The sequence below is a fragment of the Corythoichthys intestinalis genome, chromosome 9 (assembly GCF_030265065.1).
Source record: "Corythoichthys intestinalis isolate RoL2023-P3 chromosome 9, ASM3026506v1, whole genome shotgun sequence".
NCBI classification, from domain to species: Eukaryota; Metazoa; Chordata; class Actinopteri; order Syngnathiformes; family Syngnathidae; genus Corythoichthys; species Corythoichthys intestinalis.
The window spans coordinates 55,611,121-55,683,209 of record NC_080403.1 but is presented as its reverse complement, the minus strand read 5'-3'; the positions used below and the strand labels follow the sequence as shown (position 1 = coordinate 55,683,209).

The window sequence follows — 72,089 nt, the reverse complement described above, 5'->3', positions numbered from 1 at the left end:
ACACCAGCCAAAGAGCTAAGAGGCATTTTAACAGTCGAAAATGTTTACATTTTAAGTGTTTATTTCATTTTTTAAAAAGCAAAATAAAGGCAGTTAAAAAAAAAAGGCAAAACCGAACCGAAAATGTAATCCCAAAACCGAACCGTGAGCTAACTGAACCGTTGCACCCCTAGTGCGGTCATCTCTTCTGGTTTTCCTTCCCACTGAGGTACCTTGATACAGCACTCTGGGAACAGCCTATTAAATTTCTTTCTGTGTCTTAGCCTCTTGTTTGAGGGTGTCAACGATGGCCTTCTGGACAGCAGTCAGGGTGGCAGTCTTGCCCATGATTCGCGGTTTTGAGTCATGGACCAGGCTGGGAGTTTTTAAAAGCCTCAGGAATCTTTCGCAGGGGTTTTGAGTTAATTCGTTGATTCAGATGATTAGGTTAGTAGCTTCTTTAGAGTACCTTTTCATGATATGCTAATTCTTTGAGATGGGGATTTTAGTTTTTTTTACTTTTTTGCCAAAATCATCAATATTAAAACAATGAAAGGTTTGAACTACTTCAGTTGTGTGAAATGAATCTAAAATATATCAAAGTCTAATGTTTATCAGTACAGTACAGAAAATAATTAACTTTATCACAATATGCTAATATTTTGAGAAGGACCAGTATATATCATGTATTTTAATAAATGGTTTTAAAGCACTACAAATGTAATAATTATGATCCGTTTTAAACAATTCTGTCCCACCGAATCATTTTCAAACAAGAATAGAGTACTTTAGTAAAATAAAGGCTTGGCTTTATTAAATGCTTCTGTTTACCTACCTATGACTCCTGGAGTGACATGGAGAAATCGCCACAAACATTTCTGGCTGCCTCAAACGTCTCGACACACACACATTCATTCCAGCGCACGCTTCCTTGCGCAGCAACTATTTAACAATTTAAACCAGGGGTCAGCAACCTTTTTGGTGTGGCTTGCCACTTTCAAATTTTCTTATCAATCAGTGTGCCACACCAAGATTAATGACGCACATCCGAATTTTTATATCCAACAGAGCTGTAATTTTACTCCAAAGAAAACAACATGAACATACGTTGAAATCTTACAACTACCATTCTTCTTTATCAAATAACTAAAAAATAAAAGTATATTGTAGAAAATATCAAAACTTGAGCATCATCTTATGTAAACATATCACACACACACACAACCCAGCAAGAAAAGGGGAACAAGCGTGATTCTCAGTGCAGGTCTCTCACAGTACAGAGCGGGCCGTTTTAACCTTCAAAGTCAGAACAGGCGACTACTTTGTCTTTTTCACTAACAGTGAATTCTATGCACAATTTTAGATTTTATTTAACAAATACAAAAGATGCCTACCTTAATGTGATCCCTGGCCCTGTTTTCCATGAATTTCATGTTTTGTCTCGTAGTGGCGTTTGACACTTGTTGTGCGACACACACACAACGCTCTCGAGGCATAATGCACAGAGCAAGCGGAAGTAACCAGCCAACCAGTTGTTACCGGCACCCCCAAAGGGCCGCTGTCCCTAGTATGACCAGCTTACCAGTTAAGCGTAAGAAAAAGAGAGGCAGGGAGCAAGGTGTTGAGAGAGAGTTGTGTGAAGAGCGCCATGAAAAGTGGCTGTGTCCCATGCTGGTTTTAGTTTTGTTAATAAAAGTCTCCAGCAAAATACCATCCAACGTATCACTGTGTTTTTATACACATCACCACCTCTCTGAAGTAAGCATCGGGCGAATCGACGACAACAAGCCACGTTAATCGCCTGTCCACTACACACTACGGTGCATAGTTGCAATTACCAAAAAGTGCAATTGGAAACACAGTGTACTTCCGCCAGCTCTCTGATTGGTCGGCTTCGTGACATTTTAGTAGCGTGGGCTGAATTAAACGCGCAGAGAAAAAAAATCCGACAAGCGCAGGAGTCGAGAAATTGGGGAAGAGCTGGAGGTGTGCTCAAAATCCATTCTTGCTCGCAAATAACGCCACAGGCAGAGTGGGTGAGAGGGGCGGTCCCGTAAAGCCCCTAAATAACAGGGCGCGCAACTGAAAATGCCTTAATTTCCGGTAAAAAGGCACATTGTAAATGGGCTCGCTTCCGCTATCCAAACAGCTAAACATGAAAAGGTTCACACTCCAGATGTTTTCAGTAATCCTTTATGTGTCTCTTCTCTTTTTTTATGAAACTAAACCAATGAAAAAATACATGCAATCAGCAACAATGCTGCAAATAACAAAAATGCCATCCATATATGCAAACACAATTAGCCTGTATTCAGTAGTTCTTAATTAGATATATCAAACACATTTCCCCTCAAACATGCAACCTAAAGACAATATAAAGAGTGTAATTCTCAATTTGACAACAAAATACTCACAGACGTTGCTCTAAAGAACACAAATGCCACTCAAGTTGTGAGAGTGGAGCTGCCATGTAACACACTGAATCCCATTTGAAGAACTTCCTATTTGCATTTTTCTTCTACTGTTTTAGAACCCATAAATAAAACGGCCACAAGATGGGGCGCTTCAGCAAGTGATAAAGATACAACCGACAATAAACATAACACGCATTTTTTTTTTTTTGCCATGCCCTCGCGTGTCACTGGTTAACCCTTCGCGTGCCAGTGCTGACACGCGTGTCATAGGTTGCCGACCCCTGATTTAAACGATGATTGACATATGAGGCGCATGTGAAGTCCGCTTCTCTGGCAAGATCAAAGACATCCATCTGTCAACATCGTTAACTTTAACTCATTCACACCCAGCCATTTTCACCGGAGCAACCCCCTTTGCTCCCGGCCGTTTTACAGGATTTTGTCTGATTTTGCAAGGCCCACAGAAAATTCTGTTCTATTGCTATATAACATGAAACCCACCAAAAGAAAGATTACTCTCTTCTTTCAGCAGGAAAAAAAAAGTTAGTTCATTTCTTTTTCCAATCTTTAGAAATCAGCATTAGAAAATAGCTTAGTTTGAGCAATTTTGCAATTTCTGGTGAAAAAACAGAAATTGAGCTTTTTGTAAAAGCGTATATTTCAAACATAACTCTGACTTTAAAACACAGCTATTTTTGCTTTTGTGACATCCCAGACATCTCAATAATGTTTTCTTTCTACAAAATAACTTTTCCGATTCCGGGTTCGCAGTGAGTCAGCAACAGGCACACTTTTGCGAAATATACGATGTTTATTGATTAGAAAATGCAGGATAAGTGAGATTTATTGATTACAATCTCACAAGACCAAGCAAACACACATCAAAACAAGAACAAGTGGTAACAATGACGCGTTAATCCCCGCGTTACCGTTACAGCACAACAAGATGTTCCTTAGCAATTAGCAATGAAAATCGCTTACCGTGACAAATGAGCGGGGAACCATTGCTCCAGTAAAACGGCAAAGGAACAAAGCCGAGCGATCCCTACGTGATCCTCCAGCGGACTTCACGGGTCGCCCGGAAATGTCCACTGGCCATGCACCTTGCCCAATGACAAATATTAAAGCTACTTTTGGTTCAGCCCCTTGAAAAAGGGCTTCTCACATGGTCCTGGTAACAGATGTTCTTTCCCCACGGTGAATATTATGGGTGCAAAACAAGTTATGTCGTGAGATTCCCTCCTAACTATGGAACCCAAGGTGAAAAACAATAAGTTGTTACAATCTAGGTCACAGAGGCAATCATAAATCACAAAGGCATAATGTGCATCACATAATATTTTCCCCCATCAATAACATAAACAACAAGACAAATAGAGCTTTTAATAGCAAAGTAAAAAGTTATTTACGCATAACTAAACTATTGAACTGAGAGATGACGTTGTTGTGGCTGCGGCTGTCTCGGCAGACGGGGTAAACTTTTCCCTCATCACCGTCTGTCTCATCGAGATACATTTTTTTAATCTTTGTTTGACAATTGTGTCGTTTTCTTTCCAAAAATCTGCTTCAGTGTCGTTTGCCTTTTGTTTTCCATCATTCTCCACATTTTTCTCAACAGTTCTTACTTCTTCCAACTTCCGTTTCCTGAATATTTTTCCTCACTTAACTTCCTTTCATGGTCCTATATGAGTTCTTACCAAATGCGCTACTGCCCTCCAGTGGCCAGTTTTATTGCTTTAAAATGGATTTTGAGCATTGTGCTTTGTAGCGAAGTGCATCAGAGCGTAGAGATGTCTCTTGTGGGGAAAAAAAACGTAAAAGATGTATAAATACGCTTTTGGGAAACTGAAACAATTAAAAATAGAACGTATTCTAATGTTTTTGGGAACAACAGCCATGTAATTTGCTATGATCCAAGGTTTTCAACAGGCATTATTGTGTGTGGCCACCGTGTGCACATGTGATGTTGCTCACCGTGGTCCACAGTGTGCTCAGGGAGCTTGTGTGTCTGCTCAGACACATGCAAAATTAGAGGGAACATTGGAAGTGACCTAAAATCAACAGGGAATGACGTAAAATGCCACCACATGAAAAATGCCACCACATGAACTCATTTTCTGGCATTGGTTGCTCCCACTTCAAACGGATTGAACATCTACTAGGGATAAATTCATTCAGACGTATGAAAAGAGCTTGTTTTTCTGTTTAGTAGTTGTTTTTCTCGCGCCATATCGTAACAGCATTATCATGAGCCTTGTATCGCAAATCATACCAGAGGTTCCCACTCCTAGTTTGTATTCTGTTCAGTCGCGGTCACTCTTCACTGAAACAGGAAGTTGTTTCCTGTTTCTTCTCTCTAAACAAATGCCTCAGATAACACCAGTTTTCAGCAACATCGGCCCAGGCATCCTCAGTCATGCTCCTCTGGAGGCCACTAAAATTGAAACCCAACATTATTTTGTCACACTATGAAACATTGCCACAATTTACACTAAGCTCTTGGGAGGATTATAAAAACCTTGGCCTTCCCATTTACCCTAATAACTCAATAAATCGTAAAGCTAAACGACTGACGATCGAGCGAGGAGGGTTTAAAAAGGCAACTTGTAGATTTGTCTCGAAATGTGCTGAGCCGGTCTCCCGCTGTACTTTCAAACTGTAAACAAAAACAAACAGACTTTGCCCCGAGGCCACAAGGTCTGAGTAGATCAAAATCTCCATTGCGGTCGATCCCTCCCATTTCAAACGGATCGGACATCCATGGCTGTCAGTGGCAGCCAATGAGTTAATTTTGGGGGTATTTCACATCATTCCCTGTTGATTTTGATTTGGCGGGGGAAAAAAACTGGTCCAGAAATAAATGAAAGCTTGACTATTTCGGTGAGTGTCTTTGATAACCATCCATCAAAGCAGTGCAAATGCAAAAGAAACGGCCCGTTTGGAGACTGGCGTTTGTTTCCATTGTGACGTTCAAACAAGATTCCAGATGTCAGTGAGACCAAGGAGTCCCGTCACATGCTTCTCCCTGCATGGAAATGACCCAGGCGGCCTCCCCCTCCAGCCCCAAAAATAACAGAGATAATGTGACTCCGTTCAGTCAAGGAACAGACACGAAGTAGAAATGTCCTGAAACTAGAGAGATAAGCTAGCAGCCTAGAACTGCCAGTTACGGCTACATCCTCTATTTCAGGCCTCATTGATGACACAATAAGTGTCAGATTGTCAAACTTCTGTCTGTCTTTCAAGGAAATGTCGCAGTTTTGTATCGTGAGAGATTTCTAATGAAGGCATTCGTTCAACCCTCGTCCAAGTCTGTAACTTCCAGGAATTGTCTTGAAAATTCAGCCCCGGAAAGTCGTTTGGCATAGCAATGTGAAACTTCCTAGAGGTGCCTATCACGAGTTGACTAACAAAAATGTCTTTTGAAGCAATACCCAAAATGACACAGAAAGTCTGCCATTTTGGTTCAAAGTGGCCATTTTGGTTCAAACGCGGGGTCTGAAAGGCAAATTGTTGTTGGATTATTATCTTTAAATACCCGCTACTTTTTGAGCAGAATTCTAGCTCTGTATAGGCTACTGTTCCTATTGTTGAAAGCACAAAATTGTGTAAAAAAACAACTAGCACATTTATATTTTGCATTTTGTTTTTTTACTGTACCGAAAATGAACCGAACCGTGACCTCAAAACCGAGGTACGTACCGAACCGAGATTTTTGTGTACCGTTACACCCCTAGTCACCACGTTATGTGCCACAGGTTCTGTTGATTACACAAATTAGACAAGCATCACATGATTTTTCAAAGGGTGCCGATACTTTTATCCGGCCCATTTTTGGAGTTTTGTGTAAAATGTAGGGCTGTCAAAAGATTAAATTTTTTAATCGAGTTAATTACAGCTTAAAAATTAATTAATCGCAATTCAAACCATCTATAAAAAATGCCATATTTTTCTGTAAATTATTGTTGGAATGGAAAGATAAGACACAAGACGGATATATACACTCAACATACGGTACATAAGTACTGTATTTGTTTATTACAACAATAAATCAACAAGATGGCATTAACATTATTAACATTCTCTTGAAGCGATCCATGAATAGAAAGACTTGTAGTTCTTAAAAGATAAATGTTAGTACAAGCTATAGAAATTTTATATTAAAACCCCCTTAATGTTTTCGTTTTATTAAAATTTGTAAAATTTTCAATCAAAAAATAAACTAGTAGCTCGCCATTGTTGATGTCAAAAATTACACCATGATCACTCCCCAAACCCATAAAATCATTTGGACCCAAGCGCCAGCAGAGGGCGCCAAACACCAAAAAACAAGTAACAAGGGGACATTACACTGCTGTCATTTTAATCTGTTTGAGCGGGGCATGTGCGTTAATTGCATCAAATATTTTAACGTGATTAATTTAAAAAATTAATTACCGCCCGTTAACGCGATAATTTTGACAGCCCTCGTAAAATGATTGTTTTTTATTTATTTATTTTTTTAATTCTCTTTTGTGTTCCTCATTGCATTTGTAGAGACACTCTGGATCCGATTTTGCTTTGTAATGTGAAATTTTGTTGTCGTGTCTATCATGAGTCGACCTTATCCCGGTGTTTTTTTTTTTTGTTCCCCCCCCCCCCCCCCCAATCAATCCTGATCACTTTGTCCCCCTTGCTGTTTTAACCTTTTGTGCAAATTTGTACAGTGGAGCCACGCGCTAATACACTTGGCTAATCCAAGAGCTTAACTTCTATTTTTTTTCCCCCCTCGTTTTTGAGTTTTCAAAGAGGCCCACCTGGCAATGATTAGCAGCCATTTTCCCATTGGAACAAAATTGCCATAATGCTCTACAACGTGAATGGTGAGTCATTTAGCCTAACCTGAAATATTTCCATATTTGTACATAAACAGGAACTAATCAAGAACTGTAGGACGGGAAGTCAACGACCTCACTAGGCCTCCGCGAAGATGGCGGCGAGGAGAGCTCGGCAAAGGCGCCGGTGAGGTCAGCCCTCACGCCGCAAGGGCCGCGCCTCTTCTTGCGCTTCCAGCCATGTTGTTGAAGAGGAAGCTGTGCGTAGTGGCGGTGACCACCGCCGTCCTCCTCCTCATGCTCGCCAGCCAGAGCATCCAGCGTTCCAGCATGCAGCACTTCCTGTCGCTGTCTTTAGCCACGCCCGCCGGCAACAACGCCAGTCAGGAAGCGGGTGAGGGCGACTAGTCAAAATCACGCGGGCGATTAGCCGCAACTCTTAATTGTTATTAGCCACGTTTACATGCTGACTTTTATTCATACCGATTCAAATCATTCCGAATGGAAATGTCACATCAGCTGTTTACATGTCACTTCATCTATTCCGATCCAGTGTTTACATGTGACTGCCTTTATTCTGAAAGGACGTTTGACAACTGCCGTCTGACATGCGCAGATTAATCAAAACAAAGCGTCACTTTGCAAAACATGGCGATCGATCGTCAGATCAGCTGCTGTTTTAACTTTTCGAGTGGAAACAAAACTTCAGAATGATACGCCGTTCATTTAAAAAGTTGTGTGGGTGCGCTGTGCGTGTGCTTGGAAGCCATGTTGCCAGTGACATTACTTACGTCACCAAGTGACGTCACCACTTCAGCACGGAGCATGCGCAGAAAGAACGCAACCAGACACCATTCCGCTTCCCTGTTTACATGATATAATTTTACTTCTAATCGGTTTGGGAAAAGGAATATTCCACCCCTGTGAATCGGAATGAAATTTCATTCGGTTTGGGCCTGTTCATTCCGAATGAGGTGTTTATATGGAACACATTTATTCGGTTTGAACAAATACTCCGATTGTAATTGGAATATTTGACTCTATGTAAATGTGGCAATTGAATTGAACCCTTTACACCACTTACAGTGAAATGAAATGACTTTTTTCCTTGATCAGAATGTCAGATCAGATGTTTGGGTCTTAAATTTGATTTTTAAGGTTTTTAAAATGTCTTAAAAAGCATGGAATATGTTCTATTGAGTTCATTTTGCCTACACTTATAAATTAGTGAAAACGTTTCTTTTATCCCGAAACATGTAAGGTAAATAAACCACCTACGATTGCCTGGGATAAAAGAATAGTTTTGACAAAAGCATTGAATATGACTTTTAAAGTGCGTACAACAGGATAAAAAAAGTCTTAAATAGCATTATTATGTGAATTAGGATCATATTTTGAGACGATTCGACGGTATACAACAATTTGGCAAATGACGAGAAATTAGTCTTTTAATCCGCCGTTTAGCCACGCCTACCATTATAGGGCTCTAGCGTCCCCAAGGTCATGGTTTCATCTGATTTAGAATTCAACCCATTGAGGGGCAATTATTCAGAACGAGGAAAAGGCGACGAAGTGAGACACAAAATGTCATTGTTTCAGTCTCGCCAATATTTTTACAGGATATTGTTTTTTTTATCCAAGTATTTTATCCCCAATCACTAAATAAATGGTATGGTCATGACAAATAACGGTCTTGTACTAAATGTAATATGAAATAATAAAAATGCATTTATTCAGTACGACATGGCAAAATTACTCCATAATGGTTAAAACTATCGACTTCACCTTTATTGTCGCACCTCCCAAACGATATTTTATGACACCGCAGTTAGTCAGGCTTTTGTAATTTCCCTGCCCTGGCTTCGGAGAATGTAAATAAACCAACAGGCTTGACAGCTAGCCGACATGCTAACCCAAACTGAATGACGTCTCAGTCTTATTTTCGCTTTTTGAAGCAAAAAAATCGCACAAAACTAGCCCTGTTTAGAGCCTAGATCGGACCTAAAAAAATCCAGCCCGACCCGGCCCGCGTGTATAAGCCCGACCCGGCCCGAGCCTGAGCAATTAACTTGCAGGCCCGAGCCCGAAAACCCCCGAAATTTTACGTTTTATTTGTAGGCCCGAGCATTCGTCCTAAACCCGAGACTGAAGCCGGAAGTCACTCATTTTCATGGCGCGGGATTCAAAATTTGAATATATAAAACGATAGCTTCCACGCACATCCAAGCGGTCCATTTCATTAAGGAGGATAAAACACTGCGTGAAATATGAAATAAACATGCTTTTTGGTGTCTTACGCACTTTGAAAGGGTGTAAGAACACTGTAGCCTTCGCTGGTTCTTCTGTAATGGCACTAATCGTGACTGTAAAATCCCTAACGAACCTGGCTAACAGCATGCTAGCATAGCAGCTTTGTGATAGCAAATTGGGTCCCCTTTTTTTGTTTAAGAAAAAAAAAAAATCAGTACACCCATGATTAATCTCAAAAGGTCCTTCTGTAGTGGCACAAAGGAACTACCCTTCTAACAATCGTAGCCTCGGGAATGCTATCGCTAGGAAACAAAGCTAAAGTGCGTTTGACAAGGGACTCACTTGCGGAGATTCCATCCACTGAAATTCTGCTGACGCTAAGCAAATTAAATGAAGCAAAGACCCGTGATGCTAGTTAACCCATAAAAATCTGAATTATCCACTTAGTTGTTAATCTATGTTGTGTTCATGTGTGTTTTCTCTGCGCTCTACCTACAGCGCTACCTACTGACATCAGCAGCACACACGCACTTGTCGACGTGGCCAAGAAAGCAAGGTAACAACATGGCGTTATGTTAGCCTAATCATATTTCTGAGTGAAATTTTCAACGGTTCTCTCTCAGGCCCTGCGGTTGCGCCGAGTCCTGCATTTCGGACGTGAGCACGTCCGACTGGTTCCGTCGTCGCTACGACACCAAACAGCGACCCGTCCTCCGTGACGCCAACGAACGCTTTGACGCCGACGCGCTCAATTGGTGGCTGGTGAGAAGAAAATGATTGGTTGCCATTGATTGTGATAAATGAGTTAATTTATTTGGGATCTCACAATACTGAACACTAGGGGTCGCTGTTTTATTTTTTATTTTTTTACACTAAGCTATGTAAATACAATACTTATAACTCATTGGTTGCCATTGATGGCGATAGATGTCCAATCGATATGAACTTGTAGGGCTGGCAGTAAATAATAATTTATTAAAATCTTAATATTAAAAAAATGAAAGAAAAAATCTGTTAAAATAAAAACGATAAAAGATCATTACAAGAAAAAATAATTTAAAAATACATAAAAATTGCAAAGGAAAAAAAATCAATATTTAAAAATGTTTCAAAAATATAATAGTAAATTACATGAATAAAAAAAGTCTCAAAACAAGTGTTAAAGAACGAATAACAAATCACATTACAAAAATGGCAATAATAAGTCTTATAGAGGGTTTCTCACTGTCACGTGAACCATGTTTCCGCCCAGATTTAAACATTCCTCCATCTTGGACCTGCTGGTGGTGTCGTTTGTATATTATATACTTTATATAAATTACCTGACTAACATGAGGAGTACTAACACCCACTAAACTTTAAAAGCCTACAGATGCCTTGAGGGCTAGAAATACTTCATAGCAGGATTCGTCAAGGAGCTTTTAATTGGCGAATAACACATCAGATATCGTCGTCAGGTGAGTGGATTTTTTATGTACAGTGCTGGCCAAAAGTATTGGCACCCCTGCAATTCTCCCAGAAAATGATTGCAATTACAAATGCTTTGGTAGTAATAACTTCATTTATTTTGCTTGCAATGAAAAAAAGACAAAAGAGAATGGGAAAAAAAAATATTATCATTTGTTGGAATTCACAAAGCACATATAGCAATATACAAAGTGATGTCTTTTTTTATGATTTTTTTTTTTTTTTAACTTCTGGGTCATCGTCTTTGCAATTGTCTTGCGAGCCTTTTTCGGTCGTGCTGCGAGCCATTTGCTGTCGTGTTGTGGCAATTGGCGTTCGTGCTTTTTTTCTTTTGCAAAGCGTTTGCAATTGGGGTTCGTGCTTTTTCTATTTGCAAAGTGTTTGGACTTTGCATTTCGCCTGACACCTCTCGGCCACCGTATAGATGAATTTGTTAGACTAATGCAAACAATTATATGGTGTGTGGGGGAACGGTACCTATTCCCTTCACATTTCACACAAAACTCCAAAAATGGGCCAGACAAAAGTATTGCCACCCTCAGCCTAATAATTGGTAGCTCAACCTTCAGACAAAATAACTGGGAACAACTACTTCCAGTATCCAACAAATAGATTCTTACAAAGCTCTGCTGGAATTTTAGACCAGTCGTCTTTGGCCAACTGCTCCAGGTCTCTGAGATTTGAAGGGTGCCATTTTCAGATCCCTCTACAGGTGTTCAATGGGATTCAGGTCTGGACTCATTGCTGGCCACTTTAGAAGTCTCCACTGCTTTCTGTCAAACCACTTTCTAGTGCTTTATGAAGTGTGTTTTGGGTCATTGTCCTGCTGGAAGACCCATAACCTCTGAGGGAGACCCAGCTTTCTCACACTGGGCCCTACATTATGCTGCACAATTTGTTGGTAGTCTACAGACTTCATAATGCCACGCACACGCTCAAGCAGTCCAGTGCCAGAGGTAGCAAAGCAACCCCAAAACATCAGGGAACCTCTGGCGTGTTTGACTGTGGGGACCGTGTTCTTTTCTATGAAGGCCTTGTTTTTTTTCCTGTACTCTATGTTGATACCTTTTCCCAAAAAGCTCTACTTTTGTCTCATCTGACCAGAGAACATTCTTCCAAAATGTTTGTGGCTTTCTCAGGCAAGTTTTGGCAAACTCCAGCCTGGCTTTTTTATGTCTCTTGGTCAGAAGTGGGGTCTTCCTGGATATCCTACCATAGAGTTCCTTTCCATTCAGACGTGGACGGGTAGTACGGGTTGACACTGTTGTACCCTCCGACTGCAGGACAGTATGAACTTGTTTGGATGTTAGTCAAGGTTCTCTAGCCACCATCCGCAGTCTTTCGTTAAAATCTCTCATCAATTTTTCTTTTTCATCTAGGGAGGTTAGCCACAGTGCCGTGGGCTTTACACTCATACGCACGGTAGACACAGGAACATTCAGGTCTTTGGAGACCTGCTTCCATGCATCCTCAGGTTTTGCTTCTCAAGTCCTCAGACAGTTCTTTGGTCTTCTTTCTTTTCTCCATGTACACACAGGACAGAGGTTGTGTCTACTTTAATCCATTTTAACTGGCTGCAAGTGTGATTTAGTTATTGCCAGCACCTGTTATGTGCCACAGGTAAGTAACAGGTGCTGTTTGTTACACAAATTAGAGAAACATCACATGATTTTTCAAAGGGTGCCAATAGTTTTGTCCGGCCCGTTTTTAGTTTTGTGTAAAATGATAATGATTTAATTTGTTTTTTCATTCTTTTTTGTGTTTTTTCATTGCAAGCAAAATAAATGACGATATTACTACCAAATAGAGGTGCCAATAGTTTTGGCCTGCAGTGTGTGTATATATATATATATATATATATATATATATATATATATATATATATATATATATATATGTAACATTTTTTAAAAATGGGGAGAAAGTTTTAATTTTACATCAAAGATTTTTGAAAAGTTGTTAAATAAATTTAAAAACCATGATGTGTTAGTCCCACTGACATTATTTTCTCACCGCCAAGCCCCCTTCAAGTTGAATTAGATCGGACGTCTACTGCCGTGTACGGCAGCCCGTGAGCTATAAAGCTCGGCGTCTCCAACGCGAGACGGACATCTGAGCACATTTCCCGCTGTACCTTATTAGCCCGCTCGAAGAGGCCATTAGGAGATTAAAATGGGAGGGGGCGGTCGATGACTTCATCTTGCTGAATCACGCTGTTGTCACCGTACCAAGCAACTACAGTCATGCCTTGAGATAGGAGTGGAATTTCTTCTTTCACCATTCTCGGAAAATCAAATTAGCGTTCCCTTGTTGATCAATAGAAATCCATTCCATCCTCCCCCCAAAAATGTACAACAAAGTTGAAGAAATTGTACTTTCATGTACCGTAATTTTTGGACTATAAACCGCTACTTTTTTCCCTCGATTTGAATACTGTGGCTTATAGTCCAGTATGGATTATTTGTTGATTTATTTGGGTTAATAGGTAAGACTTTATTTTTGACAGTGGCGTCATAAGACCGTCATAATTATGACATTATCATGGGCATTAATGAATGCTAAGGACAGATGTCATTAAGTTTCATCCAGCAAATTATGTCACTAACTCCATTTATGTCTGGCTCAGAGCTTTTACATCCATTCAAAAGTGAGATAATTTGCCGGATGACTCATAATGACATCTGTCATAAGCATTTATTAATGCTCATGGCAGTATCATGTCATAATTATGACTGTCTTATGGCAGTTTTATGGCACTACTGTCACAAAAAAGTGTTACCAAATTTTATAACTACCAATTAATGAAACGACTAGAACAGTAACTGAAGAAAACACTAGAACAGAACATGAATTTTGATTGTTATTACATCTGTAGCGCTGCAATGCATGCTAGGAGGCATGTTGATCGACAACATTGTTGACAGCAGGTGGCAGCAGAGGTTGACTGTAGGGCTGCAGCTATCAATTATTTAGGCAATCGATTAATCTATCAATTCGTTAGTTCAAATAATCGAGTAATCGCATTATGAACATTTAATGCGCTTAAATTCAGGCTTTGTAAAACTAATAAACCAGTGTTAATGCTTGCAATATTTATTTTGGTTTGCTAAGATACACTTGTAATATAAAGTGGGGCAAATAAGTATTTAGTCAACCACCAATTGTGCAAGTTCTCCTACTTGAAAAGATTAGAGAGGCCTGTAATTGTCAACATGGGTAAACCTCAACCATGAAAGACATAATGTGTGTGTGGGGGGAATCACATTTTTTGATTTTTGAAGAATTTATTTGCAAATCATGGTGGAAAATAAGTACTGTATTTGGTCAATACCAAATGTTCATCTCAATACTTTATGTGCCCTTTGTTGGCAATAACAGAGGCCAAACGTTTTCTGTAACTCTTCACAAGCTTTTCACACACTGTTGCTGGTATTTTGGCCCATTCCTCCATGCAGATCACCTCTAGAGCAGTGATGTTTTGGGGCTGTCGTTGGGCAACGCGGACTTTCAACTCCCTCCACAGATTTTCTATGGGGTTGAGATCTGGAGATTGGCTAGGCCACTCCAGGACATTGAAATGCTTCTTACGAAGCCACTCCTTTGTTGCCCCGGCTGTGTGTTTGGGATCATTGTCATGGTGAAAGACCCAGCCACGTCTCATCTTCAATGCCTTTGCTGATGGAAGGAGATTTTCACTCAAAATCTCTCGATACATGGCCCCATTCATCCTTTCCTTTACACAGATCAGTCGTCCTGGTCCCTTTGCAGAAAAACAGCCCTGAAGCATGATGTTTCCACCCCTATGCTTCACAGTGGGTATGGTATTCTTCGGATGCAATTCAGTATTCTTTCTCCTCCAAAAACGAGAACCTGTGTTTCTACCAAAAAGTTCTATTTTGGTTTCATCTGACCTCATTTTGATGCCACGGGGTGAGATCTTGCATGGAGCCCCAGATCGAGGGAGATTATCAGTGGTCTTGTATGTCTTCAATTTTCTAATAAATGCTCCCACAGTTGATTTCTTTACACCAAGCATTTTACCTATTGCAGATTCAGTCTTCCCAGCCTGGTGCAGGTCTACAATTTTGTCTCTGGTGTCCTTCGACAGGTCTTTGGTCTTGGCCATAGTGGAGTTTGGAGTGTGACTGACTGAGTTTGTGGACAGGTGTCTTTTATACTGATAATGAGTCAAAGCAGGTGCCATTAATACAGGAGTGGAGCCTCGTTAGACCTCGTTAGAAGAAGTTGGACCTCTTTGACAGTCAGAAATGTTGCTTGTTTGTAGGTGACCAAATACTTATTTTCCACTCTAAATTGGAAATAAATTCTTCAAAAATCAAACAATGTGATTTTGTTTTTTTTCCACATTCTGTCTCTCATGATTGAGGTTTACCCATGTTGACAATTACAGGCCTCTCGAATCTTTTCAAGTCGGAGAAATTGCACAATTGGTGGTTGACTTAATACTTATTTGCCCCACTGTATACTGTATTCTCACTGTTATTGTAAATTGTTTTTTTAAAAAAACTTTTTTTGGGGGGGTGCAATAATATCGCACATCGCTATAATTTATGAAATAAATTATCGCACACTAAAATTTGTTATCGCGACAGGCCTAGTATAAACAAACAAATTAACTCAAACACAACATACCTTATGTTGGTTTTAACAGGGATCAGCTAGATTCAGCCATGTTAGAAGAGTTATGGCATATTCAGTGTTGCCACTAGAGGGCAGTGTATCCACGCAAATAGATAAAACTAAATGCAACACTTTTAAAACTATCCTTTACAACAGGGTTCACCAAATCCGGACCTCGGTGCCACTTTTCCTGTCGTGTTTTCCATGTACCCGTCCTTCAACACACCTGAATCAAAATAATTAGGATCATTATCAGGCTTCTGGAGAGGTTGCTGATGACATAATCATTTGATTCAGGTGTGTTCGGGGAGAGAGACGTGGAAAACACGACAGGAAAAGTGGCACCGAGGTCCGGATTTAGTGAACCCTGCTTTACAACATCACTCTAATTAAAGGAAAATTCGAAGCAGCAAAATTGAATTCGAAGCTTTTTTTTCTACTTGAATTACTGGAGTTAATCGATTAATCGTGGCAACACTAGTTGGCAGTCTCCCCCAGGAGAAAGATCAAGTGATGGCCATATGAAGCTTCTTGAAGCAATAAGGCTCTGCAGCCAATTGGTTCAAAGCTTCATGGTGGTTCATTTGATCATATGACAGTCTTATGATGTCGCTGTCAAATAAAGAGTTACCGGTTGATATCTTTTGGTTTATGTATCTCATAATACAGTGAGGACAGCTGCGGCTTATAGTCTAGTGCAGCTTATCTATGAACAAATGCCATTATCGTGCCAAATTTGGTGGGTGGCGCCGTAGTCAGGTGTGCCTTTTGCGCAAAAAGTACGGTAAATAACTTTCTAAAAATAAACAATAAGGACCTTATTTAATTGAACGAATGTTTATTCGGCCCTCCCGGTCAAAATAAATCGGATGTCTAGCGCTGTTGATGGCATCTTCTGAGTTAAATAAGTGACTGGTTTTGTTGCAGAGTCTCCAGCAATCGGGCACCAGTCAGACACTCCAGGAAGTGTTGTCACGCATGTTCCAGGTGATCTCCCCGCCTTCCGTGGACTTTACGCCGTGGCCATCGCGTTGTCGCCGATGCGCCGTGGTGGGCAACTCGGGCAACCTGCTAAAGTCAGGACACGGGAAACTCATCGACTCCCACGCCTCCATCATACGGTACGCCGTTTCCCAAATGCGTTTTTGGCGTCCAGCTAAAAAGACTGACTGGTGTCCTTCAGGATGAACAAGGCGGTGACGCACGGCTTCGAAAAAGATGTTGGAAACCGCACCACGCATCGCTTCATTTACCCGGAGAGCGCGGTGGACCTGGACCATGGCGTCCGGCTAGTTCTGCTGCCTTTCAAGACTCGAGACCTGGAGTGGCTGACCAGCGCACTGTCCACCGGGGAGGTCCAAATGTACGCTGTAAACATGTTTATTTCAGCTAGTGTTGTGTCTCTACTAGGCATGTGCCGGTTACCGGTTTCACGGTTTACCGTGGTGTGAAAACGTCGCGGTTTCAAAACCACTAAAATTTTCCGTCAGACCGTAGTACGGTATTTGCTATTTTTCTTGTGTCAAAAATGCAGCCAGAAGCGGCTTGGTGCAGCAGCGCTCACCCCCTCCCGTTTGTTGCTGTGTGTGAAAGTGACGCTATCGGCTAGCCTGCCAGCTAACTCAAAACCAAATACTCCAAATATAAGGCGTACTGTTCTTCAATTTATTGAGCTCTCAAATCGTGGTAAGTGTAATATACAAAATGAATACATTTAAAATGTTGTACAATTAGATTTTTCCATGCGAGTAGATTCAACAGATTAGCACCATGGAAAAAGTTCGCCAAAAACAAAACACACATTTTCCTTTCAAATTCAATATAAAAACTAACTAAAAGCTTACAAAGATGATTGTTAGCCTAGGCTTACCTGGGAGAGCAACTTCGTTGAGTGTGACAGCCGCAGAGTGAGAAAACAAGCTTGAGTCGCTTAAGAATGAAGGGCAAAAAGTGATAGCATCAAAGATCGCTAATTGCGAAAGATGATCTTGCCCTAAGCACAAATCAAAGGCATGACATCATGTAGACTAGAGTTGACACAGTGGCTGAAAATGGCGAAACTTCACTTAAGCTTTTCCACCCTCAAAAAAAAAAAGTCATGCAGTATAAATTTCAAAAAAATTGTATTCAGAAGTCTTTTTACTTTTTTATAGAAATTATTTTGTTCTTGCTCTAATCTTGAGCAACTTGAGCTGTGGCTGTGAGTATAGTCTATAAGTTATATTTAGTTTAATTTTATTTAAAATATTTTTTTATTGATTATTTATTTTAACAATATATTAATGTTCCAATTTGCAACTATGGTCTGAAAAAAAAAATCCTGTTCAATATAAAAAAGTTTTTTTTTTAACCCATACATCTCAAAATTTTTTGGAGCTATAATTGCAATACCGTGATACCGTGGTATTTTTGCTCACGGTTATCGTACCGTCAAAATATCATACCGGCACATGCCTAGTCTCTACCAGTACAGTGCTGGCCAAAAGTATTGGCACCTCTGCGATCCTGTCAGATAATGCTCAGTTTCTCCCAGAACATGATTGCAATTACAAATGGTTTGGTAGTAATAGCTTAATTCATTTTGATTGCAATGAAAAATCATAAAAGACAATGGAAAAAAAAAAATCATGGCAATTTTAAACAAAACTTCAAAAGTATTGGCACTCTCAGCTTAATACTTGGTAGCACAACCTTTAGATGAAATAACTGCGAACAACCGGTTCTGGTATCCATCCATGAGTTTCTTACAATTCTCTGCTGGAATTTTAGCCCATTCTTCTTTGGCCAAGTGCTCCAGGTCTCTGAGATTTGAAGGGTGCCATTTTCAAATCTCTTCACAATTGTTCTATGGGATTCAGGTCTGAACTAATTGCTGGCCACTTTAGAAGTCTCCAGTGCGTTCTCTCAAACCATTTTCTAGTTTGTTTTGGGTCATTGTCCTGCTGGAAGACCCATGACCTCTGAGGGAGACTCAGCTTTCTCACACTGGGCCCTACATCATGCTGCAAAATTTGTTGGTAGTCTTCAGAATGTATAATGCCATGCACACAGTCGAGCAGTCCAGTGCCAGAGGTAGCAAAGCAACCCCAAAACATAAGGGAACCTCCGCCATGTTTGAATGTGGGGACCGAGTGCTTTTCTTTGAAGGCATCAATTTTCTTACTGTAAACTCTTACGTTGATGCCTTTTCCCTGTAAGCTCTACTTTTGTCGCATCTGACCAGAGAACATTCTTCCAAAACATTTTTGGCTTTCTCAGGTAAAGTTTTGGCAAACTCCAGCCTGGCTTTTTTATGTCTCTGGGTCAGAAGCGGGGTCTTCCTGGGTATCCTATCATAGAGTCTGTTTTCATTCAGACGCCGACAGATACAGTTGTACCCTCTGACTGCAGGACAGCTTGAACTTGTTTGGATGTTAGTCGTGGTTCTTTAGCCACCATTCGCACAATCATTCGTTGAAATCTAGATTTGCACAATAATTATCGGTCCGATAATAGGAATAATGACGCCATCCCAATAAATCCGATAACATTATATATTATCGGGCCTATTAATAATACTTTTGGCACGGTGTCGGATTGGGATGTATGCGTTCGTTTCCACTCCTGTTTTGCCAGTATGCAAAGTTTGTTCTAGAGGCCGTATTTTTCCCTCAGAGTTATAAACCTTACTATGGCAAATAGCTAATGTTTGGATTTTACAGTGTTATGTTTACAGGTTCTTGAGAGGCATTTTGGTTATTGACAGTCTTGCTGTTGTATAATTGCCAGGTTAAGAAAGTTGTTTCATTGACCAAGACGACAAAAGTCTCTCCTGTTGCACCATATGTCTTGTCTGATGACAAAGCACAATACTTGTTGGGTTTATGTTTGTTTTCGATCAGTGTTCATTGTTCAGAGGAACACATCGTTAATGATATTGACTGATTGATTGTGATTGACTCAGATTATATTTATTTAAAAATAATATGGGCACTTTATTTGAAGTCAAAACTGTTCTTGTGTGTTTTGTTTATTGTAATAATGTTCATGTCATCATGAAAATTCTGGTTTGGTCAAAGGCAAATCTATGCTGAATCAACCACTAGTATTTTTGACCTACAAGTGTTCAAAAACTCAGGTGAATACACATTGAAAAATTATATATATTATCGGTTATCATATCGTATCGGCCTTGAGGTGCAAGAAGTTATCGATATCGGTTTCAAGAAATGGTTATCGTGCACCCCTAAATCTCCATTAATTTTTTTCTGTCCACATCTAGGGAGGTTGGCAACAATGCCATAGGCTTTACACTTATTGCTGACACTGTGCACAGTAGACACAGGAACATTCAGATCTTTGGAGATGGACTTGTAGCCTTGAGATTGCCCATGCTTCCTCACAACTTTGCTTCTGAAGTCCTCAGACAGTTCTTTGGTCTTTTTTCTTTTCTCCATGCTCAATGTGGTACACACAAGGACACAGCCCAGAGGTTGTGTCAACTTTAATTCATTTTAACTGGCTGCACGTGTGATTTAGTTATTGCCAGCACCTGTTATGTGCCACAGGTAAGTAACAGGTGCTGTTTATTACACAAATTAGAGAAGCATCACGATTTTTCAAAGGGTGCCAATGCTTTTGTCTGGCCCATTTTTTGTTTTGTGTAAAATAATAATGATTTTTTTTTTTTTCTTTGCAAGCAAAATAAATAAGAATATTACTACCAAAGCATTTGTAATTGCAATCATTTTCTGGGAGAAATTGAGCATTATCTGAATTGCAGAGGTAGCAATACTTTGGCCAGCACTGTATCTGTACTGAGGGACTATAGTAGGAACCTCTGGGTAACTCATGAAAAGGAAAAAAGTAGATCGGAATGTTCGAGGTCTCAGGGCTCCAGACTAACATTTTTTATAGGAGCACAGTGGCCCGGGCCCTAACTTAAAATTTTAGGGGCGCAAGCGGAAGATTCAGGGGCGCACAAGTTGCCAATGACAGCACCAGATGTCCAAGTCAAAATGAATTGGTTGTCTAGCGCCATCAATGGCAGCAAGTGACTATAGCTGCTGCTATTGAATATTTTAGTAATTGAGTATTCTACTGAAAATTCCATCGATTGATCGAGTAATCGGATAAACCTTTTTTTTTTTTAAATTTATAAATACACATGAGAAAACAAGACATTTCACTTCAAAGTCAGGTGTTTTTCCCCCATGTGTTTCAGTTGAATTTTCATTTTTGTCAAGCTAATTGTAAATTTCTACCTAATTTGGTCTAAAATGTTAGTCCTGATAGGATTTTGAGTTTTTGCAGTGTTCAAAATAAATGTATGATACCTGCTTTATTGGAGCAAATTAGACACCAGTGCTACTTGGTGTTTTATCCATCAATAGCACTTTTCACACACCTATCCAGGGAAATTCCCATGTAAGGTGACGCAGGATTTACTTGCGTCATTGCTTTCACACATGAAAATATGTCCCGAGTATGAAGCCGGTTGGACGCTTTCACAGACTCGTCCCGTGTTGCCCACTGGCGCAAGTGACACAGGTGTCGGAATTGGTATTGGGAATCAAAAAATGGTATCGGTGGTATTGCTGCAACGTTTAATCGATTAGAAAAAAAGGATTGGAATTCAATTTTGCTCCTTCGAGTATTCGTAGAAATGAAGTGGCTTTGTAATGGTTTGTTTTGAAAGTGTTTGCATTTAGTTTTATCGATTTGGGTGGATACACTGCCCTCTAGTGGCGACAGTGAATATGACAACTCATTTCACGTGGCTTAATCCAGCTGCTCCTTGCTAAAACCAACATAAGCTAAGTTTTTGTTTGAGGTAATGTGTTTTTTTTTTTTTTTCCCCCTGAATGGGATTTCCTCAGCGCGCCGCACAGCCCAAACCGTTTGAGCGATCAGCACCGTTCGGATATCGAAACGACCGGAATTTTCATGCGACGCAGGGAATTTTTCAAACGACCCGGAAAAATTTTCCGTTCGTCCGTAAACACCGAGTTTTTTTTAAAAACATTTTAAAAATTTATATCTAGTCCTACAAATGTTTGACCAAATCACTTCAAAAATTCCGGGACGGTAAAGGGCATAAAAGTTACATTCAGAATTTGGAAAAAATTTATGATAGCCCGCAAATTTGCCAAAAACTTTCCCATTCATTTTAAATGGGATGCAACGTTCAAATTTCCCCATTCACTTTCAATTGAATTTCCAATGAAATTTACATTGCATTGATGCCTTTGACGGCCATGTATGTTGGATCTATTGATGCCAATGTACTCGGATTTCATTGAGGCATATGTAAGTCGATGCCAATGACAGCCATGGACGTCCTAATTTCTCATTCATTTCCAATGGCATTAACTTTGCATTGAGGCCAATTTAGACAGATGCCATTGACGGCCATTTATGTCATTTCTATTGATGCCAATGTACTTAGATTCCATTGACACATATGGATGTCGATGCCATTGACGGACATGGATGTCCAAATTTTTTCCCCATTCATTTTCAATGGCAAAAAATCGAATGTCCCCGATTCCATTGACGATATGGAGGGCGCTGCCATTGATGGCCATGGACGTCCAAATTTCCTATTCATTTCCAATGACATTTACTTTGTTTAATGCTATCGACGAGCATGTTTGTCCATTCTATTGAATGAGTGAATGAATTCATTGTCATTGTCATCATCATCATAATCATTGACAGTTTCGGAATGTGGAATTTGCCCGAGAAAGACGATGACAGACAAAGGAAAGACGGGAAAAAGCAAACGCTCATCGATACCCGTCCCCCAACAGCCCGGGACACACAGTCAAAATTTAGTTTTAGTGTTTGATATTCTTTCGCCTTGCAATGTTAAATAAAAAGCTTTCAAGTAAAATACATTAGAATTACATTCTACTTCATCATAGAAGTGTTCAACTTTAACATACACTAACGCTTAATAAAACTACTTATCTATTTTTACAAGACACTACATTGTACATTCCATAAAACACATCATGTCCATCTATCACGTTACTTCAGTAGTGCATCTCCAGTGATAGGTATAATTCATTGTGTGGTAAATGATAGCTGTTTTAGCACTGGCGTCAACAAATAAACTACAAACAAGATTGGCAGAATATAACAAATGAAAAAACAAAAACAAAGATATAAAGAGCTGTTTTCTTTTGCAAGCGTTGATAAGCGTCTTGGTCATCCAAGGTTTGTTTTGCATTCTTTGTCCCGTGGGAGTCAGCAGTGCTTATCGTGCTGAAGTGTATACATAAGCACCCATAAGCTGCATTCACATTGTTTGCATTGTAAACATCATTTCAGTCTTGAGTTTAGAGATCTTTTTTCATGTTTTCAATGTTTTGATCAGTTCTGATTCTTTTGTACACTGTCTTTGTCGGATTTACGCAGTGGTTGCGTGGAGTGTAGTTTGTGAAGATAGGCAGATGGTCGGTGATATGTTGTATCTGTGCAAATTAAAGTCAGTTTCTTTGTTTTCCTTAAGCCGGGTTTCTGAGACGGCAATAACAACAAACTTGTTATTGAAGCTCTGTGTAATACTGTTCCGCTGTGTCGTACTTACAGTTGTTTGACATGTTATTGTAAAAGTTGAGGTCAGGATCAAGATTATCAGTTGGGTCATCATGGTACTCATCAATCTGGTCATCCAGACAGGTGGTAACAGCTGTCATCACTAATTTTCGAATGAGGTCAGCTCTTGCAGGCTTCTCACGACTCTTATCTTCATGTCTTGCGACTTAACAAGGATTTTGCAATCAGAGACCCAGGTGCTGGCAATTTTCCCCTTTTTTTTGACCTGACGCGCTTTTCTCGCTATTTGGGCATTTCGGCGAGTCAAGTTGTCATTCAGAAAAATCTTCGTTCCTTTCAGGCGGTGGCGCTGGTCAAGCTCTTGCTCTTGCTCTTGTGGTCTGCCAACTTCACGACCACCGTCGCCTGTCCCCCCCAGTTGGGAGCAGAAAGCAGTGGCGGATGTCCTGCGGGTCGACCTTTATTCCAAATTCTTGCAGCTTGGCAATTGCCTGTTCAACCACTGGTGGGCTAGCGATCTCGGCATATGATCTGGGCGTCAGTTGCAATCCAGAGATAAGATCATTTGCGCGTCTTCCTTGGTCGAGATCATCAGCCAGAATTTCCAGTCTTTTGATGCGAGCCTCCTTCTCCTCAACCAATTGCTTGAGCTTCTCGTTTTCAGCGCGCATCAGCTGTAATTCTTTCTTGACTTCCCGATTCTGGCTTTGTATCAGGTTAGTCAGAGAAGCCTCCAGGTTCGTCAGAGGGGCCAGATAGGCCACTATTTTCTGGATGGAGGATTTAACTTCATCCAGATCCTCAGGTTTCAGAGTTTTCCGAGCCATATTGGAGTCATATTTTTCTATTGATGCCAATGTACTTGGATTTCATTGACTTCTACGTAAGTCGATGCCATTGACGTCCAAATTTTTTCCCATTCATTTTCAATTGCAAAATAACCAATGTCCCCATATCAATAGGAGCAGATATCAATCGGACACGCCGCCCATATGTCCCCAAATGACCTGATATGACCAGGACACGCCCCCAAATGTCCCCAAATTACCTGATATGACCAGGCGACGGCCCCCCCGAATGTCCCCAAATGACCTCATACGACCAGGCCACGCCCCCAAATAATCTGATATGACCAGGACACGCCCCCCAAATGTTCCCAGATCAACAGGAAGTGACCTGATATTGTCCCCGAAATGTCCCCAATCAAACCTGGGCGGGGTTAAGATCTGTATCTCCACACAGCAAAGAAGAGGAATTTCTCCAGAAATTGCAGTTTTTACTTCATAGGTATATTTAGCCGTTTTTGTGAGAATGTCTTTGAACCATTTGTTAAGAGCATTGTGGGGGAAAAAAAAAAAAAAAAGCATTTTATAGCATTTAAGCTAGCGAACTTTTACTACTAATTTTTCGTTTGTTGTACTTAGATCATTAATTTTTTAATGCCGTTTGAGGCTCAGCTCAGGTCTTTTAATTTTTTATGTTCCTTTTCCGATTACTCGATTATTCGAACTAACTAGTTTGATTAATCAACTGCTAAAATAATCGATAGATAGATGCACTCTGTCAACATTTGGAATGTGAAACAAAGTCTGTTTATTTAGGACCTACATGAGGGTGAAAGCGCGAGTGACGGCAGATAAAGACAAGGTAAGAGGCTTGGCCCAGCACTGGTGTGCACGGCGGTGCTGACGAATGTGTTTTTTGGAGGTTCTGGTGGTGAGTCCCGCCTTCTTCAAGTACGTCCACGAGCACTGGACTGAGCGTCATGGCCGTTACCCGTCCACCGGCATGTTGGCAGTCATCTACGCGCTGCACTCCTGCGACCAGGTGGGTAAAAGCCACAAGTATTATTGGGACCGCCTCCGTTTCTGCCTCTTTTACCCCGTTTTTAGTCAATTCCTATTCATTTGGGGGCATTTTCAAATTCTATTACCGAAAGATGCAGAATTGGCTTTCGTGTCATGATTTTTTCGTATCATGAGCAGGTGTCTGTGTTCGGCTACGGGGCGGACCGTCAGGGCAACTGGCACCACTACTGGGAGGAGCACCGTCACGCCGGCGCCTTCCGCAAGACTGGCGTGCACAGCGCCGACTTCGAGTCGCAGGTCATCCGCCAACTGGCCGAGGAAGGAAAGATCCGGCTGTACGCGTGAAATTGTCGGACCCTAGTCCGATGTCGTCCATTTTGTGCCTTTCCGCAAGCCTGTTGAGCGTCCCGCAACCACAAATGGCTTTTTTTGCTCTGAGGTGGGGAATAACCACATACATGATGTATTATTTTTCCAAAAGACTTGAGGGATAACCTTGTTTTCTGTATTATTTTTCTCCTGAGCACTTTGCCTTAAGGAAATGGCAGCCATTTTGTGGCTTCACTGATAACGCAGCCTTTTCATTCAAACTTAAGTTGCCGTCCCATCATAGTTTTGGTGCCATTTTTTTCCTTAGATGCTGGTTTTTCATCCCTAAATGTTTTCAACAAATTTTCAAACAGTATCACATGATGACAACATGGGAAAAAAATAGTCAAATATATTTCGTGCTATTTGTTTTTGTCCTTAAAATTATGGACAGGACAACTTCAAGACAAGTTTTGATACATTTTTTGGTCCCATTTTCTAAGCCTAACATTTACAAATCAGAAAACAAATTCTGTGTCACAGCAAACAAATGACAAGTCACAAAAATACAAATTCCAACTCGCGAGTCACAACAAAAACTAACCATAAGTCATGTAAAATGTTTTTGATTTCGTGACTTGATTTTCTTTTTGGGGCCATTTCAGACATTAAATTCAATTTCAGAAAACAAACAAAAGATTAAACGAATCCTGAGTCACAGAAAACATAAGTTGCAGGAAACTAAAATCTCGTGCCACTCAAACCTAATCATGAGTCACACAAAACAAATTATTATGATTAGTTTTTTTGTGACTTGTGATTAGCTTTCCACTTAGAAACAAACCCGGAGTCACAAAAAGCAAACATGTTTTGATTTAGTTTTGTGACTTGGGATTTGTTTTAAATTTTAGAACACGAACAGAAAAACGGAGTAAATCCTGAGTGACAGAAAACGAACCACGGAAAGGCAGAAAACGAATACCAAGGCACAGAAAACAATTTTTTAAAATTGGTTTTGTGACCTGGGATTTGTTTTCCATTTCAGAACACAAACTAAATAAATCGTGAGTAGCAGAAAATGAATTTCAGTTGTAAGAAAATGAATCTAAAGTCACTGATTGTTTTCTGTGACTTTGGATAAATCCTGAGTGCCAGAAAACGAAACCGGAGTAGCAGAAAAGAACTCCGTAATGGCAGAAAAGAATCATTTGTTCAGATTTGATTTTGTAACTTGAGATTTGTTTTTCATTTCAGAACACAAACTGAATACATCGTGAGGGTCAGAAAACGACTCCCGAGTGGCAGAAACTAAATAAATCTCGAGTGGCAGAAAACGAATCACAGGTGTCAGAAAACCAATCCGAAGTCACGTAAAACAGTCAATTGTTTTGATTTGATTTTGTGACTTGGGATTTGTTTTCCATTTCAGAACACAATAAGCTAAATAAATCCTGAGTAGCATAAAACAAACCTGGAGTCGGAGAAAACAAATCCTGAGTCGCAAAAAAAAACAATAATTTGTTTGAATTGATTTTGTGACTTGGGATTTGTTTTCCATTTCAAACAATAAAATAAATCCTGAGTTTCAGAAAACAAACCCCGGAGTAACAGAAAACTAACTCCGTAGTGGCAGAAAACATTTGTTTTGATTGGATTTTGTGACTTAGGATTTGTTCTCCATTTCAGAACACAACTAAATAAATCCCGAGTGGCAGAAAACGAATCCTGAATCGCAGAAAACAATCATTTGTTTTAATCGATTTAGTGACTTGGAATTTTTTTTTTTGTCCATTTCAGAACACAAACAATAAATAAATCTTGAGTGGCAGAAAACGAATCCGGAGTCACAAAAAAAAAAAAAAAAAGATTTGCTTTGATTTAGTTTTGTGACTTGGGATTTGTTTTAACTTTCAGAACACGTACAACAAACTAAATAAATCCTAAACGGCAGAAAACGAACACCCGAGTGGCAGAAAACGAACTCCGAAGTGGCAGAAAACAATCATTTTAATTGATTTTGTGACTTGGGATTTGTTTTCCATATCAGAACACAAACAATAAATAAACCCAGAGTGGCAGGAAACAAATCCCGAGAGAAAACAAATACCGAGTCACAGAAAACAAATCACTTGTTTTGATTCGATTTTTTTTGTCTTACGATTTGTCCAGCGACTTCTTCCGTTGTTTATTTGTTTTCTGAAATTTTGTTTCTGCTTTTGTTAGTTGTTTTCTGATTTGTGTTTTGCATTTCTCACCCACGGTAATTTTGCCATCATGTGGTATAAAACAATTCTGCAATATCATGTTATAAAGTGTCCGAATAATGTCATTTTGCAGCAATTCCTTCCGATTCAGTTGACTAGCGATGTTCCATTGTGTAATCATTGTCATTCTATCACTCCCAGCCCAGGTAGTGTATATGTACACTTTTCACTGAGTATGTGCAGTGATAGTTAGCCAAACATAAATTAAAAACAGCAATTTACTGCCATAGCAGCCAAAGAGTAAATGCGATTTTTCAGTATTATACAAACAAAAAAATCCAATACATTTTCAGAATAATCCGTCATTTGCTTTAACAGTAATTTTTTTTTGCGCCACTACACTTGTAAACATTATCGAGATATTTTGTCGTACCAAAAGTCAGCGCCACCTGGTGGCGTCAAAGCGTACTGTGAATGTAAAAGTCCTCCGCGTGTTAGTTTGTGGGTGTGCTGCTTTTTGTTTGCAAACGACAATGAAGGAAAACGAGGACCACACAGTATTTTTTTTTTTTTTTTTTTGTATTTTACAGCATGTTGCATTTGAGGTTTTTTTTTTTGTAACATTATTTTGTTTTCAGTTTTGGAGCTACAAGGAATGCAAAAAAAAAAAAAAAATGTATTTATGAGTGAGGTTACATTAACGTGGGTTTGTTACAGTAAACATTTTAAGTTGTTGACCACTAACGTCCGAAGCGTTATGATTCCTGTGAAACGGTATTTTCGTACTATTATGACTTAAAGAAGTAGAGAAAAGTTTTTTTCTTTCCAAAAACAATAAGAAAATTGATCATGACGGGACACATGTCCCAATACTTTTGTGAATCAGTGAAGGCACTGCTGCCACTTGGACTGAACTATAAAGATTGATTAAACCCTTAAAAGAGAGAGAGTTTTCATGTTTTATTTTCTGAAAAGAAGAGGTAAACATACACTGGGGCAAATAGTATTTAGTCAACCACCAATTGTGCAAGTTCTCCTACTTGAAAAGATTAGAGAGGCCTGTATTAGTCAACATGGGTAAACCTCAACTATGAGAGACAGAATGTGGGAAAAAAAAAACAGAAAATCATATTGTTTGATTTTTAAAGAATTTATTTCCAAATTAGAGTGGAAAAGAAGTATTTGGTCACCTACAAACAAGATTTCTGGCTGTCAAAGAGGTCTAACTTCTAACGAGGTCTAACAAGGCGCCACTCGTTACCTGTATTAATGGCACCTGTTTTAACTCATCAGTATAAAAGACACCTGTCCACAACCTCAGTCAGAAACACTCCAAACTCCACTACGGCCAAGACCAAAGAGCTGTCGAAGGACACCAGAGACAAAATTGCGGACCTGCACCAGGCTAGGAAGACTGAATCTGCAATAGCTAAAACGCTTGGTGTAAAGAAATAAACTGTGGGAACAATTATTAGAAAATGGAAGACATACAAGACCATTATTATATTATTATTATAATCTCCCTCGATCTGGGGCTCCACGCAAGATCTCACCCCGTGGCGTCAAAATGATAACAAGAACGGTGAGCAAAAATCCCAGAACCACACAGGGGTCCTAGTAAATGACCGACAGAGAGCTGGGACCACAGTAACAAAGGCTACTACCAGTAAAAAAATGCGCCGCCAGGGTCTCAAATCCTGCACTGCCAGACGTGTCCCCATGCTGAAGCCAGTACACGTCCAGGCCCGACTGCGGTTCGCTAAAGAGCATTTGGATGATCCAGAAGAGGACTGGGAGAATGTGTTATGGTCAGATGGAACCAAAATATAACTTTTTGGTAGAAACACAGGTTCTCGTGTTTGGAGGAGAAAGAAATCCGGAATTGCATCCGAAGAACACCATACCCACTGTGAAACATGGGGGTGGAAACATCATGCTTTGGGGCTGTTTTTCTCCAAAGGGACCAGGACGACTGATCTATGTAAAGCAGGGGTGTCCAAACATTTTGTGAAGGGGGCCAAATTTGCTGTGGTAAAAATGTGGGGGGCCAACCTTGGCTGACGTCCTTTACGTAGAACAATATATTCAAGCAAATTTTAGCAAGCCATTCTGTGTGTCACATTTGCTTTATATTTTTTTTAAATTAATCATTTCAACAATCTCGCAACTAGCCTTTGTAGCGTTCTCTTTCGACTCTCGGGCTCATGCGAAATACTGCTGCTGTGAAATTAAACTAGCTTCAAGTTGCTTCAATTTCTCGCTATGTATCTTCCCGGTAATCTTGTCGTACACATCAGTGGTCTTTTTGGTAATATCGCCTCACATTGAGATCTTTAAAAACAGTGACTGTCTCTTTGCAAATGAGGCAGACACAGTTGTTGGGTATTTTAGTGAAGAAATAGTCCAATTTCCACTCATCTTTGACGCGTCAGCCATTGCAGTCAACTTTTTTTTGTTAATTGTCGCCATTTTAGAAAATTACCCCATGTGACACTCTACTCCTAATGTTGCTTAGAGTGCTGCTGCCTTTTAGTGGATAAATGAGGAGCAGCATTTAGTGTGTAAGCTACTTCATATGCTGGTAGCAGTACTGCTGACCAATTTATGAAGTCTATGTTCGGGCCAGACGTTATTAATTTCATGACAGAGGCCGGGGGCCTGATGAAATTTGACCACGGGCTGCATTTGGCTCCCGGGCCGGACTTTGGACACGTCTGGTGGAAAGAATGAATGGGGCCATGTATCGAGAGATTTTGAGTGAAAATCTCCTTCCGTCAGCAAGGGCATCGAAGATGAGACGTGGCTGGGTCTTTCAGCATGACAATGATCCCAAACACACAGCCAGGGCAACAAAGGAGTGGCTTCGTAAGAAGCATTTCAAGGTCCTGGAGTGGAATAGCCAGTCTCCAGATGTCAACCCCATAGAAAATCTGTGGAGGAAGTTGAAAGTCCGCGTTGCCCAACGACAGCCCCAAAACATCACTGCTGTAGAGGAGATCCGCATGGAGGAATGGGCCAAAATACCAGCAACAGTGTGTGAAAAGCTCGTGAAGAGTTACAGAAAACGTTTGGCCTCCGTTATTGTCAACAAAGGGGACATAACAAAGTCCTGAGATGAACTTTTAGTATTGACCAAATACTTATTTTCCACTCAAATTTAGAAATAAATTCTTTTAAAATCAAACAATGTGATTTTCAGTTTTTTTTTTTTTCCACATTCTGTCTCTCATGGTTGAGGTTTACCCATGTTGACAATTACAGGCCTCTAATCTTTTCAAGTAGGAGAACCTGCACAATTAGTGGTTGACTAAATGCTTATTTGCCCCACTGTAACTCATTGGCGCCAATGAACGTTAAGCGCCGTCATTGGCAGTGAAACATGAACGTCTTTTTTCCCTTGGTATGCATTTTATTGGTTGTTTTCGAACGCTCACCATGTTTTTGTGTTTCTGTTTGTGAGGCAAAAGGCAGGAAGTGACGTGCTACTTGCCGCTGAGGCGTCTTTGAAGGCAGCTGGAAGCTTTCATTCGAGTGTGCTTCTCCTGTGTGGGTGTGTGTATGTGTTGTGGGAGTGTGCAATGTTGTACAATCAGTTTGACATGGGCTGCACGAAGGAAGAGGGGAACAAGCCTCGCTGCTCTGGCTTCTCTTCAATGTAGCCGTGCTGCCAAGTAGACACACACACACACATTTTAAATAGTCATTATTTGTGGTCAAAATGCACACATTTCATATTCCATAACTGCATTTTCTTGGCTTTTCACATACAAAATGACATATTGCTTTAGTTTTCCTTTCCTGTACACGTCCAAATACTTATGGCTAAATGCACTACAAGTATGTAGGAGCGCATGTACTTGCGTGTACTTGCACTATGAGTACGTGTGTGTGCATGCATCTTGGGTGTACGTGCACTACGAGATTAGAGTGAAGTTGGCCCCCCTATGTTGTAAAATTCAAATAAAAACGGTGTTTGTGTGCCACTATAATTATGGAGATATTAATGATTAATTTATGGGTCAATCTGAAGTCACCAGCCCCCCACATTGTCCGATTCGCTTCAAACTGGTTGCAAACGTTTGTGCCTCAAAAAAATGTCATTTGTGATATTATGGGTTTTTAAATAGTGTATTAACTTGTGCTGTCAAACGATTAAAATTTTTAATCGAGTTAATCACAGCTTAAAAATTAATTAATCGTAATTAATCGCAGTTCAAACCATATATAAAATATACCATGTTTTTCTGTAAATTATTGTTGGAATGGAAAGATAAGACACAAGACGGATATATACATTCAACATACTGTACATAAGTACTGTCTTTGTTTATTATAACAAATCAAGATGATATTAACATTATTAACATTCTGTTAAAGCGATCCATCGATAGAAAGACTTGTAGTTCTTAAAAGATAAATGTTAGTACATGTTATAGAAATTTTATATTAAAACCCCTCAATGTTTTCGTTTTAATAAAATTTGTAAAATTTTCAAATAAAAAATAAACTAGTAGCTTGCCATTGTTGATGTCAATAATTACACAATGCTCATGGTGCTGAAACATATCAAATCAGTCGCACCCAAGCGCCAGCAGAGGGCGACAAAACAAAAAACACAAGTAACAAATGGACATGACACTGTGCTGTCATTTTAATCTGTTTCGCAGGGCATGTGCGTTAACTGCGTCAAATATTTTAACGTGATTAACTAAAAAATAATTACCGCCCGTTAACGCGATAATTTTGACAGCCCTAGTAAATATATTAAAAAAAAATCTCGACCACTCCTTGTCTGCGATTTCTGCACCGCGATCCTTGTTATATTATGCTACATAGAGTTTTTGGATCAAACAGTGGTAAGTACACGATAATATCTCGTTAAAATCATGGCGTCTTTATCTCTTAAATAATATATAATAATATAATAAAAATAAAAATTTAATTAAAAAAAAAATATATATATATATATATATATATATATATACAGTGCCTTGCAAAAGTATTCGGCCCCCTTGAACCTTGCAACCTTTCGCCACATTTCAGGCTTCAAACAAAGATATAAAATTTTAATTTTTTGTCAAGAATCAACAACAAGTGGGACACAATCGTGAAGTGGAACAAAATTTATTGGATAATTTAAACTTTTTTAACAAATAAAAAACTGAAAAGTGGGGCGTGCAATATTATTCGGCCCCCTTGCGTTAATACTTTGTAGCGCCACCTTTTGCTCCAATTACAGCTGCAAGTCGCTTGGGGTATGTTTCTATCAGTTTTGCACATCGAGAGACTGACATTCTTGCCCATTCTTCCTTGCAAAACAGCTCGAGCTCAGTGAGGTTGGATGGAGAGTGTTTGTGAACAGCAGTCTTCAGCTCTTTCCACAGATTCTCGATTGGATTAAGGTCTGGACTGACTTGGCCATTCTAACACCTGGATACGTTTATTTTTGAACCATTCCATTGTAGATTTGGCTTTGTTTTGGATCATTGTCCTGTTGGAAGATAAATCTCCGTCCCAGTCTCAGGTCTTGTGCAGATACCAACAGGTTTTCTTCCAGAATGTTCCTGTATTTAGCTGCATCCATCTTCCCGTCAATTTGAACCATCTTCCCTGTCCCTGCTGAAGAAAAGCAGGCCCAAACCATGATGCTGCCACCACCATGTTTGACAGTGGGGATGGTGTGTTCAGGGTGATGAGCTGTGTTGCTTTTACGCCAAACATATCGTTTTGCATTGTGGCCAAAAGTTCAATTTTGGTTTCATCTGACCAGAGCACCTTCTTCCACATGTTTGGTGTGTCTCCCAGGTGGCTTGTGGCAAACTTTAAACGAGACTTTTTATGTATATCTTTGAGAAATGACTTTCTTCTTGCCACTCTTCCATAAAGGCCAGATTTGTGCAGTGTACGACTGATTGTTTTCCTATGGACAGACTCTCCCACCTCAGCTGTAGATCTCTGCAGTTCATCCAGAGTGATCATGGGCCTCTTGGCTGCATCTCTGATCAGTTTTCTCCTTGTTTGAGAAGAAAGTTTGGAAGGACGGCCGGGTCCTGGTAGATTTGCAGTGGTCTGATGCTCCTTCCATTTCAATATGATGGCTTGCACAGTGCTCCTTGAGATGTTTAAAGCTTGGGAAATCTTTTTGTATCCAAATCCGGCTTTAAACTTCTCCACAACAGTATCTCGGACCTGCCTGGTGTGTTCCTTGGTTTTCATAATGCTCTCTTCACTTTAAACAGAACCCTGAGACTATCACAGAGCAGGTGCATTTATACGGAGACTTGATTACACACAGGTGGATTCTATTTATCATCATCGGTCATTTAGGACAACATTGGATCATTCAGAGATCCTCACTGAACTTCTGGAGTGAGTTTGCTGCACTGAAAGTAAAGGGGCCGAATAATATTGCACCCCCCACTTTTCAGTTTTTTATTTGTTCAAAAAGTTTAAATTATCCAATAAATGTTGTTCCACTTCACGATTGTGTCCCACTTGTTGTTGATTCTTGACAAAAAAATTAAATTTCAAATCTTTATGTTTGAAGCCTGAAATGTGGCGAAAGGTTGCAAGATTCAAGGGGGCCGAATACTTTTGCAAGGCACTGTAAGTACTGTCTTTGTTTATTATGACAAATCAAGATGATATTAACATTATTAACATTCTGTTAAAGCGATCCATCGATAGAAAGACTTGTAGTTCTTAAAAGATAAATGTTAGTACAAGTTACAGAAATTTTATATTAAAACCCCTCTTAATGTTTTCGTTTTAATAAAATTTGTAAATTTCTCAAACAAAAAAAAAAACTAGTCGCTCGCCATTGTTGATGTCAATAATTACACAATGCTCATGGTACTGAAACTTATAAAATCAGTCGCACCCATGCGCCAGCAGAGGGCGACAAAACACAAAAAAACACAACAAGTGGACATTACACTGTGCAGTCATTTTAATCTGTTTAGGGCTGCAGCTATCGATTATTTTAGTAGTTGATAATCGATGAACTAGTTAGTTTGAATAATCGAGTAATCGGATAAGGAACACAAAAAAATCAAAATACCTGAGGTGAGCCACAAACGGTATAAAAATAAATAAGGATCTATGTACAATAAAAGAACAATTGGCTGACTTACATAGCAAAAGTCCGCTAGCTCAAAATCTATTAAAACGCTAACGTTTTTTTTTTTTTTCCCACAATGATCTTACTAAATGGTTCAGACACATATTCCTACAAAAACGGGTGACTATACATAATACCTAATTTAAAAAAAAAAAAACATTAGCTCAAACAAAATTTAGCTTATGTTGGTCTTAACATGGAGCAGCTGGATTCTGGATGTGAAATGAGGCAGACTAGAGGGCAGTGTATCCACCCAAATCTGTAAAACTAAATGCAACCACTACAACGCCACTTCAATTAAACGAATACTCGAAGCAGAAAAAATTCATTCGAATCTTTTTTTCCTAATCGAATACTCGAGTTCATCGATTAATCGTTGCAGCACTAAATCTGTTTGAGCGGGACGTGTGTTAAATGTGTGAAATATTTTAACTAGGGCTGTCAAAATTATGGCGTTAACGGGCCGTAATTAATTTTTAAAAAATTAATCACGTTAAAATATTTGACACAATTAACGCACAAACATTAAAATGACAGCACAGTGAAATGTGTACTTGTTGTGTTTTTCAGAGTTTCTCGCCCTCTGCTGGCGCTTGGGTGCGACTGATTTTATAGGCTTCAGCACCCATGAGCATTGTGTAAGTAATTGGCATCAACAATGGCGGGCTACTAGTTTATTTTTTTGATTGAAAATTTTACAAATTTTATTGAAACGAAAACATTAAGAGGGGTTTTAATATAAAATTTCTATAACTTGTACTAACATTTATCTTTTAAGAACTACAAGTCTTTCTATCCATGGATCGCTTTAACAGAATATTAATAATGGTAATGCCATCTTGTTGATTTATTGTTTTATAAACAAATACAGTACTTATGTATGTTGAATGTTTATATCCGTCTTGTCTCATCTTTCCATTCCAACAATAATTTACAGAAAAATATGGCATATTTTATAGATGGTTTGAATTGCGATGAATTACATTTTAATCGTTTGACACCCCTAATTTTAACGTGATTAATTTAAAAAATTAATTACCGCCCGTTAACGTGATAATTTTGACGTTTAATTTTTAAAAAATCACATGACATCACAGCTCTCCAACATTGTCCAATCCGCTCCACACACAAATGTAGCACAAACATTTGTGACCAGTTTGGAGTGAATTGGACAACGTGGAGGGGCTGGTGTCCTCATATTGACCTATAGCGGAAAACACTCAGGTGACTTGAAGTTCTGCTCTTAGACCCCAATTTGGCCAAATTTCAAAATTGTCCTATATGCATGTGTGATACATCATTGGAACGCTTAAAATCTCAATTTTCTGGGGGAAGTAAACTTTTTAAACTGGAGGGCATTTTAAAAAAAAAAAGAGCAAAATCCAAACTGGAGGTGAGAGCACGAGAGAGCATAAATACCTCTGTTCGATCCAAAAACTCCATGTAGCATATATCACCGAGTGTCAAGACACAGCTATGAATGGCCACAGCCGGATTTTGGGGGGATTTTATGGGTGAAACATGGTAATATAACGAGGGTCGCGGTGCATAAATCGCAGGCATCAAGGAGTGGTCGAGATTTTCTTTTTCATATATTTATCCTTTTAAACACTTTTGTTTTTTCCAATGTTTCTTTGTTTGGATCGATTATTTATCATCTAAAATATTGTAGAAGATGCCATAGTAACAAAAAAAATTTTTTTAAAAACAATTAAGTGATAGTTATGAGGCAGATATCCGTGACTTATTTCCAGACCCCATTTTTTTCATTGTGACGTAATTTGTTTAAAATACACGAGTGAATAATAAGTTTAAAGTAGGGCTGTCAAACGATTGACATTTTTAATCGAGTTAATTACAGCTTAAAAATTAATTAATCGCAATTCAAACCATCTATAAAATACGCCATATTTTTCTGTAAATTATTGTTGGAATGGAAAGATAAGACACAAGACGGATATATACATTCAACATACGGTACATAAGTACTGTATTAGTTTATGATAACAATAAATCAACATTATTAACATTCTGTTAAAGCGATCCATGGATAGAAAGACTTGTAATTCTTAAAAGATAAATGTTAGTACAAGTTATAGAAATTTTATATTAAAACCCCTCTTAATGTTTTCGTTTTATTAAAATTTGTAAAATTTTCAATCAAAAAATAAATAGCTCGCCATTGTTGATGTCAATAATTACACCATGCTCACTCGTGCTGAAAGATAAAATCAGTTGGACCCAAGCGCCAGGGCGGCAAACACCAAAAAACAAATAACAAGCGGACATTACACTCTGCTGTCATTTTGAGCGGGGCATGTGCGTTAATTGCGTCAAATATTTTAACGTGATTAATTTAAAAAATTAATTACCGTCCATTAACGAGATAATTTTGACAGCCCTAGTTTAGTCGTTTTTTTTTTTTAAACTAAATATTAGACATCAATTTATGATTCTAAGCTAAAAATGACAGATATTTCGAACAATAAATGTAAATACTTTTAATGGCTGGACTGAAACAAGTGGTTGCGCGACGTTTGTAAACGGGGGTCTCCAGGGTAAAACGGACAAATTAAAAATAGTTCAGGGGCTTAACGCGCCATGAATTTGCAAGAGCAGAAAGTGCTTTTTCAGCCTTGTCTGTTTTCCGCCCTATAAAAGATTCATTAATATAAAAACAAAAACAAAAAAAAAAGCTATAATGGCACAAACGATCATTTTTGATCGCAACAATCCGTTTTTTTTTTTCTTCCTTTTTTAACTTGAACAAAAGTTCCAAATATTTTGCAGTACTGTGCTGTCTACAGTTTTTCTTCGGCTTTTTCCGGGAGTGTTACGGAGTATAAAACGTGTATATTTTCTTTTGGCAAAGTAATTGTATTTCTGGATTCTTTTTTATTTTTTTTCATATTTTTAAGGGCTAATCTTTTTAGATTAAAACCCCGATTCTTTTCACCTGATTCCCGATCCTCTGAAAAATGGCCTGATTTCCGATCACGGGATCTGATCAGGGACATCCCTATTGCTCCTGTAATTTGAAAATTACGCCGTTTTCGTTTGAGTAGATGTCCCGATATTTACGTGTAAAAATACTCACCCACCAGTCGGGATCCTCCTGCCCCAGGACCACCAAGACTTGCCCCTCGCTGAAGCTCAGCTCATCATGGTGGTCGGCCTCGCAGTCGTAAAGCGCCCGGACCCGACGGGCGGCCCCTCGACTTCCCCGAGGCTGCCGGACACGAAATCCCCGACGTGAGCGTCTGTTTCTCCACACTGGCGAAATACTACCACTCACCAGCGACCTGCGTGGGAGCGGCTGAGGGGCAGGGCCTCGGCCAGTGCTCTCGAAGCTCTGCGAGCGGCGATTGACCGATGAGCCGTTGGGAGAGGCTCTCCTAGGGTGCTGACGGCGGGCACCGCTCGTGTCGCTGTCTGCTCTGCGATAGGCTGGAAGACGCGAAGACGTCACGGTGTTGACTTTTCCTTATTTGGGCACGAGTGCGAATGGACAGGAAGTACCTCTATCTGGACGTTCGGTCAGCGAGCTGAGAGACAACGGACTGGACGAACGGGCACAAACAGATGGGTCGTCAACACAAGTGAGTTTTACCTGTATTTTTGTTCATTTTCATACTCTCATACTTCTGAAAAGATGAATCCGCATCACTGGAGATCCTCCCGTGATTGGCCGGCATCCCATAATCTACACACAAGATAGTGACAGACTGTTGTCAATGGAAATCCTTAAAAGGGCAGTCATTTAACTCATTAGCTGACACTGAAGGCCGTAAATGGCGATGAAAGCAAAAAATACTGTAAGAATGACTAAATATGGTGGAAAACACAGGCAAGACTGAAAAAGCAGTTTCTGCTCCTGCACCCCTCTTTAAAATAAACTATATTTTAAGCCAAAAGAACTGTTGTGTTTGATAGAACAATATGTCTATTTGCTGCCATAGCAGATTCATGGCACACTAAGCCTCCAAACTATTTTTAATTTGTCCGTTTTACCCTGGAAACCCCGTTTTTACAGACGTCGCGCAACCGCTTTTGTTTTAAACCAGCCATAAAACTAAGGTAATTAATTATATTTATTATTCAAAATGTCTGTCATTTTTAGCTTAGAATCATTCATTGATGTCTAATATTTGGTTTAAAAAAAAAAAAAAAAAATTACGTCACAATGAAAAATTTGGCGTCTGTAAACAAGTCACGGATATCTACCTCATAGCGATCGCTTAATTGTGTTTTTTTGGTTACTGTCGCATTTTCCCCGATATGTTAGATGATAAATAATTGATCCAAACAAAGAAAAGTTTAGAACGTTTAAAAGGGTAAATATTAGGGCTGTTCAACGATTGAAATTTTTAATTGAGTTAATCACAGTTTAAAAATTAATTAATCGTAATTAATCGCAATTCAAACTATATAATATGCCATATTTTTCTGTAAATTATTGATGGAATGGAAAGATAAGACACAAGACGGATATATACATTCAACATACTGTACATAAGTTCTGTATTTATTATAACAATAAATCAACAAGATGGCATTAACATTGTTAACATTCTGTTAAAGCGATCCATGGATAGAAAGACTTAAAATGAATAAATGTTAGTACAAGTTATAGAAATTTTATATTAAAACTCCTCAATGTTTTTCGTTTTAATAACATTTGTAAAATTTTCAAACAAAAAATAAACTAATAGCTCGCCATTGTTGATGTCAATAATTACACAATGCTCATGGTGCTGAAACCCATAAAATCAGTCGAACCCAAGCGCCAGCAGAGGGCGACAAAACACCAAAAAACACATGTAACAAATGGAAATGACACTGTGCTGTCATTTTAATCTGTTTGAGCGGGGCATGTGCGTTAAATGTCAAATATTTTAACGTGATTAATTTTTAAAAATTAATTACCGCCCGTTAACGCGATAATTTTGACAGCCCTAGTAAATATATATATTTTAAAATCTCGACCACTCCTTGTCTGCGATTTTTGCACCGCAACCCTTGTTATATTACCATGTTTTACCCATAAAATCCCCCAAAAATCCGGCTCTGGACATTCACAGTCTTGACACTCAGTGATACGTGCTACATAGAGTTTTTGGATCGAACAGAGGTAAGTACGCGATAATATCTCGTTAAAGTCATGGCGTCTTTAAATATGCTCTCACCTCCAGTTAGGATTTTGTAGTTTAATTTATTATTATTATTTTTTAAATGCCCTCCTGTTCAAAATTTTTCTTCCCCCAGAAAATTGAGATTTTAACCTTTCCAATGATGTATCACACATGCATGTCGGACAATTTTGAAATTTGGCCAAATTTTGGGTCTGAGAGCTGAACTTCAAGTCACCTTAGTGTTTTCCACCATATATAAAAATCAAAACATAATACCGGTAGTCCCCGGGTTACGACGTACCAGACTTAGGTGATTTCAACTTTACGACGCCTATATTTTACGACCCCTCCAATTCAAAATGGATTGAACGACTAGTGATGTCAATGGCAGCCAATTAGTTGAATGATATAATTTATATATAGACCCTACTCACCTACGTCACAAAATGACGTGTCGCTGTATCCGGCCGCCATATTGTCAGTCATTTTTTCGCCCTATTCTCAATGGTTTCAATCAGTCGTGCAATTTATAGAGCAATTCATGGAAGCCCCGGTGTTATCTGACGCTGTAAACTCTTTGGATGCGTTGCATAAAAGGCGTATTGTGGAAAAGCTTCAGTTTATCCATTCGCCAGATCCATATTTGATGCCTAAATCGATGTTTTTCGACCCGCTGTCTTCGCCGTCTCTGCCTGACATATGCTACCCTGATATTTACAACTATCTTGTCCACACAAAATCAGCCTATTCTCACGAAAGTTTGAAAAACTTTAAGAGCTTGGAGGCTTATAAATACTTCGTTGCTGGTTGGGTGAAACAGGTCCTCGTCCACGAAAATTTGGCAAGAATCTATCTTGTGCTCGGGAAGGTGAGTTACAAAATTTTCAATTCAAAATCTTTTGTTCTTGCTAACATCCGCTGTCAAGTCTAATGTATTTCATGTCATTTGTCAATGGAGCTAGGGCTTTTAATGTTTATATGGTTTAGCGATAGCACTCTCACTACATACATATATAATATGTAATAAATATGAAGTGCGATAGCACTACTCCAGATTGTCCATAGTTGAATTTTGTTTTTTGGCTTTTGACCTCAATAGTGAAATTGTAAATTAATTGTATGGCAACTGTATTTGTCGGCGATTAGCCTAACAATGATCTTAATTGTGGTTGTCAGCCCAAAACCCTCTAAATATATATTAAATGCATCTTACCAGATATAAAATGACTACTACATAATCTGTGGTTATCGTTTGGAGCCCAGTTTTCTCGTCGAATTGCAGCAGTCCATCTCGCTCTCCTCTCCGGGTCTCTCGGAATACGGTAGAACTTCAAGTCTCTCCGTCTATCTTCTCTGTTATTGCAACCGACCGCCACACACGCCTTCACCATTTTGATTATTAATGTTAACGAGCAGAAAAACACGCCATAATAGGAGGAATTTACGCAGCGGTAATGCGTCAACACGATGAGTTGACGGACAATATGGTGCGGGGGCGTGGTTGTGATGTCATGTGAGTAGGGTCTATAGCGGAAAACACTCTGGTGACTTGAAGTTCCGACCGAGACCCCCAATTAGGCCAAATTTCAAAATTGTCCTACAGTGCTGGCCAAAAGTATTGGCACACCTGCAATTCCGTCAGATAATGCTCAATTTCACCCAGATAATGATAGCAATTACAAATGCTTTGGTAGTAATAGCTTCGTTTATTTTGCTTGCAATGAAAAAACGCAAAAGAGAATGGGGAAAAAAAATTATAATTTTACACAAAACTGCAAAAATGGGCCGGACAAAAGTATTGCCACGCTCAGCCTAATACTTGGGAGCACAACCTTTAAACAAAATAACTGTGAACAACCGCTTCCAGTATCCATCAATGAGTTTCTTACAATGTTCTGCTGGAATTTTAGATTTTTGGAGCCAACTGCTCCAAGTCTCCCCTGGACCCCTGCAATTTTGTCAGATAATGCTCAATTTCCCCTAGAAAATGATTGCAATTCCAAATGATTGGGTAGTAATATCTTAATTGATTTTACTTGCAATGAAAAACACAAAAGAGAATGGGGGGGAAAAAAATCATTATCATTGTACACCAAACTCCAAAAAGTATTGGCAACCTTTGAAAAATCAAGTGATGCTTCTCTAATTTGTGTCATTAACACCACCTGTTACTTACCTGTGGCACATAACAGGTGGTTGCAATAGCTAAATCACACTTGCAGCCAGTTAAAATGGATTTAAGTTGACTCAACCTCTGTCCTTGTTTGTACCACATTGAGCATGGAGAAAAGAAAGAAGGCCAAAGAAGTGTCTGAGGACTTGAGAAGCAAAATTGTGAGAAAGCATGGGCAATCTCAAGGCTATTAGTCCATCTCCAAAGACCTGAATGTTCCTGTGTCCATCGTGCGCAGTGTCATCAACAAGTGTAAAGCACTGTTGCTAACCTCCCAAGATGTGGACGCAAAGGAAAAATTGACGAGAAATTTCAGTGGAGGATTGCGTGGATGGTGGATAAAGAACCTCGACTAACATCCAAAGATGTTCAAGCTGTCCCACAGTCCGAGGGTACAACTGTGTCAACGCGTACTATCCGTCGGCGTCTGAATGAAAAGGGACTCTATGGTAGGATACCCAGGAAGACCCCACTTCTGACCCAGAAACATAAAAATGGCAGGCTGGAGTTTGCCAAAACTTGGCTAAGAAAGCCAAAAAAAAAAAAAGTTTTGGAAGAATGTTCTCGTGTCAGATGAGACAAACATAGAGCTTTTTGGGAAAAGGCATCAACATAGAGTTTACAGGAAGAAAAACGAGGCCTTCAAAGAAAAGAAACAGGTCCTCACAGTCAAACATGGCGGAGGTTCCCTGATGTTTTGGGGTTGTTTTGCTCCCTCTGGCACTGGACTGCTTGACTGTGTGCATGGCATAATGAAGTCTGAAGACTCCCAACAAATTTTGCAGCCCAGTGTGAGAAAGCTAGGTCTCCCTCAGAGCTCATGGGTCTTCCAGCAGGACAATGACCCAAAACACACTTCAAAAAGCACTAGAAAATGGTTTGAGAGAAAGCACTGTAGACTTCTAAAGTGGCCAGACCTGAATCCCATAGAACACCTGTGGAGAGATCTGAAAATGCCAGTTTGGAGAAGGCACCCTACAAATCTCAGAGACCTGGAGTGGTTGGCCAAAGAAGAAAGGTCTAAAATTCCAGCAGAGCATTGTAAGAAACTCATTGATGGATACTGGAAGCGGTTGTTTGCAGTTATTTTGTCTAAAGGTTCTGCTACCAAGTACAGTGGGGCAAATAAGTATTTAGTCAACCACTAATTGTGCAAGTTCTCCCACTTGAAAATATTACAGAGGCCTGTAATTGTCAACATGGGTAAACCTCAACCATGAGAGACAGAATGTGGGAAATAAAAACAGAAAATCACATTGTTTGATTTTTAAAGAATTTATTTGCAAATCATGGTGGAAGATAAGTATTTGGTCAATACCAAAAGTTCATCTCAATACCTTGTCATGTACCCTTTGTTGGCAATAACGGAGGCCATGCGTTTTCTGTAACTCTTCACAAGCTTTTCACACACCGTTGCTGGTATTTTGGCCCATTCCTCCACGCAGATCTCCTCTAGAGCGGTGATGTTTTGGGGCTGTCGTTGGGCAACACAGACTTTCAACTTCCTCCACAGATTTTCTATTGGGTTGAGATCTGGAGACTGGCTCGGCCACTCCAGGACCTTGAAATGCTTCTTACGAAGCCCCTCCTTTGTTGAACTGGCTGTGTGTTTGGGATCATTGTTATGCTGAAAGACCCAGCCACATCTCATCTTCAATGCCCTTGCTGACGGAAGGAGATTTTCATTCAAAATCTCTCGATACATGGCCCCATTCATTCTTTCCTTTACACAGAACAGTCGTCCTGGTCCCTTTGCAGAAAAACAGCCTCAAAGCATGATGTTTCCACCCCCATGCTTCACAGTGGGTATGGTGTTCTTCGGATGCATTTCAGTATTCTTTCTCCTTCAAACACGAGAACCTTTGTTTCTACCAAAAGGTTCTATTTTGGTTTCATCTGACCATAACACATTCTCCCAGTCCTCTTCTGGATCATCCAAATGCTCTCTAGCGAACCGCAGACGGGCCTGGACGTGTACTTTCTTCAGCAGGGGGACACGTCTGGTGCGTCTGGCGCCGCATTTTGTTACTGATAGTAGCCTTTGTTACTGTGGTCCAAGCTCTCTGTAGGTCATTCACTAGGTCCCCCCGTGTGGTTCTGGGATTTTTGCTCACCTTTCTTGTTATCATTTTGACGCCACGGGGTGAGATCTTGCATGGAGCCCCAGATCGAGGGAGATTATCAGTGGCCTTATATGTCTTCCATTTTCTAATAATTGCTCCCACAGTTGATTTCTTTACACCAAGTGTTTTACCTATTGCAGATTCAGTCTTCCCAGCCTGGTGCAGGTCTACAATTTTGTATAGTGCAGTTTGGAGTGTGACTGACTGAGATTGTGGACAGGTGTCTTTTATACCGATAATGAGTTAAAACAGGTGCCATTAATACAGGTAACGAGTGGAGCCTCGTTAGAAGAAGTTAGACCTCTTTGATAGCCAGAAATCTTGCTTATTTGTAGGTGACAAAATACCTATTTTCCACACTAATTTGGAAATAAATTCTTTAAAAATCAAACAATGTGATTTTCTGTTTTTTTTTTTCCACATTCTGTCTCTCATGGTTGAGGTTTACCCATCTTGACAATTACAGGCATCTCTAATTTTTTTAAGTAGGAGAACTTGCACAATTGGTGGTTGACTAAATACTTATTTGCCCCACTGTATTTGGCTGAGGGTGCCAATACTTTTTGTCTGGCCCATTTTTGGAGTTTTGTGTAAAATGATTGATTTTTTTTCTTCCATTCGCTTTTGTGTTTTTTCATTGCAAGCAAAATAAATGAATATATTACTACCAAAGCATTTGTAATTGCAATCATTTACTGGGAGAAATTGAGCATTATCCGACAGAATTGCAGGGGTGCCAATACTTTTGGCCAACACTGTATGATATGTTAAATATTTCTATTGATCCTGAAAATATAGGTGATTATATCTGCATTTGGTGATTTGTGTGCAACTAGCATCAAATCTGAGAATTTTATAGCCATTCAAAGTTTTGTTATTTAAAAAAATCGTTCATCGGGATTTAATTTGGGAAGGAATTAGAATTTTTTTATGCTTGTGCCCATGGAGACTCAAAACCTAAGGGAGGTCTCTATTTTGGTTTTAGGTCGCTTGCGGCTTTGGTTTTGAAATATTTGAATTTTAGGTTTTTGAAGATTGGCCCCCTACGGATCGGCCCCGCGCCCCGTTTCCTGTCAACTGATCGTGAAGTCTGTCTTAACAATATCTTGCATTACCGTGGTTACTAGACTCGGAGCAGCTCCTTTTGTGTCGGGCGGCGACCTGAGGGGTCCATTTCCAGTTTCCCGTCACGGGGGAGAACACTTCCTCTTCTTCATCTTGCTCCAATTGGTCTTCACCTGCCGGCGGTGGCGGCGGAGGAACGTTGGGCGCCTTCACCCTGGGGGGCAGTGGCGGCGCGGGCGAAGAGGGGGGCGGCGGCGGGGGACTTTGCGACTGGGCGGGCGGCCTAACGTGGTGCTCCATGGCCGTGGCCAGCCGCCGGCCCACGCTCAGCAGCCCGCCGCCGGGGGGCGCCGAGGAAACGGAAGACGTCAGCCCGAAGTTGAAAGGTCGCGAGGGGAAGGAGAAGGACGAGGACGAACGCTCCTTCTTCACGGGACCGTTCTGGCGAAGATAATCGGGTCGGGATTTCGGCGGATGTTACGCGGCGGTCGACGCGGTTACCTTGTCTTCGAAATCGTCGTCGCTGTCGTAAACGTCGTCGTGGCGAAGGCGCCACTCGTACTCCACGTGCACGTGATGGTCGAAATGGTTAGATTGGGCTTGCTGCAACTAAAATAACATAACATAAATGCCAAAAGTAACGTTGAAATAAATCATTTTCAATGATTAAATACTAAAATAGAAATTGGAATATACTGGACTGTCTCAGGAAATTAGAATACACAATATTCTAATTTTTCAGACAGTCCTGTGTATATATACAGGACTGTCTCAGGAAATTAGAATACACAATATTCTAATTTCCTGACTGTCTCAACAATATTCTAATTTCCTGACTGTCTCGGGAAATTAGAATATTGTGTATTCTAATTTCCTGAGACAGTCCTGTATATATACACAGGACTGTCTCAAAAAATTAGAATATTGTGTATTCTAATTTTCTGAGACAGTCCAGTATATAAAAATCTAAACATAATACAGGTAGTCCCTGGGTTACGACGTGCCTGACGGGGTAAATCTACAGTGCAGGAGGAAACCGGGGATTACCTGTAGTAACATTTGCAAAATGTCATGCTATTAATCGTAATTAAAAATGTATAATCGTTGCCCAGCCCTTATGAAAATTCAAAATTGAAATAGAAATAACTTAAACAATCCATTTATATATTTAAGCATTTATTTCCTATTCATTTGGGGGCATTTTCAGGTCAATTTCTTGTTAATTTTTGGGTTGCCATTGACAGCGCTAGACGTCCAATTCATTTCGACTGGGTAAAGGCAAATGACTGAAAGAATGCCCAGTAATGGATTGGATGTCTAGTGACGTCAAACTGAAATGAACAGCTTACCATGTTTTTTTGTTTTTTTTAAAAAAAAATTTTAGAGATTTTTTTGGATAGTTTTGATTATTTTTCTGGTTTATTTTTATTTTATTATTATTATTATTATTATCATTTTTTTTTTTTTTGCAGTTTTTCCCCACAGTTTTCAGTTGTTTTTAATTTTTTTGCAAATTTTTTTTGGATAGTTTTGTTTTTCTGATTTATTTTTTATTTTATTTTATTTGAAGTTTTTCCCCACAGTTTTCAGTTTTGCTGGATTTAAATGTTTGTTGTTTAAGTTTTTTTTTGCAATTTTAAAAAAATAGTTTTTCTGTTTTTTTATTTATTTATTTATTTATTTTGCAGGTTTTTGTGCAGTTTTCAGTTTTTCTGGATTTAAGTTGGTTTTTTTTTTTCAATTATGTTTTTGGGGCAGTTTTTCCACACAGTTTTCAGTTTTGCTGGATTTTACTCTTTTTTTTTTTTTTTCTTTTGTTTTTCTGGTTTATTTTTAATTTATTGTATTTTATTTATTTTTTTCAGTTTTCCAGCAGTTTTCAGTTTTGCTTGATTTAAGTGGGGGGGTTTTTTCGATTTTTTTTTTTTTTTTTTTTTGCAGTTTTCCACATTCTCCGTTTTTTTTTTTTTTTGTGGGGGTTTTTTTTTTTTTTTTTTTTCCAAAATTTTTTTTGTCAGATTTTTTTGTGCATCCTGATTTCCTGAATTTTCTAACATGCTAATTATATGAATTGGATACACACATACAGTAGAGGTCCCTCTTAGCCAATTGGATGCCAGGAATCTGTGGCAATGGCCAATGACAGAGCAGCTACAATTCTTGGAGCTGCGAGTACCAGCCATACTGTATTTTTCCTTTTGTATCCTGAAATTTCTTTCCTAAAAAGAGGCGATATTTACTCGTTGAGGTGTGTCCTAACCTGAAAATGTTCAAAAGTCCCAAAACTCACCAGCGCCTCACAGTGGTTGTGCTTCAGCCTGCGGCTCACGTCCAATGGCGTCTCTCCCAACTCGTTCTCTGAATGACAGAAGGCCTTTAATCATTTCGTGTTTGTCCATCCTATTTATACCAATGTACTTGGATTCTATTGACGCCGATATAAGTCGATGCCATCGAAGGCAATGGACGTCAAAATTTTTTCCTATTCATTTCAATGGCAAAAAAAACAATGTCCCTAAAAACCACCAGATATGAATAGAACGTGTCCCCCAAATGACCCGATATGATTAGGACACGCCCCCCACATGACCTGTTTTAACCAGGCCACGCCCCCCAAATGTCCCCAAATGACCTGATACGACCAGGCTGCACCCCCCAAATGTCCCCAGATGACCTGATATGACCAGGACACGCCCCTCAAATGACCTAATATGACAAGGAAACGCCCCCCAAATGTGCCCAAACGACCTGATATGACCAGGCTGCGCCCCCAAATATGGCCATGTGACCTGATATGACATGGACACGCCCCCTCCAAATGTGGCCAAATGACCTGATGTGACCAGGCCAAGCCCCCCAAATGTGCCCAAATGACCTGATATGACCAAGCCACGCAGCACAAATATCCCCAAATGACCTGATATGACAACGACACACCCCCAAATGTGCCCAAATGAGCTGATAATGACCACGGCACGTCCCGCAAATGTCCCCAAATGAGCTGATGACTAGGACACGCCCCCCAAATGTCCCCAAAATACCTGATATGACCAGGACACGCCCCCCAAATCTCCCCAAAATACCTGATATGACCAGGACACGCCCCCAAATGTCACCAAATTACCATATATGACCAGGCCACGCCCCCTTAATGTCCCAAAATGACCTGAAATGACCAGGACACACCCCCCAAATGTGCCCAAATGACCTGATATGACTAGGACACGCCCCCCAAATGTGCCCAAATGACCTATGACCAGGCCCCGCCCCCAAATGACCTGTACGACGAGAACATGCCCTCCCAAATGAACTGATATGACCAGGAAATGCCCCCCAAATTACCTTATATGACCAGGACACGCCCCCCAAATGACCTGATATGACCAAGACATGCCCTCAAATGTCCTCAAATCAACAGGACCTGATATTGTCCCTGAAATGTACCCACACCAACCTGGGCAGGGCTAAAATCTGTATCTCCACACAGCAAAGACCCAGAGTAATTTCTCCAGAAGTTTCAGTTTGTAGTTTCAGAAATGTGTTTTTTATGAGTGTATTTGGCTGTGAATCTTACTGATGTGCGTGTTGGCTCTGGCCCTCAGCAGCAGTTTGACGCAGTCGCTTTTGTTGTGGAGACAGCTGTAGTGAAGCGCCGTGTTGCCGCACGACGTCTGCACATCCACGTTGGAACTGAAAATGTTACTAGTCAGTTGTTAGTAATATTTTGTCGGTGTCTAATGTTACCCGCTGACCAGTTCTGAGCCAGGAAGTCCAGGATGTGGAGAGACGTCCTGTCGGCCAATAGGACGGCCAGGTGGAGGGCTGTCTCCCCTTTCTCCTGTTACCATGGAAACAAATGGATGACACTTTGAGACTTCTAATCACATCATTTTGACATTACTACAAAAATGGACACTTTTCATATGTTCACATTTTTGACAACCTCCCACCTGTATGTGGGTGTGCAGCGCTTGCCCAAGTTGCGTGCGCTGCACGTGCAGTTGCAGCAAGCTGTAGATGTCGGCGTTCTTGGTGGCTTCGTGAAGGACTCTGAGGGCCGTCGCCGGGTTGGGGCCCGGACGCACGAACTGAACGTCCTGATACTTGCACGTGATGAACTCCTTTCGCTCCGTCCTACGGTGATGCACATTGACTACCTTCGCCGAACAGTGGCGAAAGCGCGGCGAAATACCGACATGTGGCTGTGTTGCGACGGCTTCATGGAAGGACTGAGCAGGTTGGCTTCCAGGATCTCGTTGAAACCGCTGTTTCCTACGTTCCGGGCCAGCTGCGGAACGACCGTTAAGTCAATAGCCGCCATTGACGGCGATATTGGACGTCTATTGCCGTCAATGGCACTGAAACGTGAGCATTCACCAGCAGGTCCGAAGTTCCGAGGCTGTCCAGGCTGAGCGAGTGGATCCTGGAGATGTGGACGCCCATCTCGCGGTGCACACCGGAGCACTCGATGCAGGTCAGGATGCCCAAGTTGGTGGACACCCAACCGGGGTCTGCAGGGAACAAATATATAACCCAAATGCTTATAAGGAACCAGCAGAGGGAGACGTTTCCAACAAAACCAATTTTATACAGCGGAAAGTCTTTGAACATTTAGGGCAAAGATTACGGTGCACCTAAAGGGACATTGACAGAAATAAAATTAATTTAAGAATTAAATGGTATATATTAGCATTATACAGCATTTAAGCTAGAGAGGACTTTAAAGTTAGCCAATTGCAGTAAACATTTTGAGCTAGAGGACTTTTGCTATGCAAGTTAGCCAGTTTCTGTAAACTTTAGCATGATAGAGCATTTAAGCTAGCGGACTTTTGCTATGCAAGTTAGCCAATTGTTGCAAATATTAGCATTATATAGCATTTAAGCTTGCGGACTTTTGCTATGCAAGTTAGCCAATTGTTGTAAAGATTAGCATTATATAGCATTTAGGCTAGCAGACTTTTGCTATGCAAATTAGCCAATTTCTGTAAACATTAGTATGATAGAGCATTTGAGCTAGCGGACTTTTGCTATGCAAGTTAGCCAATTGTTGTAAATATTAGCCTTACATAGCATTTAAGATAGCAGACTTTTGCTCTGCAAGTTAGCCAATTGTTATAGACATTAGCGTTATATAGCATTTAGGCTAGAAGACCTTTGCTATGCAAGTTAGCCAATTGTAGTTAATTGTAGCATTATATAGCATTTAGGCTTGCAGACTTTTGCTATGCAAGTTAGCCAATTGTAGTAAACATTTTGAGCTAGCGGACTTTTGCTATCCAAGTTAGCCAATTTCTGTAAACATTAGCATGGTAGAGCATTTAAACTAGCGGACTTTTGCAATGCAAGTTAGCTAATTGTTGTAAATATTAACACTATATAGAAATTAAGCTAGCGGACTTTTGCTAACATGCAAATTATATAGCATTTAGGCTAGCAGACTTTTGCTATGCAAGTTAACCAATCGTTGTAGACATTCTCATTGTATAGCATTTAGGCTAGGAGACTTTTGCTATGCAAGTTAGCCAATTGTAGTAAACATTTTGAGCTAGCGGACTTTTTCTATGCAAGTTAGCCAATTGTTGTAAATTATAGCATTATATAGCAATTAAGCTAGCAGCCTTTTGCTATGCAAGTTAGCCAATTGTTGTAAACATTGGCATTATTTGGTATTTAAGCTAGTAGACTTTTGCTATGCAAGTCAACCATTTGTAGGAAACATTAGCATGATGTAGCATTTAAGCTAGCAGACTTTTGCTATGCAAGTTAGTCAATTGTAGTAAACATCAGCATTGTACAGCATTTAAGGTCGCTGACTTTTGCTATGCTAGTTAGCCAGTGTTGTAAACATTAGCATGATATAGCATATAAGATAGCGGCCTTTTGCTATGCAAGTTAGCCATTTGTTGTAAACATTAGCATGACATAGCATTTAAGCTAGCGGACTTTTGCTATGCAAATTAGCCAGTATTGTAAACATTAGCATGATAGCGACCTTTTGCTATGCAAGTTAGCCATTTGTTGTAAACATTAGCATGACATAGCATTTAAGCTAGCGGACTTTTGCTATGCAAATTAGCCAATTATTGTAAACATTAGCATGATATAGCATTTGGGCTAGCGGACTTTTGCTATGCAACATCTAGTGTGCACCAGACGGCTTAAATTTATTTTATTTCTGTTGTTCTTTAGGGGCTCTGTAAAAAGATGGAGTATGTAAGTTTTAAAATCAATATAGAAAGATTAAACTGTGGTGACCCTTGATTATATAACATAATTCACCCACGGAACTTGTGTGTGCATTTGGCCGAGCCCGTTACCGACTACGTCACAGTCACGTGACACAGACACTTAAGAGCCGCGCGCGTTCCGTCTGAGTAGAGTTCACAGAGAGCAGCAGAGTTACAGCGGCTAGACACAGCAATTCGAGCTAACAAGACTCATACCTCATACATTGCATACCGCTTCAAAACAACACTTTTTTGTAAAGGGTAATAATTTCTTTGTGTCTTGGGGTCACTTCCTGTTGGTTTTGGGGCATTTCTTGGTGACTACCTGTTCATATTGGGTCTTTTTCTAATTATGTGGGGGAATCTCGGGTCATTTCCTGTCTATACTGTATATTACAATATTTAGAGTTTGGAAATATGCTTTTCTTTTTGGTTTTGTTTTGTTTACTGACCGGGAGCGCCGCAGTCGCAGCAGCGGTTGTTCCCGGGCATGCGTCGGATGTCCTGGGCAATGGCGTGGGTCAGATCCTCCACGCTGCTCTCGGTGCCGCCTTTCCGGACGCCGTCCAACGCCGCCGTCAGCGCTTCCTGTTTGCTGTTGCTCAGTACCGAGATCCAGCTGACAAAACGGAGCCGCTCATAGTCAGGTATGAGATTCGTCGGACACCGTCGACGGCGAGAGACGTCACTTACGCGAGACACTCAGCTTCGTCTTCAGCCAGGAAGTGATACGTGCGATTATCTGATAGACAAAATTTGCATGATCACTGATAAATTCAAAGGATCTATCCAAAACGCTACTTGTTCTAAAATTTTCATTTATACATCCGAAAAATCAGGACGCTAAAGGGCACAAAATTGCTCAACACGCGGTTCGCCCAAAATTTGCCAAAAACATACCCATTCATTTCGTATGGCCCAAATTTCCTATTGATTTCCAATGGCTCTATTCACCATTCATTTCAATAGCACAACAACTTCCATTCACTCCTATTTATTTCTAAGCCAAGTGACCCGATATGCCCCAAATTCAACAGTAAGTGACCCCGTATGTACAGAAATTGACCTTGGAATGCCTCAAAATCAATAGAAGGTGACCCTGAAATGTCTCAAAATCAACAGGAAGTGAACATGGAATGGTAGTGACCCAATATGAACATGAAGTGACCCAGAAATGACCCCCAGCAGGTACCCCAATATCTACAGGAAGTCAGAGGTGCCTCGAAATCAACAGGAAATGGCCCAATAGGAACAGGAAGTGACCCTGAAATGCCCGCAAATCAACAGAAAGTGGCCCAATATGAAAGGAAGTGACCCAGAAATGCCCCCAAATCAACAGGAAGTGACCCTGACATGCCCCAAAGTCAATAGGAAGTGACCCAATATGTACAGGAAGTGAACCCGAAATGCCCCCAAATCAACAGGAAGTCAGAGATGCCTTGAAATCAACAGGAAATGGCCTAGTATGAACAGGAAGTGACCCAGAAATGCACCCAAATCAACAGGAAGTGAACCCGCGATGCCCACAATTCACTATTCATCTATCCATCTACAGGACTCCTTATCGTTCGATCGCTGTCAATGGCGGCCAAAGACCATGTGTGTTTGCGTCGTACGAGAGATGAGGTCGAAGCACTTCTTGTCCTCCACGCTGGGTTTGACTTGGCAGGTGAGTAAGTTGAGTCTGGTGGGGGTTTTGTTGGGCTGTGAAACAAAAAAAAATAAAAGCTATTAACATCAACTTAGATTTTCTACTCCAAGGTGCATCTGGACAACTCACCGTCGCGTGCGCGATGGTCAGGTAGCAGTTGTGAACCCAGCATTTCCGCTTCTGCCACATTTTTCTTAACCTGAAATGACAACGAATTTGGAGCTAAACGATTGACTGACTGCAAAAATTGGCTGTTGATTCATTGACCTTTCGCAAACTCCGCCTCCCAAACGGCAATGGACCAATCATACAGTGGGGCAAATAAGTATTTAGTCAACCATTAATTGTGCAAGTTCTCCCACTTGAAAATATTCGAGAGGCTGTAATTGTCAACATGCGTAAACCTCAACCATGAGAGACAGAATGTGGGGAAAAAAATCAGAAAATCACATAGTTTGATTTTTAAAGAATTTATTTGCAAATCATGGTGAAAAATAAGTATTTGGTCAATACCAAAAGTTCATCTCAATACTTTGTTATGTACCCTTTGTTGGCAATAACGGAGGCCAAACGTTTTCTGGAACTCTTCACAAGCTTTTCACACACTGTTGCTGGTATTTTGGCCCATTCCTCCATGCAGATCTCCTCTAGAGCAGTGATGTTTTGGGGCTGTCGTTGGGCAATATGGACGTTCAACTCCCTCTGCAGATTTTCTACGGGGTTGAGACCTGGAGACTGGCGAGTCCACTCCAGGACCTTGAAATGCTTCTTACGAAGCCACTCCTTTGTTGCCCCGGCTGTGTGTTTGGGATCATTGTCATGCTGAAAGACCCAGCCACGTCTCATCTTCAATGCCCTTGCTGACGGAAGGAGAATTTCACTCCAAATCTCTTGATACATGGCCCCATTCATTCTTTCCTTTACACAGATCAGTCGTGCTGGTCCCTTTGCAGAAAAACAGCCCCAAAGCATGATGTTTCCACCCCCATGTTCTTCGGATGCAATTGAGTATTCTTTCTCCTCCAAACACGAGAACCTGTGTTCCTACCAAAAAGTTGTATTTTGGTTTCATCTGACCATAACACATTCTCCCAGTCCTCTTCTGGAACATCCAAATGCTCTCGAATCGTAGATGGGCCTGGACGTGTACTGGCTTCAGCAGGTGGACACATCTGGCAGTGCAAGATTTGAGTCCCTGGTGGCGCATTATGTTACTGATAGTAGCCTTTGTTACTGTGGTCCCAACTCTCTTTAGGTCATTTACTAGGTCCCCCCGTGTGGTTCTGGGATTTCTGCTCACCGTTCTTGTTATCATTTTGACGCCACGGGGTAAGATCTTGCATGGAGCACCAGATTGAGGGAGATTATCAGTGGTCTTGTATGTCTTCCATTTTGTAAGAATTGCTCCCACAGTTGATTTCTTTACACCAAGCGTTTTACCTATTGCAGATTGAGTCTTCCCAGCCTGGTGCAGGTCTACAATTTTGTCTCTAATGTCCTTCAACAGCTCTTTGGTCTTGGCCATAGTGGAGTTTGGAGTGTGACTGACTGAGGTTGTGGACAGGTGTCTTCTGTACTGATAATGAGTTAAAAGAGGTGCCAGTAATACAGGTAATACGAGTGGGGCCTCGTTAGACCTCGTTAGAAGAAGTTAGACCTCTTTGACAGCCAGAAATCTTGCTTGTTTTTAGGTGACCAAATACTTTTTTTTCACTCTAATTTGGAAATAAATTCTTTTAAAATCAAACAATGAGATTTTCTGTTGTTTTTTTTTTTCCACATTCTGTCTCTCATGGTTGAGGTATACCCATGTTGACAATTACAGGCCTCTCTAATCTTTTCAAGTAGGAAAACTTGCACGATTGGTGGTTGACTAAATACTTATTTGCCCCACTGTATAGCTCCCAGTTAAATGGATTCAAAAGAATCAAGCATACAGAGGTGTTCTCTTAAGGTAAGATGAAGCTAACGCCAGAGGCTAACTACAAAATTCCTGGAGAAACTGCAATGTTAGCTTTGCTTTGGCAGGTAAAACCCTTCCTGTTGATTTTGGGGCATTTTAGTATCACTTCCCATTGTCGTTGGGTAACTTCCCGATGTTTTGGGGCATTTCAGGGTCACTTCCTGTTTATATTGGGTCACGTCCTGTGGATTTGAGAGCATTTCATGGTCACGTCCTGTTGGTATCAGGTCAAGTTGGAAATCATTAGGAGTGAACATGAAAGTTTTTGTGTTCTTGAAATTGAATGGCTAATTGGCCCAACGGAAATCAACTGGACACAATTTGGCCATTAGAAATGAATGGGTATGTTTTTGGCGAATTTTGGCCGAACCATACATTTTCAGCAAAAACTGAAAAGAACGTTTGTGCCCCTTCGAGGGACTTTTGCGAAAGGTCAATTGTGGCAGCAGTTCTTATTACCCATCACTCTTCTTGTAAAGGAATCCGGTCCTTTCTGTTCCGTACTGTTTGTCTCCCAGCAGCTGATGCATGCTGTAAACCGGCTTTGCTAAACTGTCCTGATAGCGCACACGCATAAACACGTGTAAAAACACACGCACGCGAGTGTTCTGTATGTTCACGATCACGAGTGTGTTTGACCTGCTGGCTGTGCACAACGGGCCTGAGTTGATCTCTGAGGGAGACTAATTGACGTTTTTCTTCCTCCTGACGCTGCTTCACCTGACAAATGGAATTGCATCAAAAACCCGCCAGAAGTCAAATATATTCAGGGGGAGAATAATGTCATGAAAAGAGCATATCAAATCAATGAAATCAAACAGAAAAGAAAACAATGAAAATTCAAACACAATTTTAAATAAAAACGAAATGCAATATAATAAAACTCAAATAAAATGGAAAAAAAGTTCCGTTGAAAAATACATTCAGAAAAAAATGGAACAATAATGAAGATTCAAACAAAATTTTAAACTAATATTAATATACATACAAATATAGGGGGGAAATGCTATGAAATTTTAAAAAAGGCTAAAATAAAACAAAAATGAAAATTAAACTAAATAAATTAACAAAAATAAAATGGGGAAAAAATGAACAAAATACAAGGAAACACAACAAATTAATAAAAAATTTAAAATAAAATTTTTAAAAAATGTTCGGGGGAAAATTAGGAAGTAAGAAAAAAATGAAAATCAAAATAAATAAATCAATAAAAATTGGGGAAAAGAGCACAATAACAAAATATAAATAAACACTCAAAAATTTTGGGAAAAAAGAAAATGAAGACAAAATACAAAAAAGCGATAAAATAAAATTCAAATATAAAAATTAAATTGAATATAATTAAAAAAACAACATTAAATATAAAAGAAAATTCAGGGGGGGAATTATACAAAATTAAAAATAAAAATCGAAACAAACAAAAAAACAATTTTAAAGGATATATATTTAAATATAAAAATTAAATTGATACAAATAAAAAATTTTTTAAATACAACAAAGTAAATTTTACAAAATTATATCAAATTAATTAAATTAAATTCTAATGAAACAAAATATAAATTAAAATTAAAAAGAATATATATATATATATATATATATATATATATATATATATATATAATCAAAATAAATAAATAAATAAATAAAACCAAAATGGGGGGTGGGGGGAGAACACTGTAACAAGATATAAATAAACACAAAAAAAAAAATAAATAAAATTCAAATATAAAAATTAAATTGACACAAATATAATATAATTTGGAAAATTATTAGATATAACAAAGTGAATTTAGAGGGGGGAAATGATCCAAAACTAAAAATGTAATACAACAAAAATCAAAACTACAACAAAAACTAAATTAAAATTATAAAGAAGAAAATATATATTTAGAACTTAGAAAAATGAAACAAAATTCAAAGTAAAACAAACTCAATTGAAACCCTCCCCAAATATTTACAATAAGAAACAAATCAACTCAAATAAATAATAATTGAAGTCATACGGATGCAAGGACGCCGTTCAGCTCGTCCATGTATTGCTTCAGCCTTTGCGTGCTGGCCACGCACTCCTGCAGGAAACTGCATATGCAAACAAACAAACAAGGCGGCGTCAACATCCGTTTGGAACGTTGGCGGCACTTGACGAGCCGGCGTACTTATTGTGGCAGTGAAAGTGTTTGATGAGGTTGTGCAGCAGGTCCACTCCCCTCTTGCTCTTGATCTCGTTCACCTTGATCAGATACTGAAGCGCCAAAGTTGACTTTGGGAGGAAGACTGCCGGGCGTTTTTTGCCACACGCTTACCTCGCACATGCTGAGTTGGAAAGCCCGCCTCTCCTTCTCCAGCTCCTCGGCGATCTCGCCGCCGCTCACCTCATTCCTCACCATCCCGTACTGACGCGCCAGTTCTCGCTTCTCCTTCTCCACCTGCTTGCTGCACAGCAAAAAAACCCCGAGTCGCTTTCTACATTTCTAAAAAAGCCCCATTCATTTGAAATGGCAAAATTATGAAAATTTGAAAATATCAATGCTTTTCAATGTCAAAAAACTTTTTTTTTTTTTATCCAATTCACAAAATTGGACCAAAATCATTGGAATTTTCAAATTTCAATGGTTTGACAAAAATCATTGAAATTTTAAAAATTGGAAAGTTTTACAAATATCACTCAATAGTTCACATTTCATTTAGGGCTGTCAAAATTATCGCGTTAACGGGCGGTAATTAATTTTTTAAAATTAATCACGTTAAAATATTTGACGCAATTAACGCACATGCTCCGCTCAAACAGATTAAAATGACAGCACAGTGTAATGTCCACTTGTTACTTGTGTTTTTTGGAGTTTTGTCGCCCTCTGCTGGCGCTTGGGTGCGACTGATTTTATGGGCTTCAGCACCCATAAGCATTGTGTAATTATTGACATCAACAATGGCGGGCTACTAGTTTATTTTTTGATTGAAAATTTTACAAATTTTATTAAAACAAAAACATTAAGAGGGGTTTGTATATCAAATTTCTATAACATTTATCTTTTAAGAACTACACGTCTTTCTATCCATGGATCACTTTAACAGAATGTTAACAATGTTAATGCCATCTTGTTGATTTATTGTTATAATAAACAAATACAGTACTTATGGTCCGAATGTTGAATGTATATATCCGTCTTGTCTTATCTTTCCATTCCAACAATGATTTACAGAAAAATATGGCATATTTTAGAGATGGTTTGAATTGTGATTAATAACGATTAATTAATTTTTAAGCAGTAATTAACTCAATTAAAAATTTTAATAGTTTGACAGCCTTAATTTCAATATTTTTCAATGTACCAAAATAATTTCATATCCAATTCACAAAATTTGACAAAAATCATTGAAATGTTGAAATTTCAGTGTTTTTCAATTGTCAAAAACATATCTGATCCGAATCACAAATTTTGACAGAGATCATTGAAATTTCAAAATGTCAGTGTTTTTCAATGTTCAAAATAATTTTTTATCAAATTCACAAAATTGGACTAAAATCATTGAAATGCTCAAATTTCAATGGTTTGACAAAAATCATTGAAATTTTAAAAATTCAAAGGTTTTACAAAAATCACTCAAAAGTTCAAATTTCAATATTTTTCAATATGCCAAAAATAATTCCATATCCAATTCACAAAATTTGACAAAAATCAATAAAAAGTTCAAATTTCAATATTGTTCAATGTACCAATATAATTTCATATCCAAATCACAAACTTGGACCAAAATCATTGAAATGTTCAAATTTCAAGGGTTTGACAAAAATCATTGAAATGTTCAAATTTCAGTGTTCTTCAATTTTCAAAAACATATCTGTTCCAAATCACAAATTCATACAAAACTCATTGAAATTTCAATGTCAATGTTTTTCAATGTTTGTCAAATTCACAAAATTGGACCAAAATCATTGAAATGCTAAGGTTTCAATGGTTTGACAAAAATCATTGAAATTTTAAAAATTTTACAAAAATTCCTGAAAAGTTCAAACTTCAATTTTTCAATGTACCAAAATAATTTCAAATCCAATTCACAAAATTTGACAAAAATCATTGAAATATTCAAATTTCAGTGTATTTCAATTTTCAAAAACATTTCTGATCCTGATCACAAATTTTGACAAAATCATTGAAATTTGAAAACGTCAATGTTTTTCAATGTTCAAAAACAATTTTTATCCAATTCACAAAATTTGACAAAAATCTCTGAAAAGTTCGAATTTCAATATTTTTCAATGTACCAAAATAATTTCATATCCAATTTACAAAATTGGACAAAAATAATTGAAATTTAAAAAATTTAAAAATTTTACAGAAATCACTGAAAAGCTCAAATTTCAATGTTTTTCAATGTTCCAAATTAATTTCATATCCAAATCACAAACTTGGACCAAAATCATTGAAATGTTCAAATTTCAAGGGTTTGACAAAAATCATTGAAATGTTCAAATTTCAGTTTTTCCATTTTCAAAAACATATCTGATCCGAATCACAAATTTTGACAAAAAAAATCATTGAAATTTCAAAATGTCAATATTTTTCATTGTTCAAAATCAATTTTTTTTTATCAAATTCACAAAATTGGACCAAAATCCTTGAAATGTTCAAATTTTCATGGTTTGACAAAAATCGTTGAAATTTTAAAAATTCAAAGGTTTTAAAAAAAAAAGCACTGAAAAGTTCAAATTTCAATATTTTTCAATGTACCAAAATAATTTCATATTCACAAAATTTGACAAAAATCACTGAAATGTTTAAATTTAAGTGGTTTTCAATGTTCACTAAATTGTTTTTTCCAATGCACTAAAGGACAAAAATCATTTAAATTTGAAAATTCCAATGTTTTTCATGTTCAAAAACTTTTTATCCGATTAAAAAAAAATTGACAAAAATCATTGAAATGTTTAAATTTCAATGTTTTTACTTGTTCAAAAACCGCTGAAAAGTTCAAATTTCAATGTTTTTCAATGTTCCAAAATATGTTTTTATTCAATTCACAAAATTGGACCAAAATCATTTGAAATGTTGAAATTTCAATGGTTCAACAAAAATAATTGACATTTTAAAAAATTCAAGAATTTGTCAAACATCATTGAAATGTTCAAATTTCAATGTTTTTCAATGTTCAAAAAACCTTTTCTGTCCACTTCACAAAATTTGACAAAATCATTGAAATTTTTACATTTCATTGTTTCTCTGTGTTCAAAAACGTGTATATCCAATTCAAGAAATTTGGCAAATATCACTAAAATTTGAAAATATCAGTGTTTTTCCTTGTTCAAAAACATTTTTTTATCAAATTCACAAAATTTGCCAAAAATCATTGAAATTTCAGTGTTTTTCTATGTTAAAAAGCAACCTTAATGAAATTCACACAATTTGCCAAAAATCATTGAAATGTTCAAATTTCAGTGTTTCTCCATGTTCAAAAACATTTTATATCCAATTCACAAAATTTGACAAAAATCATTAAAATGTTCAAATTTCAGTGTTTGAAGTGAATGTGAAGTGGGGCAAACGGACAAACGAGTTGCGACGACGCCTCACTTACAATCTGCTCTCGTAGTCTCGCCACGCTCGATCGAAAGGCTTCTTCAGATCCTGCGCACAAAGCATAGCTTGTAACGGTGGCGCCCTCCGGTGGCAAATAAACAAACTAAAGTCATTCCTCACCCCCTTGACTTCACGTAGGTCTCCTTTTACTAGGGAGTCCAGGAAAAAGTTGATGTTGTGGAGCATGCTTTTCAACTACAAACACACACATACACCAAACAAATAATTGAAAACTGTGTTTTTGTTATAACTGGGACAACACTGATTGTGATGTTTGCTCCTTTTATAACTCTTTGGCTGCCATTGACGGTGATAAATATCCAATCTGTTTTGGGTGTAATGGATGGCAGCAGGAATTCAATTTCAAGACACCCAACGGAATTTAAAAAAATATAGATACTGTATATTGGACGTCGTGTATGTGGTTCAATACTTACTGATTGAGAAAGTGTTAATATTGTTTAAAAAAAAATAAAAAATTTTAGTATTGGGGAAAAAAAAGACTACAAAATTGAGTTAAAAAATATAACAAAAATGTGAAAAAAATAAATGAATAAAGATTACAAATATTGTAAAACTAAATACATAAAAAAAGAGTATACTGGATAGTAATATAGTATATATATTTTTTTTTTATATTGTCTGTGTCCCAAAAATAAAATATGTTAATATATTACAATAACTGTACAAAAACAAAAATCTTAATATTGCAAAAAATTCCTCAGTCTCAGCATTGGGAAAAATTGTAAATATTTACATTTCCTTTTTTTAAAAAATCTTCACGTGTAAAAATACTTAATATTTTAAAAATAATATTTATTATATATGTATATAATATACAGTACATAAGACTATACAATAAAACAATGATATAATAACATATATATATAACAATAATAGTATGATGATTTAGATAGTCGCTTATTCTCAATTAGTTAGTTGGAACATTTAATGCATTGCAAACTAAATTTTGGTGAAATCAAATACATATTCCCTCAAAAAACAGCTAAATGTACTTCTAAACTAAATAACGAATGCATAAACAAACATGTTAGCTCAAACAAAAACATACCTAATGTTGGTCTTGACAGGGAGCAGCTGGATTTAGCCATGTTAAACGAGTTATTCAAGTACAACAAACAACAATTGCCTAACTTACATAGCAAAAGTCCGATAGCTTAAATGCAATAAAGAAATGATGTATTTTTTTTACAATGCTCTTAACAAACGGTTAAAACACAAATTCCCACAAAAAACTGCTAAACATACTTCGAAACTAAATAACAACTGCATATAGCTCAATCAAAAACATACCTTATGTTGGTCTTAACAGGGAGCAGCTCGATTCAGCCATGTTAAACGAGTTATTCAAGTACAACAAAGAACAATTGTCTAACTTACAAAGCACAAGTCCGCCAGCTTAAATGCTATAGTAAAATGCAAACTTTTTTTTAGAATGCTCTTAACAAATGGATAACACACAAATTCCCACAAAAAACTGCTAAATACACCTACAAACTAAATTACGAATGCATTTAAAACATTACTGCAAACAAAAAGCTTATGTTGGTCTTAACAGGGAGCAGCTGGACTCAGCCGTGTGAAATTTATTATGTCATATTCACTGTTGCCAGTAGAGGGCAGTGTATCCACCCAAATCAAAATAACTAAATATAAACACTTTCAAAACAAACCTTGACAACGCCATTAGAATTAAAAGAAATCCTCGAATCAGCAAAATTTGATTCGAAGCTTTTTTCTAATCGAATTACTCGAGTTAATCGATTGATCATTGCAGCACTATATGATAATAATATAAGTCTTTATAATAGGAAAAACTGTACTGACTACGCCATTGACAGCAATGTCAAATTGCGCTCACCAGGTTGTTGATGGGCGAGACCAGCTCCTTGGAGAAGTCGGCCATGCGGCAGAAGGCGGAGCCCACCTCTGTCTCGCCACTAGAGTGGCAGTTGATGGACAGCTTCTCCATGGACAGGATGTACTGCTCCAGGTGGGACACGTGCTCTAAATTGACACGCGTCTTTAGTCGCGTCTCAACACGTACACGTACGAATACGTATACCTTGTCCAGACGCGTATTTGGCTTTGGCTGCTTTTTTCATCTTCTGCAGTAACAAACGGTCACTATCCAGAGCCTAAAACGATACACACCATCAGTTTTTGGATTGAATTTTATGAGCAAAATAATGTGGTGTGGTGTTGTGAGCAAGTTCCCATCTAGCGCCGCCCGGCTGCTGACTGGGCATTCCTGCAGCTTTGTCCTGGAACAATAGCACGACCAGCATGGCTTCTTAGTTTTTCTAACTCATCATCAATATATTGAATTCTCTCCTTTTTTGTTTTTCTGTTTTTTTTAACATCACTGGCTGCCTTTGACGATAATAGATGTTCCAGCCAGTTAGACTAAATATAAAATTCTATTTAAATATTATATGAAAATACATATTTTATTATATTAAATTATAACGGTAAATATTTAAATCCAAAAAATATATGTACATTGAAAAGATAAATAAAAATTAAATATTGAAATTATTATTATTTAAAAAGTGAGCGTTTTTTAAGTTAAGATGAACTTATATTTTTTATATATTTTTTTTCCCTTTTTTAAGTAAAAATAAATATAATTAATTCTTATTGAATATGCATTCTAATTATTTATTTATTTTTAATTCCAAAAGAATAAGAAATCATTTTTAATTTTTAAAAAAAGAAGGGAGAAAAATGGAGAAACATTGTTTTTTATTTTTGGATTTAATTTAAAAACAAACAAAACACTGTAAATCTATTTTATTTATTTTTCACTTAATTCATAGAGGAACTAATATATATCTTATATATTTTTTTGTCTATTTTTCAAATAAAAAAAATATACAATTCTTATTAAATATTCACTCTAATTATTTTTTTAATTCCAAAAGAATAAAAAAATAATTTTTAATTAAAAAAAAGGGTTGAGAAAAATTGATTGTTTATCATTTTGAATTTAATTAATAAGCAAAGGAAAACACTGTAAATAATATCTGTGTTTTATTTTTTTTTTCAATTAATTTATAGATGAAGTTATGTATTTTTAATATATTTTTTTCTTTTTTAAAAATAAGTATGGAATAAATTGTTATTAAATATTTATTCAAAATATTTTTTCAATTCCAAAAGAATAAAAATTTATTTTTAATTAAAAAAAGAAAAACTGATATTGTTTTTAATTTTTTTTTTGTTTAATTCAAAAACCAAGGAAAGTACTGTAAAAAATCTGTTTTATTTATTTTCTATTAATTTATAGATTAATTCATTTTTTTTCTTTTTTAAATAAAAATATAGAATTCTTATGAAATATTCATCAAATTTTCTTTTAATTCCAAAAGAATAAAAATTCATTTTTATTTTTTATTTTTTTAAAAGGAGAAAAATGTATTGTTTTTCATTTTTTGATGTACTTTAAAAACAAATGAAAACACTGTAAATAATCTTTGTGTTCTATTTATTTTTCAATTTTGTTAAAGAAAGAAAGACATGGCAAATATTCTCTGAATTTTAGACTCGGGAAATTTTGGATGCATTTACTGTAATTTTCGGGAAAAACTAAATCAATGCACGCGTTTGACTTTCGCCGGCCGGACAAAATAATGGGAGGTACCAGATCTGGCCCCCGGGGCCGCTAATTTGACACCACAACGGCCTGCCAAACAATAGCTGGTGACGTCAGAGGTTTGAAATATGTTGTCTCATAGCAACGGGAGGATACAACGTCAATGATGGTGGTGTAAATGTAAATGGGCGTGGGTTTGACCAAGACCGGGCCACTCCCGCATTTCACCCCCGGGATGAGTGACTCCGTGCCGGCAACGGAGCGACGGGGCTGACTGACCTCCTCCAGCAGGTGCACGGTATTCCGGCATCCGTTCATTTTGGAGGAGAAGGATGACGTGGTAGGCGAGCTCCAGTCCTCCAGAACCTCCTCCACGAACTCGGAGACGGACACGCACTGCTCCGGCATGACTTCGATTCGTCTCCCGGGGTCGAGCGACAAGACCCGGCGAAAGAGCGAGGAAGAGACGGGGAAGGAGAAGCCGCTTCAGACGGCGGCCCGCATTATCCACGGAGGGGCGTATCAATTCAAGTTTTTAATTATTGTGACTTGAAGAGCTTTTACAAGAAAAAATGTTTTTGTTTTTTTTTTTAGTTTAAAAAAAAAAAAAAACGGAAAAAATGATTTGTTGGTGTAACCGGCTGACAAAGAGCGGAGCAGCCGAAGCGGGCAAGCCGACGTCCGACACGCCTGAAGCGGCTTGGAGAGAGACAAACCGGCCGGCAGCTCGGTTCGGTTCGACGGCGGCGGTGATGAGGAGTCAAAACCCGACCCGGAACCAGATGACGTTTGGACTCACCGGGACTTTCGTTCACCTCATTGTGTTCTGTTTGTCTTTATTGTGCTTTTTTTTTTCAACGAGGATGTTCCGCCGCTGCTTTATGCGAGCCGCATGTGGACGCGCATGCGCAATCGGAGCAGGCACAACCTGTCTGCCTGCATTGGGAGGCGCCGTGAACGCAACATCAATTCAAATTGGTAGGAAAGTAGAAAAGTTGCCCCCCCCACCACCACCCAAAAAAATGAATGGGTGGAATATTAATAATAATATATTTTAAATGACAATTTCTAGAATATATATATATATATATATATTTTTTCTTTTAAGAATAAGGTCTATTGTGGTCTGTTGCCAATATTTGCACATAAACTGCGAATTAGAGAACATTAAGAATAAAAATCGACACGTTTAATGTTTTCTGTTTATTTTGCACTTTGTTAAGAGCTTCTTTTTAACTAAAAGAGCAAACATTACCTTTCAAATATATGATAGAATGATTAAAACAAAAACAAAAAAACGAGTTATGTACCAAACTTTCACTTGTGTGTACAGTTACACCCCTAATATTAGTAAAGCATTTGAAAAATGATACCATGTTATATTAAGGCATAAAAGCATTTTCAATATACATACAGTGGGGCAAATAAGTATTTAGTCAACCACTAATTGTGCAAGTTCTCCCATTTAAAAATATTAGAGAGGCCTGTAATTGTCAACATGGATAAACCTCAACCACGAGAGGCAGAATGTGGAAAAAAACCAGAAAATCACATTGTTTGAGTTTTAAAGAATTTATTTGCAAATCATGGTGGAAAATAAGTATTTGGTCAATACCAAAATTTCATCTCAATACTTTGTTATTTACCCGTTGTTGGCAATAACGGAGGCCAAACGTTTTCTGGAACTCTTCACAAGCTTTTCACACACTGTTGCTGGTATTTTGGCCCATTCCTCCATGCAGATCTCCTCTAGAGCAGTGATGTTTTGGGGCTGTCATTGGGCAACACGGACTTTCAACTCCCTCCACAGATTTGCTATGGGGTTGAGAACTGGAGACTGGCTAGGCCACTCCAGGACCTTGAAATGCTTCTTACCAAGCCACTCCTTTGTTGCCCTGGCTGTGTGTTTGGGATCATTGTCATGCTGAAAGACCCAGCCACGTCTCATCTTCAATGCCCTTGCTGATGGAAGGAGATTTTCACTCAAAATATCTTGATACATGGCCCCATTCATTCTTTCCTTTACACAGATCAGCCGTCCTGGTCCCTTTGCAGAAAAACAGCCCCAAAGCATGATGTTTTCACCCCCATGTTTCACAGTGGGCATGGTGTTCTTTGGATGCAATTCAGTATTCTTTCTCCTTCAAACACAAGAACCTGTGTTTCTACCAAAAAGTTCTATTTTGGTTTCATCTGACCATAACGTTCTCCCAGTCCTCTTCTGGATCATCCAAATGCTGTCTAGCGAACCGCAGACGGCCCTGGATGTGTACTTTCTTCACCAGGGGGACACGTCTGGCAGTGCAGGATTTGAGTCCCTGGCGGCGCATTGTGTTACTGATAGTAGCCTTTGTTTATGTGGTCCCAGCTCTCTATAGGTCATTCACTAGGTCCCCCCCATGTGGTTCTGGTATTTTTGCTCACCGTTCTTGTTATCATTTTGACGCCACGGGGTGAGATCTTGCATGTAGCCCCAGATCGAGGGAGATTATCAGTGGTCTTGTATGTCTTCCATTTTCTAATAAGTGCTCCCACAGTTGATTTCTCTTTACACCAAGCGTTTTACCTATTGCAGATTCAGTCTTCCCAGCCTGGTGCAGGTCTACAATTTTGTCTCTGGTGTCCTTCGACAGCTCTTTGGTCTTGGCAATAGTGGAGTTTGGAGTGTGACTGACTGAGTGGTCAGGTGTTTTTTATACCGATAATGAGTTAAAACAGGTGCCATTAATCCAGTGATTTTCTGTTTTTTTTTTTTTATATTCAGTCTCTCATGGTTGAGGTTTACCCATGTTTACAATTACAGGCCTCTCTAATCTTTTCAAGTAGGAGAACTTGCACAATTGGTGGTTGACTAAATACTTATTTGCCCCACTGTGTGTGTATACAGTGCCTTGCAAAAGTATTCGGCCCCCTTGAATCTTGCAACCTTTCGCCACATTTCAGGCTTCAAACATAAAGATATGAAATTTAATTTTTTTGTCAAGAATCAACAACAAGTGGAACACAATCGTGAAGTGGAACAACATGTTTTGGATAATTTAAACTTTTTTAACAAATAAAAAACTGAAAAGTGGGGCGTGCAATATTATTCGGCCCCTTTACTTTCAGTGCAGCAAACTCACTCCAGAAGTTCAATGAGGATCTCTGAATGATCCAGTGTTGTCCTAAATGACCGATGATGATAAATAGAATCCACCTGTGTGTAATCAAGTCTCCGTATAAATGCACCTGCTCTGTGATAGTCTCAGGGTTCTGTTTAAAGTGCAGAGAGCATTATGAAAACCAAGGAACACACCAGGCAGGTCAGAGATACTGTTGTGGAGAAGTTTAAAGCCGGATTTGGATACAAAAAGATTTCCCAAGCTTTAAACATCTCAAGGAGCACTGTGCAAGCCATCATATTGAAATTGAAGGAGCATCAGACCACTGCAAATCTACCAAGACCCGGCCATCCTTCCAAACTTTCTTCTCAAACAAGGAGAAAAGTGATCAGAGATGCAGCCAAGAGGCCCATGATCACTCTGGATGAACTGCAGAGATCTACAGCTGAGGTGGGAGAGTCTGTCCATAGGACAACAATCAGTCGTACACTGCACAAATCAGGCCTTTATGGAAGAGTGGCAAGAAGAAAGCCATTTCTCAAAGATATCTCGTTTAAAGTTTGCCACAAGCCACCTGGGAGACACACCAAACATGTGGAAGAAGGTGCTCTGGTCAGATGAAACCAAAATTGAACTTTTTGGCCACAATGCAAAACGATATGTTTGGCATAAAAGCAACACAGCTCATCACCCTGAACACACCATCCCCACTGTCAAACATGGTGGTGGCAGCATCATGGTTTGGGCCTGCTTTTCTTCAGCAGGGACAGGGAAGATGGTTAAAATTGACGGGAAGATGGATGCAGCCAAATACAGGAACATTATGGAAGAAAACCTGTTGGTCATCACCTTATCGTGGTGGAGGGGTTTGCGTGTCTCAATGATCCTAGGAGCTATGTTGTCTGGGGCTTTAAGCCCCTGGTAGGGTCACCCATGGCAAACAGGTCCTAGGTGAGAGGCCAGACAAAGTATGGCTCAAAAAGACCCCTTATGATGAGCAAGATTATTGAACCCCAGTTTCCCTTGCCCGGACGCGGGTTACCGGGGCCCCCCTCTGGAGCCAGGCCTGGAGGTGGGGCTCGAAGGCAAGCGTCTGGTGGCCGGGCCTGTCCCCATGGGGCCCGGCCGGGCTCAGCCCGAAAAGGCAACGTGGGTTCCCCTTCCCATGGGCTCACCACCTGTGGGAGGGGCCAAAGGGGTCGGGTGCGTAGGGAGTTGGGCGGCAGCCAAAGGCGGGGGCCTTGGCGGTCCGACCCCCAGCTGCTGAAGCTAACTCTTGGGACATGGAATGTCACCTCTCTGGCAGGGAAGGAGCCTGAGCTGGTGTGTGAGGCAGAGAAGTTCCGACTAGATATAGTCGGACTCTCCTCCACACACAGCTTGGGTTCTGGTACCAATCCTCTCGAGAGGGGTTGGACTCTCTTCCACTCTGGAGTTGCCCATGGTGAGAGGCGCCGGGCAGGTGTGGGCATACTTATTGCCCCCCGGCTTGGCGCCTGTACGTTGGGGTTTACCCCGGTAGACGAGAGGGTAGCCTCCCTCCGCCTTCGGGTGGGGGGACGGGTTCTAACTGTTGTTTGTGCTTATGCACCGAACAGCAGTTCAGAATACCCACCCTTTTTGGAGTCCTTGGAGGGTGTGCTAGAGAGCGCCCCCTCTGGGGACTCCCTCGTTCTACTGGGGGACTTCAACGCTCACGTGGGCAATGACAGTGAGACCTGGAGGGGCGTGATTGGGAGGAACGGCCCCCCCGATCAGAACCCGAGTGGTGTTCTGTTATTGGACTTCTGTGCTCGTCACGGTTTGTCTATAACGAACACCATGTTCAAACATAGGGGTGTCCATATGTGCACTTGGCACCAGGACACCCTAGGCCGCAGTTCGATGATCGACTTCGTAATCGTGTCATCGGACTTGCGGCCGCATGTTTTGGACACTCGGGTGAAGAGAGGGGCGGAGCTGTCAACTGATCACCACCTGGTGGTGTGTTGGCTCCGATGGCGGGGGAAGATGCTGGCCAGACCTGGCAGGCCCAAACGTATTGTGAGGGTCTGCTGGGAACGTCTGGCAGAATCCCCTGTCAGAAAGAGTTTCAACACCCACCTCCGGCAGAACTTCTCCCTTGTCCCGGGGGAGGTGGGGGACATTGAGTCCGAGTGGGCCATGTTCCGCACCTCCATTGTTGAGGCGGCCGATCAGAGCTGTGGCCGTAAGGTGGTTGGTGCCTGTCGTGGCGGCAATCCCCGAACCCGCTGGTGGACACCAGCGGTAAGGGATGCCGTCAAGCTGAAGAAGGAGGCCTATCGGGCCTTTTTGGCCTGTGGGACTCCGGAGGCAGCTGACAGGTACCGGCTGGCCAAGCGGACTGCGGCCTCGGCGGTTGCCGAGGCAAAAACTCGGACATGGGAGGAGTTCGGTGAGGCCATGGAAAACGACTTCCGGATGGCTTCGAGGAAATTCTGGTCCACCATCCGGCGTCTGAGGAGGGGAAAGCAGTGCACTATTAACACTGTGTATAGTGAAGATGGTGTACTGCTGACCTCGACTCGGGACGTCGTGAGTCGGTGGAGAGAATACTTCGAAGCCCTCCTCAATTCCACCGACACGCCTTCCTTTGAGGAAGCAGAGTCTGGGGACTCTGAGGTGGGCTCTTCGATCTCTGGGGTTGAAGTCACTGAGGCGGTTGGTAAGCTCCTCGGTGGCAAGGCCCCGGGGGTGGATGAGATCCGCCCGGAGTTCCTAAAGGCTCTGGATGTTGTAGGGCTGTCATGGCTGACACGCCTCTACAACATCGCGTGGACATCGGGGACAGTGCCTCTGGATTGGCAGACCGGGGTGGTGGTCCCCCTTTTTAAAAAGGGGGACCGGAGGGTGTGTTCCAATTATAGAGGAATCACACTCCTCAGCCTCCCCGGTAAAGTCTATTCAGGGGTGCTGGAGAGGAGGGTCCGTCGGGAAGTCGAATCTCGGATTCAGGAGGAGCAGTGTGGTTTTCGTCCCGGCCGTGGAACAGTGGACCAGCTCTACACCCTCAGCAGGGTCCTCGAGGGTGCATGGGAGTTCGCCCAACCAGTCTACATGTGTTTTGTGGATTTGGAGAAGGCGTTCGACCGTGTGCCTAGGGGAATCCTGTGGAGGGTGCTCCGGGAGTACGGGGTACCGAGCCCCTTGGTAAGGGCTGTTCGGTCCCTGTACGACCGCTGTCAGAGTCTGGTCCGCATTGCCGGCAGTAAGTCGAATTCGTTCCCAGTGAGGGTTGGACTCCGCCAAGGCTGCCCTTTGTCACCGATTTTGTTCATAACTTTTATGGACAGAATTTCTAGGCGCAGCCGAAGCGTTGAGGGGGTCCGGTTTGGTGACCTCAGCATTGAATCTCTGCTTTTTGCAGATGATTTAGTGCTGTTGGCTTCATCAAGCCGTGACCTCCAACTCTCACTGGAGCGGTTCGCAGCTGAGTGTGAAGCGGTTGGGATGAAGATCAGCACCTCCAAATCCGAGACCATGGTCCTCAGTCGGAAAAGGGTGGAGTGCCCTCTCCGGGTCGGGGATGAGATCCTGCCCCAAGTGGAGGAGTTCAAGTATCTTGGGGTCTTGTTCGCGAGTGACGGTGGGAGGGGGCGGGAGATCGGCAGGCGGATCGGTGCGGCGTCTGCAGTGATGCGGACGCTGCACCGGTCCGTGGTGGTGAGGGGGGGGCTGGGCCGAGGGGCGAGGCTCTCGATTTGCCGGTCGATCTGCGTTCCTGCCCTCGCCTGTGGTCGCGGGCTTTGGGTCGTGGCCGAAGGAACAAGATCCCGGATACAAGCGGCCGAAATGAGTTTCCTCCGCAGGGTGTCCGGGCTCTCCCTTAGAGATAGGGTGAGAAGCTCGGTCATCCGGGAGGGACTCGGCGTCGAGCCGCTACTCCTCCGCGTAGAGAGGAGCCAGCTGAGGTGGCTCGGGCATCTGGTTCGGATGCCTCCCGGACGCCTCCCTGGAGAGGTGTTCCGGGCATGTCCCACCGGCGGGAGGCCCCGGGGACGACCCAGGACACGCTGGAGAGACTATGTCTCTCGGCTGGCCTGGGAACGCCTTGGGATCCCGCCGGAGGAGCTGGTTGAAGTGGCTGGGGAGAGGGAAGTCTGGGCTTCCCTGTTAAAGCTGCTGCCCCCGCGACCCGACCCCGGAACAAGCGGAAGATAATGGATGGATGGATGGAACCTGTTGGTATCTGCACAAGACCTGAGACTGGGACGGAGATTTATCTTCCAACAGGACAATGATCCAAAACATAAAGCCAAATCTACAATGGAATGGTTCAAAAATAAACGTTTCCAGGTGTTAGAATGGCCAAGTCAAAGTCCAGACCTGAATCCAATCGAGAATCTGTGGAAAGAGCTGAAGACTGCTGTTCACAAACACTCTCCATCCAACCTCACTGAGCTCGAGCTGTTTTGCAAGGAAGAATGGGCAAGAATGTCAGTCTCTCGATGTGCAAAACTGATAGAAACATACCCCAAGCGACTTGCAGCTGTAATTGGAGCAAAAGGTGGCGCTACAAAGTATTAACGCAAGGGGGAACGCCCCACTTTTCAGTTTTTTATTTGTTAAAAAAGTTTAAATTATCCAATAAATTTTGTTCCACTTCACGATTGTGTCCCACTTGTTGTTGATTCTTGACAAAAAATTAAAATTTTATATCTTTATGTTTGAAGCCTGAAATGTGGCGAAAGGTTGCAAGGTTCAAGGGGGCCGAATACTTTTGCAAGGCACTTTATATATATATATCAGGGGTCGCGTTAACCGAATATTTTCCGTCGTTGACCGATTTTTTAAAAACGGTGACGGAAAAAACTGAAGTCCATCTGTCATTTTGACCGGTTGCAATTCACACCCCAGACCACAGGGTGGCGAGTGAGCATATTAATTAGCTAT

At 39.8% G+C, this 72,089-nt stretch overlaps 2 protein-coding genes across 8 annotated transcripts in view; one reads left to right on the top strand and one right to left on the bottom strand.

Moving 5' to 3' along the window:
• Positions 1–28,451, top strand: part of st3gal8 (ST3 beta-galactoside alpha-2,3-sialyltransferase 8) — a 42,200-nt gene extending 13,749 nt beyond the window's left edge. For both annotated transcript variants that reach the window (XM_057846654.1, XM_057846653.1), the window contains exons 2-9: positions 7,306–7,601; positions 9,956–10,013; positions 10,081–10,219; positions 16,493–16,686; positions 16,749–16,928; positions 24,709–24,754; positions 24,815–24,934; positions 25,093–28,451. In XM_057846654.1, coding sequence (XP_057702637.1) covers positions 7,448–7,601; positions 9,956–10,013; positions 10,081–10,219; positions 16,493–16,686; positions 16,749–16,928; positions 24,709–24,754; positions 24,815–24,934; positions 25,093–25,260 — 1,059 coding nt within the window. In that variant the 5' untranslated portion in view covers positions 7,306–7,447 and the 3' untranslated portion in view covers positions 25,261–28,451. The remainder of the gene's footprint in view (positions 1–7,305; positions 7,602–9,955; positions 10,014–10,080; positions 10,220–16,492; positions 16,687–16,748; positions 16,929–24,708; positions 24,755–24,814; positions 24,935–25,092) is intronic.
• A 2,274-nt stretch (positions 28,452–30,725) lies between these two features.
• unm_sa1614 (un-named sa1614) lies at positions 30,726–64,969 on the bottom strand. Of its 6 annotated transcripts, XM_057846647.1 has the most exons (27): positions 64,354–64,969; positions 62,545–62,617; positions 62,341–62,486; positions 60,579–60,653; positions 60,457–60,506; positions 57,186–57,315; positions 57,039–57,124; positions 56,886–56,961; positions 55,522–55,602; positions 55,342–55,439; positions 53,049–53,118; positions 52,885–52,972; positions 51,962–52,010; positions 51,721–51,887; positions 49,419–49,552; positions 49,238–49,329; positions 48,992–49,175; positions 48,794–48,879; positions 48,616–48,731; positions 47,332–47,399; positions 45,543–45,650; positions 45,092–45,482; positions 38,191–38,251; positions 38,068–38,108; positions 37,844–37,995; positions 37,646–37,777; positions 30,726–31,092 (listed from the first exon to the last, which is right to left on the bottom strand). In XM_057846647.1, the coding sequence occupies exons 1-27, from the start codon at positions 64,480–64,482 to the stop codon at positions 31,018–31,020; spliced, it is 2,958 nt and encodes a 985-aa protein (XP_057702630.1). In that variant the 5' UTR covers positions 64,483–64,969; the 3' UTR covers positions 30,726–31,017. The 6 variants fall into 6 exon arrangements, with proteins under 6 accessions (XP_057702630.1, XP_057702628.1, XP_057702626.1 ...); XM_057846645.1 differs by having other exon boundaries at positions 60,457–60,653; XM_057846643.1 differs by having other exon boundaries at positions 37,646–37,995; positions 60,457–60,653.
• Positions 64,970–72,089: the final 7,120 nt, after the last annotated feature.

Bases quoted from the DNA above. Each gene is read 5' to 3' on its own strand.
- unm_sa1614 (XM_057846642.1), bottom strand. From the start codon at position 64,482: ATGCCGGAGCAGTGCGTGTCCGTCTCCGAGTTCGTGGAGGAGGTTCTG. The intron at 55,603-56,885 runs GTATGACTTCAA...TCCATTTGTCAG, and splicing joins TGAACGGCGTCCTTGCATCC to GTGAAGCAGCGTCAGGAGGA. The intron at 45,483-45,542 runs GTAACCGCGTCG...TATCTTCGCCAG, and splicing joins ACGACGATTTCGAAGACAAG to AACGGTCCCGTGAAGAAGGA.